Source organism: Sarcophilus harrisii, chromosome 1 (assembly GCF_902635505.1).
Source record: "Sarcophilus harrisii chromosome 1, mSarHar1.11, whole genome shotgun sequence".
NCBI lineage: Eukaryota > Metazoa > Chordata > Mammalia > Dasyuromorphia > Dasyuridae > Sarcophilus > Sarcophilus harrisii.
In genome coordinates this window covers 198036217-198103561 of record NC_045426.1, presented here as the reverse complement: position 1 = coordinate 198103561, position 67345 = coordinate 198036217, and the positions used below count along the sequence as shown (strand labels likewise).

The 67345-nt window shown below is 33.8% G+C and overlaps 1 long non-coding RNA gene across 6 annotated transcripts; it reads left to right on the top strand.

The window, feature by feature from the left end:
• Positions 1-27379: 27379 nt before the first annotated feature.
• On the top strand, positions 27380-65250 carry LOC100923760. Of its 6 annotated transcripts, none has more exons than XR_004234161.1 (5): positions 27380-27470; positions 28049-28093; positions 29373-29436; positions 59459-59536; positions 63533-65250. It is a non-coding gene; the product is annotated as an uncharacterized LOC100923760 (long non-coding RNA). The 6 variants fall into 6 exon arrangements; XR_004234165.1 differs by having other exon boundaries at positions 27394-27470; positions 28055-28093; XR_004234163.1 differs by lacking the exon at positions 27380-27470 and adding an exon at positions 27509-27623.
• The last annotated feature ends 2095 nt before the right edge of the window (positions 65251-67345 follow it).

The following is a 67345-nucleotide window of genomic DNA, read 5'->3' as shown; positions in this document are numbered from 1 at the left end:
CTGCCTCTGCCCACCCCACCAAAATCATATTTCTATACAATATCAGGACTTGCACAGAGTAAGGTAATTCATTCTTTTATCCAATCATGTATATTAATAGAGTATAGTCCAAATACTATTTAGCCTCACGTACTTGGGACCTCAGTGCATAAACTCAAACCTCAGCCCATTACACATATCAATAGAATAAAAATGACAATAGTACTAATTTTAATTTATAGATTAAATGTAGCAATAATCAGAATAGGAAAAATATATTTAATGCAACAAAAGATTTATAATATTAATGAAGGAATAAAAAGGGAAATAAACACTTTGAAAAATTAAACGAATATAAAGGAGCAATTTTCAAAACTATTTGCTACTGTAATAGAAATAAAAAAGAAGAAAATCAGATTAATGAAAAAGCCTAAACAAGGAATAATAGAAAATAATGAAATCCAATAGCCCTCAAGTATATATTACTTGGGGGAGGGGAAACATCCTTAGTAGCAAAATATGCTGTCAGAAATCAGATTTGGGCCAATGTCATATGCCACATCTCTTGATGCATTAAAAAAAATATTGCTTGAATGTTGAAGGTCATACCAAAAAATATAAGAACTTTGTGAAAGAATTTTTAATGCATCTCTTCAGATGATAATGTGAGGTATTTTGGTTTCAATATGATTATGTTCATTATTTCCTGAATGTTGAAACAACCTTACATTCCTAGAATAAATCTTAAACAATCATAATGAATTGTCTCCTGGATAATTATCTATAATTTATTTGGCAGGATTTTGTTTAAAATTTAAAAATGAATCAGTGTTCATAAATGATATTGGCAAATAGTTTTCCTTCTATGTTTTCTTTTTCTTTAAATACTAAAGCTACATTTGTTTTATAAAAGAATTTTGGTAGGGATCTTTTTCAATTTTTGAAGATGATTTTTGAACTATAAGTACTAACTGTTCTTTAAAAGCTTGATAATGAAATGACTCAACCATTCTGGAGAGCAATTTGGAACTATGCACAAAAGGCTATAAAATTGTTCATATCCTTTGATCCAGCAGGGCCACTACTGGGCCTGTATTCCAAGGAAATGATAAAGAAAAGGAAAAGATTCACATGTGCAAAAAGTTTATAGCAGCTCTTTTTATGGTAGTAAAGAATTGGAAAATGAGTAGACGCCCATCAATTGGGGAATAGTTGAATACGTTATGGGATATGAAAGTAAGGGAATATTATTGTTCTATAAAAAATTATGAAGAAGCTGATTTTAGAAAAACCTGGAAAGATTCATGTGAATTTATGCTTAGTGAAACAAGTAGAATGAGGAATTCATTGTACACAGTAACAGCAAGATTGTGCAATAATCAACTAGGAAAGACTTGGTTCTTCTCAATGGCTCAATAGTCCAAGACAATTCCAATAAACTTTGGATAAAAAATGTTATCTGCATCTAGAGAGACAACTCTAGAAACTAAATGTAAATCAACATATACTATTCAAATGTATTCATTTTTTTCTTTTTCTTCTTGTGTTTTTTTCCCTTTTGTTCTGATTTTTTTTCTTTCCCAACATGACTCATAAAGAAATGTGTATTTAAAAATGTTTTTGCACCTGCCTTATAGGGCTTGTGCTGTGGATTTCCTTTTTTCATTGGGTCTCGTTGCCATGATAGTGCTAATTATTGCAGGTGTGCCATAGTCAATCTTTAATTATGTAGCCCACCATGGATCTGTACCCTCTCTTGTGGACTTTTTTGCCTCCTACATTTGCTTGAAAATTTCCTATGTCCATGCTTTCCCAATGCATGACAAATAGATTTTTCAAGAACCAAATTCCCCAAACCTTATCCACTGTAAGGTGTTCATCTCCCTTTACTTATTATCTTTCTTCATGCATAGGAGCATTCATTAGTGGAATCCTTTCCACCTCCAAAGTAAAGCCTTCCTTCTCTCCCTTTCAAGATTTCCCCCACTCTTTACTCACTCACCTGTAAGTTTTTCTCTTTCTGAGATTCCAGAGATCACTTGCCCCTCATTGCTAGACTTCAATTTGACCCTGGTGCATTATATATTCGTATCTATTATATTATATCACCTTATATATACCCTCCCATGAAATATTGTCCCACAAAATAAGATTGATTCACTTGTAGAGAGGAAGTCACCATTCTTTCTATAATGACCCCTATCTACTCTTCCCTTGTTACTTCTACCAGTTTCTTTCTTCATCTCTCTCTCTCCTTTTGTACATTTAGAAGGAAGCCTTTGTCATTTTCTTGTCATGGGGTTGTTGTTGCAGTCCTTGCCTGCTGTGTTTATTCAGTCTTCCTGCATTTCTTATGTTTGGAGTGTTCAAACAGCAAATAATCTCTTCAGTTCCAGTTTTCTTCATAAAAATATTTCAAATTCTTCTTTATTATGTAACATCCTGTTTTCCCCCTATGCGGTTAATCTCTTTTGTAATTTCAGTCTTTCTACCTTCTCACTTTTCCTTATTACTTCCTTTCTTTTAATTTTTATTGTCTTTTTCTTCCTTAATAACATGTAAACAAAAATTATAATATATGTGTGTGTATATATATATATATATTTAAAATTTTGAGTTCTATGTTCTCTCCCTCCCTTCCTTACCTCTCCCTTCTTTGAGAAAGCAAACAATTTGATATAGATTATGTATAACAGCCACAAAAATATTTGGATCAAATATATTATATATAACTATATATTAATATATATATATATATAATAAAATAATAGTATTCAATTAATGAAAACAAATATTTTCTTCATCATCTGAACAGCTGAAAACTTAATTTCCAATTGGATCAGTTCACAATTCTACCAACAATGAACTAGTGTCCCAATTTTTTCACTTTCCCTCCAACATTTGTCACTTTCTACTTCAATCATTTTAGCCAGTCTGATAGGCATAAAATGATATCTCAAGGTTGTTTTAATTTGCATTTCTTTAGTCAATAATGATTTAGAGGATCCTTTTTTATAGCTATAAATTGTTTTGATTTCTTCATGAAAAAATTCCCTATTCATATTTCATATCTTTGACAATTTGTCAATTGGGAATGGCTCACACTTTTGTAGATTTGACAAAGTTATTTAGATGTTTTTGTTGTGAGACCTTTATCTGATAAATTGTGTATAAAATGTTTTCCCCAGTTTTCTGTTTTTCTGATCTTGGCTACCTTTGTTCTATTTGTATAAATCTTTTAGTTTAATGTAATCAAAATTCTCCCTTTCATATTAGTTTTGCTTCTCTATTTCTTGTTTAATCATGAACTACTCTATTACATTGATTTACCTATTTCTTAGCTAGTAACAGATAGTTTTGATAATTATTCCCTTGTAATGTAATTTAAGGTCTAGAGCTGCTAAATCTCCTTCTTTTATATTTTTTTCAGCAATTCCTTTTATATTCCATGAATTTTGTTATTATTTTTTCTATCTAACTCAGTAAAATATTATTTAATAATTTAATTGGGATAGCATTAAATATATCAAATAATTTAGGTTAAACAGTCATTTTTATTATATTGGCCCTGCCTACCCGTGAACAATTAATATTTTCCAGTTATTTAAATCTGATTTTCTTTCTTTTTTTTTTCTTTCTTTTTTTTTTTAATAGCCTTTTATTTACAGGATATATGCATGGGTAACTTTACAGCATTAACAATTGCCAAACCTCTTGTTCCAATTTTTCACCTCTTACCCCCCCACCCCCTCCCCTAGATGGCAGGATGACCAGTAGATGTTAAATATATTAAAATATAAATTAGATACACAATAAGTATACATGACCAAAACGTTATTTTGCTGTACAAAAAGAATCAGACTCTGAAATATTGTACAATTAGCTTGTGAAGGAAATCAAAAATGCAGGTGCGCATAAATATAGGGATTGGGAATTCAATGTAATGGTTTTTAGTCATCTCCCAGAGTTCTTTTTCTGGGCATAGCTGGTTCAGTTAATTACTGCTCCATTGGAAATGATTTGGTTGATCTCATTGCTGAGGATGGCCTGGTCCAAAATCTGATTTTATTTGTATAAAAAGGTTTTAAAAACAATTTTGTTTATATAATTCCTGAAATTTTTTGATAGATGTGTTCCCTGGTATCTTATAGTGTCTGAACTTATTTTAAATGGGGTATCTCTTACTATTTCTTCCTGGAGGGTTTTATTGGTGATGTGTAGAAATGCTGATGTTTTTATGGTGGTTTCCTTTATATCCTGCTACTTTGCTAAATTTATTAATTGTTTTAACTAACTTTTTGGTCCAGTTTTTAGGGGTTTCCAAGTGTATCATTATATCATATGCAAAAGATTTTATTGTCTCATTGTCCATTCTGATTCTTTCTATTTCTTTTTCTTCTTTTATTGCTAGGATTTTCAATACAAAACTGAATTAATATTGGTGACAGTGGATGCTTTTGTTTCACACTTAATCTTACTGGGAAGGCTTCTAGAGGTTTATACAAGTTTTTAAAAGCAATGGCAGAAACTGCCTTAATGAAAAAGCAGTGAATGAATACCTCTGAAATTTTGATTCTCTGAGTAATATGAGATTTGATAATTATAGGGATCAAAACCAGAGAGTTAGTGTCAAGAGTACACAAAAAGAGAAGATAGATAATAAAGAGAGGGAGACAAATTCTACTTAGAAAGAGGCACAAAGATGGATTTTAAAACACAAATGACCAAGACTGATGAAAGGTAAGAGGGGAAGGAAAGATCTATTTGATTTAGAAGGGAAGAATTAAATAATCAGTTAAAAACAGGAAAGAAAAAGGAACTAAAAGCAAAATCCCAATGAGAAAGAAGAGGAAATGGGGATAATGGGATTGATTGAGTTTTGTCCCTCATTCTCAAAGAGAACCAAAATGACATCACTATATTGGATGGTACAGTGTGTCCAACTGTGGTTGATGAAACCAGCATAAGCTCAGAAGACTTTATTACAGAGTGGGCATAAATAGTCCATATGAACACTTGGAGTGGATATGTCTAAATTTGCACATCTGATATTTATTTTGAACCATTACAATTTTGCTTTGCTTTGCTTATGGAATACAATGCCTTCTTTGATGCAGGCCTGCCATGGCCCTTTGCCAGTGTCTCCCATGACACACAATCACTTCCAAAGTCCTTCAAAGAGACTTTAAAAAAATCTTTGTATTGTTTTTTCTAACCTCCATATGAGTGCTTGCCCTGTGGAGTTCTTTGTAAAATAGACTTTTAGGCAAATATTCATTTGGCACTCAAACAACATGGACAGCTCTTTGGAGTTGCACTCTTTGCAATAAAGTTTGAGGTTAGTTTGAGAAAGAACTTCAGTCTGGTATTTTATCTTGCCAAGTGTCTTCAGAATCTTCCAAAGACAATTCAAATGGAAATGATTACATTTTCTGGCATGGCACTGATATACTGTCCAGAGCATACAACAATGAGATCAGTACAATGGTTCCATACACCTTCAGTTTGGTAAACAGCCTAAAAATGCCTCTTCTTTTCCACACTTTCATGTGGAGCCTTCTAAACCCTGAGACAGCTCAGGTAAGGCAGGAGTAAATTTCCTCATCTATGTGTACATTCATGGAAAGTATACTGCCAAGGTAAATGAAGTTATTTACAGCATTCAATATTTCTCCATTTGCTGTAACTTATGGTTCCATGTATGGATGATGTGGTGCTGACTAGTGAAGAATCTGTGTTTTCTTAGTATTAATGTTTAGGTCCAAATTAGCAGAAACAGCAAAGAATAAATCCATATATTGTTGTATGTCAGCTTCAGAGGTTACATTGAATGCTCAATCATTTGTGAACAACAAAATCATTTGGCCTTTTTAGATCCAATAATTTTAGCATCAGTATAGGTAGCTGACCTTGATACTGTTCTTATTCTCATTGAAGGCACTGCTGAAAATGTGCTAAAAATCATGCAGCCTTACTTCATTCCATTGGTGATGGGGAAAGCACAAGGGAATTATCCATTATCTGTTACCCAAATTTTGACATGATCTTCCACAAGCCCTTAAGGCTGACAGTATCAAAGGCCTTGGTCATATCAGCGAATGTGGTTTTCAGAACTCTATTCTACCCCTGGCACTTCTCCTGGAGTTGTTGGGCAATAAATAACATATCAACCATTCCTTGGTCCTTTCTGAAACCAAAGTGACTCTCAGGTATATGATCATATTCCAGGTGAAGGATCAACTATTAAGGAGGACTCTGGTACAAACGTTGCCAGCAATTACTAAGAGAGAAATGCCCCTGTCGTTGCCACAGGACAATCTGTTTCCTTTACTTTTGTTCATCATGGCTGATGAAGGTATCCTTGAACTTCTGGGGGATAAACTCTTCTTGCCATCTAACCTAGAAAATTTCAGTCAGCTTTCATTGGAACAGCAAACTCCCTACCTTGTAAATCTCAACTGGAACAGAATCAGTATTGTGATTTTTGTAACATGAGAGGAGCCTGATGGCATCCAAAACCTTTTTTCAGTTGCAATTGCAACGAGTCAAGAGACTGACTTTCTCCTGAAGTATGTGATCATTGGCTTTAGCACTGATTAATATGGTCTCTTGAGACACTGTGGAAGTATTCAGACATCCCTCCAGGATCTTGTCCTTATTACTAATCAATGTAGCTCCATCAGTGCTGAGTAGTTGAGATAGCTCTTTGGCCCATAAATAGCCTTCAGAGCATCATAAAAATGTTTCAAATAATTACTATTAATGTAAAGTTGAATTTCATTTGCTTGTTTCTTGAGCCAAAAATCCTGAATCTCTCGAAGCTTTCCTTGAATTTTATTTTTGATGGAGTTAAATTCTGTTTTCTTAAAGATGAATGAACTATCCTTCTGGTAAATCCTGTGGGTTTTTAATTTTTTGTTTAGCAATTTCTGAATTTTTCCATAATTTTTATCAAATCAACTTTAATGTTTGTGAGTGTTGTGGCATAGATAAGTAAGTGTGGCTCTGTACACCAAGTCTCTGAAAGCTGCCCATTCCTTTTCTGCTCCACTATTGTCAATCACTTTCCCTCCAAATTAGGAATGGGCTGTTCCCACCTGGAGAAGGCTCTAATTTGTTGACATTAATCTTCCGGTAGTTGGCTTGTCTTGGGGCCTATGTTTTGTTGTTTGCAAATACATAGTTTAGGGAAGATCCTGTCTCTTTTCCTTAAAATGACTGTCTATTAAATGCCAAAGTTTGTTGTGAAGGTACATCCATGAAGTTTTATTATGTTTGGGTAAACAAATAATTGCGTATAATGAGATCATTAGATAAATAAGTCTTCAGTAATAAGTCACTATTGCTGTTTTTGACTTCATTCTTCCCAAGGACTTCCTATAGTATGTGCCTATTTGACCTTAAAATCATACAGCAATCATCCAAATCATCTGGTATTTCTTTAAAAAAAAAAAAAACAGGTCAGTAGAACAATAGAAATACTGGGAATCAGAAATGATGATACTCAATTATTCTGTTTCATAAAGTGGAAAACATATTGTAGAATGAGGTATCAGGTATGAAAAAAAGATATAAAAATGTATTTTTTTCCTTTTTTTGCAGAGGTGGGAGATTTTGGGTGTGGAATGCTGCATATACAATAATGTTGGTACTATAAAGTTTGGTAGATGTCACTTTTGATGAATTATTTTATTCTTTTTTATTATTTCTTTTAAGGAATGAATCTTTATTTTAAAGAGGTGAGGAATATTTGGGGAAATTAAAGAATTGTAAAAAATTAAAGATATAAAAAATTTAAAAGTTTGGTATCTAAACGATATAAAATACACACATATATTATGTAAAACTGACTGATCTTTTCCTCTTCATTCCCTTAATGCCAAAGTAAGTAAGGAGGAGAATCTTTTATTCTATTTCCCATATTATAATTTGCCCCAAACAGGGCTATTTTTCTCCTTGTAAAGAAGCTTAAATCCATGAAGAATACAGAGAAGGATAAAAAAATGAATGACTAATGATAAGAACCACGAATCACAGAAAAAAATATACAATAGACAGAAGGGAAAGATACTGAAAAGGATAAGGGAAAGAAATAGTTTTTTTTTTAGAAAATGGAGTGGAAAGCAAAAGAAAAAACAAACAAGCAGAAGTTAAAGGAGAGGAGGGGAAAGGGGATTTCACTCAAAAGGCTAAATAAGGGAAGTGGTAAGGGAAGAATTAAATAACTAAATGAAAGAATGAAAAGAAAAGTAAATAATAGACTTAAAAAACATCAAAACTAGGGAAATATTTTTCTCAGAGTTTTCATTTTGGGCTCTCAGGAAATAATAAAATGGATTCTTTCAATGACTATTTTAACCATAGCTTCTAGGATATCAAGGCAATTTTCCTTGATGATTTCTTGAAAGATGCTGTCCAGGCTCCTTTTTTTCATCATGCCTTTTCAATACTTCAATAATTTTCAAATTATTTCTTCTGGATCTATTTCCAGGTTGATTGGTTTTTTTATGAGACATTTTAGATTTTCTTTTATTTTTTTCATTTTTAAAATTTGGTTTGACTAATTCTTGATTTCTCATAGTCATTAACTTCCATTGTCTAATTCTAATTTTAATGAATTATTTTCTTCACTTAGCTTTTTTATCTCTTTTTCCATTTGGCTAATTCTATTTTTATAGGAGTTGTTTTCTTCAGTGGATTTTTTTTTCCCTTTTGCCAATTCTATTTTTTTAAGGAGTTGTTTTCTTTGGTTAATTTTTGTTCTTTTTACAAACTGTTGGTTCTTTTTCATAATTTTCTTGCATAACTCTCCTTTATTTTCCTAACTTTTATTCTATCTCTTTTAAATGATTTTTAAAATCATTTTTCAGTCTTTCAAGGAAACCTTTTGAGCTTGTGACCAATTCATTTTACCCTTTGAGGCTTCACATGTAGGCAATTTGCCATTGCTGTCCTCTTCTGAATTTGTATACTGATTTTCCCTGTTGCCATAGTAGCTTTCAGCTTTTCAATAGAGTCAGGGCTGGTTTTGGTTTTTTGTTCATTTTGTTAAAAGTTGAGCTCTCCTCCCAGGAGAGCTTTTGCTAGAGGAAAGGACTCTGATCATTGACTTTCCATGCTGGTATCAGATAGGCTAATAGTTTTCCCACTGCACTGGTTGGTCAAGCCTAGTCAGCCACTTGTGCCTAATCACATCTTGTTAAGGACTATGCAGGTCAATGGTGAAGGGGCAGGTCAATTTTCTGAGAGCCTCCATAGCTATGAATCCTAAACTTGAAGGAATTGCAAAGCAGCCTTTGCAGATGTTCGTTGTGGCTTGGGAAGAGGAGAGAGGTCAGGTCAGAGAACAGGAACTGCCTCTCAGTCTCTTGTATCATCATCATCCTCTCACATGAAGAGATACATTCTACAGGTCTGAGTTAGACTTCCAGCAGCCACTGGCAGGTGGCTCCCATGTTACAACATATGTCTTGATTGTTTTGTTCTCCATTTTTATTATATTAGTTCTGTCTAGTTGTAGTGTTCTTTTGGAGGTCCCTATTTGGGCACCAAAATGTAGTGTGCTTTCTAGAGCCCCCAAATTGGGGTGCCAAAATATACCGTCCAGACTAGTTCTCTGGAGGATCTCAGGACCAGCCTTGGTCTTACCGGAGGAGTGAAGAAGGCAGAAGACTCACAAGGATGGTCAAAGTTGGAGTCCTTATTTCCAGTCTTCTCAGCCCTGAAATATCTTGGTATGATTACATCACTATAGCACACTGAGCATGTGCCAACTAGAGAACCATTATATCATCACATCACACTGAGCAAGTGCTAACTATAAGCATCCTGCTATTGATATGTAAATGCCTCTTTATTGTAAGTATCCCTTGCTTCAAGTAGAACACAGGGGGTCACACCCTCCTTGACTTCTCAGGAAGGGTGAGAGCACCAAAGGAAGGTGGGGAGTCAAACCAGACATTGTTAGCATGTTCCCTCTGAACTGAAGGGTCTTATACCTTACCCAGAGTTCCCCCAATATCTGTGGCCCTCTACATTTCCTATTTTCTTTTGTTTTAGTTGAAACAGGTATACATAAATCCATCATCATGGGAGGTATTATACAAATAAGTAGTAATGTAACAATATGAATCAACATGGTTTTATAAAAGATTCCCATGAGTCCTAGAAGGAGGATATATAAATAACAACCACACATAATCTAATTTATATTTTAATATATTTAACATCTACTGGTCATCCTGCCATCTGGGGGAGGGGGTGAGGGGGTAAGAGGTGAAAAATTGGAACAAGAGGTTTGGCAACTGTTAATGCTGTAAAGTTACCCATACATATAACCTGTAAATAAAAGGCTATTAAATTAAAAAAAAAAACAACAACCACACATACACCTCCTTCAGCAGCCAAGAGATAGTCCAAAACCAATCTATTGTCCATTACTTCATGCCTCAGGTATTCCAGTGATTCCTGAGGGTTCTGAAGTCCTGCATCAGTCTCATTAACAAATTTTGATGTCCATGAGTCAATTGCCATAACTGCCATGCTCTTTCAGTGGTGGGCACAGTCAGCAATGGAACTACCTGATGTTTCTTGGGTCTTCTCCTTCATTTCAAGGGTCTTCTCTTTTTCTGTCTCCAATGGACAAGGCTTGTTAGCACCCCTCTGATTCCTTCTCCATCTGTAGAAATACAAGGAAACTCTCTCCCCCAAGCAGTTAACCTATCATGTCCCTTCCATTCACCACTTTCTGGATCCCTCCATACCTGAAAAGGGCCAGTGCGAGCAGCTCCACTATCTTTAGATAATCTAAAGATAGTGGAGCTGCTCACACTGAACTCTGTTCTATGGGTTATAAAACCTGTCTGCCAGTGGTGTGTAAAATGTGATACTGTGCATAAAAGTGTGTAAAATGTTAGAAGTATATGCAGGTCCATTATCTGTTTTTATGGCTTGTGGCACACCCATAATGACAAATGCTTGTATAAGGAATTCAGTGACCACTCAGGCTGTCTCTTTTGCTGCTGGTATTGCAAAATTAAATCCTGAAAAGGTGTCTACTACAACATGGATAAAAGACAGATGGCCAAAAGATTTATAATGGGTCACATCTATTTGCCAAATTTCATTGGGTCTCAAACCATGAGGGTTTTTCCCTGGAAGGAACACAGGAGTGTGGAAAGGAAGGCAAGCTGTATAGGCTTTTACTATGCTTCTAGCTTCCTCTTTTGTTATCCCAAATTGTAGATGTAAAGCTCGAGCAGCCTGATGGTATTTAGAATGATATTCTTGGACTGCTTGAAATAAAGAAGTATTGGCTAACATGATTAGAAGGCAATCTGCCTTTGATTTTTTTTCTGGAGCTATATGCAATTGTTGATTCCTTAGTGTTTCTATGGTCTTTTGTAGACATTTTCACTACCATATTACAACACCTAGAGTTTGCAATTTGGCTTCTGTGCTGGGCTGGAGGACTAATAATTGAAATTCTTGAGCCACTAATTCATTGAACCAGAATGGAGGAACCTCACCGGCTGATCTGTGCAGTGGCTATTAATTTGCTGCTAGATCACTGAGCCTATGCTGGGTTGCACTCCCTTTTAACCCAAGTGAGACAGCTTTCCAAACGTCCTTCTAGGTTATCTTAAGCTGGAATATTATTTTGTTCTGTCTCTTTTTTTGTGGATTCTGTCACTCTAGAATTGCTTGATTTAGCATTGTTTTCGAGGGAGACTCAGTAGAGTTCAAGCAACTTTCTCACTCCCTCTCTCTTTCTTCCCTTCCTTCCTTCCTTCCCTCCTTCTTTCTTTCCTTCTTCCCTTCCTCCCTTCCTTCCTTCCTTCTCTCTTTTCTTCCTCCCTCCCTTTCTTCCTTCCTTCCCTCCTTTCTTCCCTCCTTCCTTCCTTCTTTCCTTTCCTTCCTTCCTTCCCTCCTTCCTTCCTTCTTTCCTTCCTTCCCTCTCTCCACTGTCTTAACTCTGCCTCCAAAAGTGCTGATCACTACACCCTAGTGTTGGTTGTTAAATCTAACATCTCTGTGTCTTAGAGTTTGAAGCATAAAGGCTTTTGTTGTTGTTTTGTTTTGTTTATATATTGGAGGCAATCATTGAATTCTTTTGAATGGTCTGTATTCAGAAATTTGGGGTTGGTTTTTTGTATTATATCTTGAATTGTGGTATTAATGTTTTTGACATGTCATGTATTTCTGGGAGACCTGTCATTCTTAAGATGCCCATATTCATGTAGTATTCAAGATCAAAGGTTTTTGCTTTATAAAAAATCATGTGTTATTTTTTAGTTAAAAAACCCCCAAAATATCAATGCCTTCTGTTCTTTTTCCAGATTGTCCTTCACTTTAACAAATTTGTATCCTCAATCTGTTGCCTTTCGTTTTTTTTTTTTTCTTTTGAAAGACTTGCCATTGTGGATTAGTTTTTCTCTTCTGCTGTAGAATGCAAAAATTCTATTTCTTTCCCTCCCTTTTTCTGTCAAAAGTCTGATTTCTCTTTTGAACCATTCTGGAATGTCCTGTGATCCCATGCTCTCTTGAGAATCTACTTTCTAACTTCTTTTTCTTTATTGAGTATTTATCCCTAGGTTGAAAATAGTACTGCAACATTGAAAAAGTTACTTTTCAATTGCATTACTTCCTAACCTCAAGTAACTTTGGCTGGGGTGATAATCCTTTTCTTCAGGCTTGGTGGAACTATACATGCTGTTCAATTTCCTCTGTTCTTTGGTTCCTTGACTAGGCTGATTAATCCTCTATTGTCTTTTACAAGATTGGAAGAAAGTAGAATCAGAGTTCCTTACAGATTCTCTATACTCCTGGGTTTCCCTTACCAAGGGGCTGTCCTAGATGAAGCCAAATAAAGTTCATTCCCTATTACTTACAAAGCTGATCGAATCAAAATCTACTACTTATTGAAGTAGGGCAGTGGAAGGACAGGGTTGTGGTGTGGTACCAGTCTCTGCAGCAGAAATGAAATTCTTGATTGGGTCCTAAAGCATAAACCTATGGGTTGCTTGGTGCATCTTGTCAGAATACAGAGGATGGTAGGATGCTGAGTGAGGGTGTTGTGACTTCACAGTCTGACTATTAACTTATAATTCTTGTTATCTTATTGAACTTTTTCCTTTAATGTCATGTGGATTCAATTGTAATTGCTCTTTTCTCCATGCTCAGCTGCATAAGATAAATTATTTTGGTTTTAAGTATATAAATTTGTCCTCTTGTTTAGACTAGATTTTTTTTATTCTGAAACATATCTTGTGCTCAAATGGCTTCTTTCTCTGTGCTTGCTGTATATTTTTCTTTGATATAGGAGTTCTAGATTTTATCTATGACACTTCAGAGACTTTTTTAGGTTTCTTTCAGGAGTTAGAAGGCGGGTTTTTCCCATCTTTGTTTTGTTCCTTGATTCTAGTAGAGCTGGACGGTTTTCATTTATGATTTTTAGAAATAGTGTCTAGAGAGAAGAGATGCAACAGGAAGAGAGTTCATTCCTTATAAGTCTATGGAGAATTGTAACCATGATAAATTTGTAAAAGTAGTACTTACTTTTATTCAGAAGCCATAATTGTATACTATCATGGCAGACACTTTCCTGGAATATATCTATCAATTGGACTCAGAATCAATCTTTGATTGAAATATCAGTATCACCTGCATATTTGGCCTAACCTCCTATTTTATGGAAATTTAAAAGAAATTATTAAAGTGACAATGAACATGATTCATCTAAATGTGCCTTGTAGAAGTCATGAGTAACACAGAGAACCTACTAAAATATGTGAAAAGAAATCTTTTTTTTTTTCTAATAGATAAAAGATGAGGCATACAAAGAGAGACAAAGAGAATATTAAGTGCTTACTCTATGGCAGGCATTATGCACTGGGACTAGAAATATAAGCAAAAAGACAGTTCCTGCTCTAAAGAAGTTTACATTCTAATGGGGGAAGGAAATCATAAATTGGAGCTGAAAAGCAGGAGATGGGAGAGAGAGTGAAGATCCAAGTTGAAATTAAGAATCAGGAGCAGAGTTTAGAGAGGAATGAGTGTGACTGACTTGAATACTTTCTCAGTAGGAGATTCCTGGATGGCTATCACTAATCAGAAGAGAGGGCAGAGGCATCTTTGATAATGAGAAGGCTGCTGAGGTAAAGTGGAGAAGTCTGGAGCAGAGTTGAGAGAGAAAGGATTCCACATTCTAATCTTCTATGTATAAGCTTTCATTCTAAGATTCCATATTATATCCTCTAGCAGCTTTTTGCTATGACATTGAATGCTAAAGGATCATAGAGCTAAATTACACTAATTAGAAGTAATGGCACTGCGAAAGTAAAGCAGAAGAAGGGCAACACTCAAAATTGCCTTAGACAATACTATTATGGAAAATTGTGATGACAATATTCTGTGGCTTAGAATCCCGAAAAAAATGCAAAACATTTTCAGGTTGATGCTAGTGAAGAGCAAAAATCTCTCCCTTTTTTTAATTAAAGCTTTTTATTTGCAAAACATATGCATGGGTAATTTTTCAACACTAACCCTTGCAAAACCTTTTATTCCAAATTTTCCCCTCATTCCCCCATCCCCTCCCCTAGCTGGAAGGTAGTCCAATATATGTTGAATATGTTAAAATATATGTTAAATCCAATATATGTATACATATTTATACAATCATCTTGCTACTCAAGAAAAATCAGATCAAGAAGGAAGAAAAAAACTGAGAAAGAAAACAAAATGAAAGTAAACAACAACAGAGAGAGTGAGAATGCTATGTTGTGGTCTACACTCAGTTCCCACAGTTCTCTCTGGGTGTAGATGGCTCTCTTTCATCACTGAACAACTGGCACTGGTTTGAATCTTCTCACTGTTGAAGAGAGCCATGTCCATCAGAACTTAGCATTGTATAATCTTCTTGTTGCCGTGTACAATGATCTCCTGGTTCTGCTTATTTCATTCAGCATCAGTTCATTTAAGTCTCTCCAGGCCTTTCTGAAATCATCCTGCTGATCATTTCTTGCAGAACAATAATATTCCATAACATTCATATATCACAATTTATTCAACTATTTTCCAATGGATGGGCATCCACTCAATTTCCAGTTTCTTGCCACTACAAAGAGGGCTGCCACAAACATTTTTGCACATGTAGGTCCCTTTCCCTTCTTTAAGATCTCTTTGGGATATAAGCCCAGTAGTAACATTACTGGATCAAAGGTTATGCAGAGTATGATAACTTTTGGGGCATAGTTCCAAATGAGCAAAAATCTTTAAAAAAAATTTTATGATGGACTCATTTCTCTATTTTGAAGGGAAAAGGTGGTGATTTTCTTGAGATTGAGGTGGAGATTAGTAGCATTTTGAAAACAAAGAAAGGCACAAACTTTGCAGAAGTAGGTGTGAAATTGTTTTCTGTATCTGAGAAGAATATTAAATATCTATCTTTTGGAATAGAATAAGATGGGGATATAGCATTTATATCTTTCATGTAAAAGACAGCAGATGTCCATGCAGTTTTAGGTGTAAAACTAAAGAAAAAAATATCATAATCAAAGTTGAGGACCATGAAGGAATTTTGAGATTTGTCTAGATCTTCAAGACATAATGGTGTTTTTTTTTTTAGAAAGAAGCATGCTAAATCTGGGTACAAATCCTTGGAGAAAAGTCTTCCTTGCTAAAAAAAAAAAAAGATATAACTAGAAGGTGTAATCAAGTTGAAAAAATCTGTTATTTGTGCCACTAATGTAAAAAACATGATTAAGAAAGTAGAGCAGTAATCTAGCCATGGAAGTGATTACATTTAACTGTCTGAATAGACTGCCAAAGGAGACTGAATAATTTAATAAATATTTCCATTCCAATAAACATTTATTAAGTATATACTATGTGCTAAGTGTTGGAGATACAATTAATAAAAAGAAAGACATTGTCTGCCCTCAAGAAGCTTACAATATAAAGGGTGAGACACACAAGAAGGTAGGCAAGCAGGATGAGAGAAAGGGGAGAAAGAGGAGGATAGAAATTAGGAAGTATCTAGTATGGGGACATCTTATTCTTTGAAGTTGAAACTAGGCAAAGACCAAACAGATGAAAGTGGAGTGAGCTCTATAAAGGAAGACACAGGGAGAAGCTTGTAACTACAGCCTTCTGAACTTCATGAAGTCAAAGGGAGAGCAGGCTAAGAGAAATGGAATTAATCAAGGATTGAGTTAGTAGCATGCCAAGGAGATTAAAAGTGATGAGTTTGTCCTGGAAAGGCATTTTTTTCCTATGGAGTTGAAACCATGTAGAGCAGCAATTGCAAAGTTCTATTGACTAAGACAACTCTAGAAGCCACATGAATTATATATCAGATTGCCCGAAAAGCAACAAATATCATCTTTTATTGAAAACTATTTGAGGAGTCTGCCTCATATAACCAAGGATTTAGCTTAAGCTGCTGGTACCAGCACTTTGGTCTGATACAAGACTTTCTTTAAGTATTATAACACTGGAGGCTAGAAACTGGAAATTGAATGGATGCCCATCAATTGGAGAATGGCTGAATTTTGATATATGAATGTTATGGAATATTACTGTTCTGTAAGAAATGACCAGCAGGATGATTTTAGAGAGGCCTGGAGAAATTTGCATGAACTGATGCTAAGTGAAATGAGCAGAAACAGGAGATCATTATATACTTCAACAACAATACTGTATAATGATGTATTCTGATGGAAGAATCTAGCTTCTATCTTCAACAATGAGAGGATCCAAATCAGTTCCAATTGATCAATAATGAACAGTATCAGCTACACCCAGTGAAAGAACACTGGGAAATGAGTGTGCACCACAACATAGCATTTACACGCTTTCTGTTATTGTTTGCTTACATTTTTGTTTTTCTTCCCAGGTTATTTTTACCTTCTTTCTAGATCCGATTTTTCTTATGCAGGAAGATAACTGTATAAATATGTATACATATATTGTATTTAACATATATTTTAACATATTTAACACATATGGGACTACCTGCCATCTAGGAGAGGGGATGGAGGGAAGGAGGGGAAAAGTTGGAACAGAAGTTTTTGCAAGGGTCAGTGTTGAAAAATAACCCATGCATATGTTTTGTCAACAAAAAGCTATTTTAAAAAGTATTACACTGGAGCCATTATTGTTCTCACTAAGTCTGGAAAGTTTGCTCATCAGATGAGTCAGGTACCATGATTGGGCCCCATCATTACTGGGACTCAAAGTAAATCACACCAGGATCAAAGAACCTTACTCGTGGTGTTCAGGAACTCCAACCATAAGTTTATTAACTAAGAACAAAATCCAGAACTGAAAAAAGTTTGGGAAAATTTAGTTTCAACAAAGAGAAGAGCCAAAAACTGGGTGGATTCCTTTCTGTACTATCAATAAGTTACACATTATACAGGATTCAAACAAAGGAACAAGGAAACACAAGCTTGACTGACCAATATAAAGGCAGTTACCAGATCAGATATGTACATTGCTTAAGATGTAAGATGGGGGAAAACTCCTCATATTACTAGCATCAATATCTGAATCTGACTTGTTTTGGGTTTGTATAAATCCTAAGTTAACATAAAACTATCAATAAGCAACTGGTCTGATTTCTTAGCCACCACACAGGGTTAGGTTCATATAATACTGTGAAGTTTTCCCACAGAATAAAAGATGTGGATCTCAAGATAAATTTTTTGCAAAGCTCATGGCTTCTTCAAGAAAAATAATGTAACTGTTGTACTGATCTTTTGCTACCTTGATCAGAACTTCATCAATATTAGATATGTGCTTTCATTTCAATAAAAAGGAACTTGAGCCTCCTCATAACTCCAACACTCTCCCTTCCCTTTTTTGTCTGAATTCATTAGACCAGTAAATAAATGCTGTGCATTAATGGCTGTGAATAATTTTGGACAACAGAAAAGAAAGATTAATGTATCTTCTTAAATATTAGATCTGTCTTTCCTTCCCTCTCAACAAGAGCTAATATTCTCTGAGCTATATGAGAGGCAGTTTGGCATATTGAATAGAGAGAGAGCTCAGAGTAAGAAAGATTTGGATTTAAGTACATCTTTTGACATATTTTGGCTGGGAAACTTTAGTCAAGTAATTTAACTTCTGAGTGATTTTAGGCCCATTGAAAGTGGCTTCAGATTAAGTGGAGGAAAAAAAAACCTGAGCCTCTAGCAAATGCAAAAAAAAAAAAAATGGGAGAGAAGAAGAGAGAAAGAAAAATGACAAGGAGAAGAGAGTTGGGAAGTAGAGGGAATGGAAGAGAAAGTAGGAAAGGAGTGAGAATACTGTCCAGTGTCTTCATATAAGACTTGTATTGGTAATAAATAAAAATGTTTTGCCTAGGATCTAAATGAGAAACAGAATAGGAAAAGATTCTTTTTATTCTTAGTTGTTATTCTTAATTATTGCTATTCTTAATAACATTCTTATTCCTAATTGTTTTTCTTAATAAAATATTATTATTGTCTTATTCTCTCTCTCTCTCTCTCTCTCTCTCTCTCTCTCTCTCTCTCTCTCTCTCTCTCTCTCTCTCTCTTTCTCTCCTGAGGCAATTGGGGTTAAATAACTTGCCCAATGTCACACAGCTAAGAAGTGTTAAGTGTCTGAGACCAGATTTAAACTCAGGTCCTCCTGACTTCAGGGTTGGTGCTCTATCCACTGCACCACTTAGCTGCCCCTAAAATATTGTTATTCTTAATAAAATACTAATTTATAGAACATAAAAATCTTAAATAAAAATCATTAATGTGATGTTATAATTCTCATTGCAGTAAATATATATAATACAACTTTGCAAATTGCAATTTTTTTGCAAATTGCAACTAATTACAAAATGCAACTGCTTTTTGTTTTTCAACAGACTGTTAATTTTAAAAATTTTAAAATTATAATGTGAGATTCTATTTATTTAAAAAACTAAAATAATACAGTTGGAAATATTTTTTTTAAAAAACAGGGGACATCTAGGTGGTGCAGTGGATAGAGTACCAGTCTTGAAGAAGGGTGGACCTGAATTCAAATTGGACCTCAGACACTTATATTTAGTAGCTGTGTGACCCTGGATAAGTCACTTAATCCCAATCACCTCAATAAAATGAATAAAAATAGATTGTATTTTTTGGTAAAACATATGTAGAGTATTCTTTTATAATAAAAGAATGACTAAAATGTTAACACTTAAATTTTATCTTAATAAAATTTATTCCAAATTATCAATTTTCAATTTCATTCATAAATATCTATGATTCTGGAAAGTTTTGTTGATGGGGACAAACCAAGAACTGAAGAAAATAAAAAAGAAGTTTATTAAGTCATCCAGCAGAGAGAAGAAGCTGAAAAAGGTGACTTGTTCTCCCTGAGTCTCTGTAAATTTTACATTCTATAGAGTTCAAACAAAGAAACAAGGAAACAATAGCTAAATTAACCTACCCAGAATCCATTTTTAGATAAGACTTGTGGTTTGCTTAAGATATATAAAAGGAGAAAACTCTTTACATTAATCTTTGGATTTGTTTTCCTTGGAAGGGTTTTTGGGGTCAGCATAACCTGGAGTCTGAATTAACCATTAAATAATTCTGTTTCTACCAACAGATGTTTTCTCTCAGTCATGCAGGGTTAGTTCAAACAGTGCAACAAATTTTTCTCCATTTCCTCACTTTGAGGCTTTAACCTTACCCCCCCCCCAACATTTCTATATTAGCTAAAGCACACTATCAAGAGCAAAAAAACTAGATCAAAATTGCAAAAGGAAGTTTGTTAGAATAACCTGAGTGAGTCAGTGAAGGTATCACTTTCACTGTTCATCTTATCAAAAATTTGATGGAATTCCTTTAAGGAGTCATAGAGGGCAGATTTATGGCAAACTATTCCCAACTTCTCATAACTACCAGTATCATGTAAGTAAGCTTTAAGGGTTGTAAATCAGTAGACTTAGATTTGCACTAAAAAAACAAGTGAATGATACAATAGAGATAGATTTTCCAAAAAATGAAAGAACACATATAGCCACAAGTATCACAAAAAGCTTTTTTTTTTTTTAAAGAGAACAGATTCACAATCCCATATTTCCTTCAATGTTATACACACACACACACACTGTACACACACACACACACTAAGGAAACACCTAGTTGAATGTATTATTTATGTAAAATAAATTACAGGTTACTGATTAAATTACATTTACTTAATCAACTCATTTCATCTTGGCCATCTCAATTAACTGTCTGATACTTGGAAAAATATTCTCCTGGAAATTTTGGAATACATCTCATTCTCAGGGTAGTTTTAGAAGGTTGTTCCTCATAAATTTGATTTTCCAATAATTTGTTCAACATAGTGAAAAACCAGTTCAAACTTTGTGGCATTAACTGTATACTTGTCTTTTTGTCATTCTTAATGAAAAATTTGAAAGACAATTATTTTATATCCTATTTCTTAGGAAAACAATCTGATTTTGTTGCTTTCTCAAAGTAAAATTTACTATTCCTCTTACATTTTAAACTTTTACATAAAATTTGAAATAAAACTTTTACATCTTTATCACACCAGATTTTCTGTCCTAATTCTCTCTGTTAAAATAAGTATTATCCTCAAATTATCTCTAAAGAATAAAATACTTTAAAAACATAATCTTGTACATGAATATATAAAATAGATAACTATCAATGAGCTCAAATTCAGAACAGATAAATTAAAAACAATAAAACATTTTGCATTGCATCCTATTATAGTAATTCAAATATGTTTAGTATTGCCACAATAGGATTTATCATAAACAAAAACTTTTACAATTTGCCTGGCCTTGTTATAGAAATTTGTTAGGAAAGGAAGGAGAGACATGGCTATAATAATATCAAAACTGACTCTTCAAGGGCATAAACTGAGATGATATAAGCATAAGACGATAAGATTTTCTTAGATCTATTTAATTCTAGGTAATAGTCACAGTCAATCATATAGAAAAGTACCACATTATTCACAAGGTATCACAGCCAGGTTCAGAATTAACCAAGAGGAAAATTGTCTTTTTCAGAAAGAAAAGGACAGTGGGGGAAATTGAGTCAAGAAAATCCTAGCATTGTATTTGTAATTTTCCCAGATACAGACATCCACTTGTAGCAGTTCCGATTGCAATTTCTTTGAGTAGTATGTGAAATTTCCCTTAAGTGGGGGATTATTGACTTAGTGATCTTTTCAGGCAATCATACTTGAAATTAAAACTCAGAATAATATCAAAATATACTCTCAAGAGATTTTTCCTCAAATCACTAATCATAGCTTTGGGCTAAACATAGCAATTATTTTTCTCATGTTGTTGCATTAACAGTTAATAATAAATATATATAACATTATTTTATTCATCCTTTCTAATTTAAATCCATTTTGAAGCAGAAATCGGTCATTAGAAATTAAGACCATAATCACATCATATGATTCAACATGTATGATGAATACATGATAGTTTACTCAAAACCCAGGAAAACATTAGCTATGATGCCTTAAGATTGAAAAAAATCTATGTCTTAAGATATTGCATATTGACTCCTAACACACACAGAAATAAGATTTTTAAATCTGGGGTTTGTTAATACTAACTTGGCTTAAAGATATAACTTCAGAAATCTGGAATAGTTGAATACTGAATATTGAAGTTATATCTTTAAGTCAAGTTAGTATTAACAAACCCCAGATTTCTATAAACAATAGTCAAGCATTCAATGAAATAAAAATCACTCTTTATAAAATAAACCTGTAAACCTTTTACTTTAATGGTGAGAGATCCTAATTTCTTATGAAATGACTGTATTTTAGAACTTGACAATATTTTTTCAGCATCTTCTCTCACATTTTTGACAAGATTTTTGATTTTGAAATAAACAAATGCAAAAATTCAATAAAGTTTCCCCACAGTTGCAATTGTACACCAGAAGATGAGGTTGTAGAGTGGCACAGCACAGGTGTGACTATTTGTTTAAAGTACAAGTTCTCAGAAATGTTCGATTCATTACATTAAATTCACAAGCTATTATTCAGATTATGTATATTATTATGAGTGGGCTTTTAACATAAAATATATCTGTATATTTGTTAAGATTTGCATTAAAATTTACAACACTAAATTCTCTAAAATGATAGAAGGGGAAAATGTCAAATGTTGAATTGAACTTTATCCAACCATTGTGAAAAGCAATCTGGAATTACTCCCAAAGAGTTATTAAATTATTAATACCCTTTAACACAGTGATAACGCTACTTGATTAATTTATGAAGATGGCTAGGGGGAAAAGGAAATGTAGAGGACTGCAGATATTGGGGAATTCTGAGAAAGGAATACTTGAAGATACTTACAACAGGGTGTTTACTCAGTGTGATAGATGATAAAATGGTTCTCTAGTTCACATATACTTAGTGTAATGTAATCACTCTAGTTGGCATATACTTAGTGTGATATGGTGATGTAATGGTTCTACAGTTGGCACATACTCAGTGTGCTGTAGTGATGTATTTGTCTAAGGTATTTAAGGGCTGAGAGGACTTGAAGATTCCAGTCTTCATCCTTTTGAGTCTCCTGCCTTCATCACTTCTCCATCTAAGACCAATCCTCCAGAAAAGCTAATTCGGATACTACAAGGAAGAGGAAAACATTTATGTTTAAAAATGTTTATAGCAGCTCTTTTGGGGGTAGAAAAGATCTGGAAACAGCAGGGATACCTATCACTGAGAGAATGGAGAATGAACAATTTGGGGTATAGGATCATGATGGAATATTACTATGCTATAAGAAATGATGAGATCAATGATTTTAGAAAAAATATGTAAAGACCTTTTTTTTAAAGTACCTATTGATATAATTATGTGGTTTGGGATATTTTGGGTTTTAATGTGTTGATTGTTTTCCTAATGTTGAACTATTCTTGTATTTGCAGTATAAATCCCCTTGATCATAATGAATGATTTCCTAGATAAATCTCTAGGCTGTCATGATATTTTATTTAAAAATTTTAGTCAATATTCATTAATGAAACTGACCTATAGTTTTCTTTCTGTGGTTTATTTTTCCCTACTTTAAATATTAAGACTGTATTTGTCTCAAAAAAGAATTCTTTTAAGATTCTTTCTAAATTTGGGGGAATAATTTTTGAAGTGTGCTGACTATCTATTCTTCTAAAGTTTGATAGAATTCTCATGTAGATCTAACAGGTCCAGGGTTCTTCCCCTACCTCTTTGTTAATTCCTTTACAACTAGATCTATTTCCTTTTCTGATATTGGATTAGTTAAGATTTCTATTTGATTTTCTGATAGCTTGAGCATTTTATATTTTTGAAAGTCTTATTCTATTTCTTTTGTGTTATCAGTTTTATTAACTTTTAACTATGTCTAGTGGGGAAACATCAAACTTAATATTACTTTTGTATTGATTTCTATCTCTAATACTACAAAGTAATTGATTTTATATTGTATTAATTTTATAATTGAATTTTCATCCACCTAGTTTGAGTTTAGCTCAGGAATTCAGTTGAGTCTTGGGATCAGAGCATCATTTTACTGATTTTTTTAAAATTGTATTTTGGATTCTTGGTATCCTGGGACATACAAATAGCTGAAGTTGCCTTATCTTTTGGTGTACAATTACTGATTTGGGGATATCTGAAAAGTTGTAGAGATTAGAGAAAATGTCTAGTCTATTATTTGCTACTCTTGTAATCTGAAAGTATAAAGCTTAGTCTTGCTTATTTCATCTAAGTCTCAATATATAAATTGAATCAGATATGGGACAAATATTTATTGCCTTCACACACACACACACACACACAAATGCTATTAGATACAAAACACTCATAGTGCACATTTATAAAACAACTTAAAAAAAAGATTTGGAAACTTAACTTATAAATTCTCATTTCCAAGGAGGCTGATAGTAAAACTTCATCAGACCATAAAACAATTTGCAGATTATTAATTAGGTATTTTATATTTCACCTCCCATCCCCACACATAGTTTAAATGACCCCTCATTTGTGCCTCCTTGAAAATGAGCCAGGTTGAGTCAATCCACTTGGTAGGGGTCCTCTTCTCTAAATCACCAAAGTTATTGTTGGGTTCTCCTTCCCTTGCCAACTTGAGAACAATGCTCAATTACCTATTTCTGAGAAGAAAAATAAAGCAGAGAAAAAAAATAAAGGAAGATAACCATCTGAGACAGACTTTTCTAGTTCAGTCCACATTCCATCTGAGAATGTATCAGTGAAGAAGAGAACATAAGCCATCCTTGAACCTCCTTCAAGAAAAGTCTGAAGATGTACAACTTGCAACATGGAAGAGTCAGAATAAAGAAACTGAAGCTGTTTCTTCTTTAATTGACATAGCACCTCATCATTCCTGAGGCTATTATGGGGCTGAGTGAATCCTAAGGGCAAATGGAAATTTGTCTTGTCAAACTTTTCAGTTCTTTTCAGACCTGGATCACCAAATAGCTGAAAACAGTAAAGGAATTTGTCATCAACCCCATAGGGTAAGTCATACTTGTGGAAGGACTATCCATGCATGCTTTGTGTTACACAAACACACATACAAACACACTTTTTTGGAGGGGGCAAGAAGTAAAATTTTCAGTTTTATATTTTCTTTCTATGATTAGATCAACCTTTGGGGTAATATACTATTTTTAAAAAAATACAATATATCTTTTAAGGAAGTATTTACTTCTTACACCTGTAATATTCTTCTCTAAAATGTTATGTTCTCAGGGAGTAGGTTTCTTGGGGGCTTCTGGAGGCAGCCTTTGTTTCAGTTCAGTGTAATCACCCCAAATGCACTCAAAGTTCTTTATTTTCTCCTTCAAAGTCTTGTCTTTTTTCCTGGGGCCCGGTTAGCTTTAACAGACGCCTATCTCTCTCCTTAGTTCCCAGAGAGCTTACACTGCCTTCTCTGGCTTGTGAATTTCCTGGACTGAATCCTGGCTTCTGAATCTCCCAGAATCTAAAGATTTCTGCTTCAGTCTCCAGTCAGCCAGCACAAAGGTGGAAGATGGAATGAATTTGTCTCCTCCTCCAAGCCCTTCTAGTGGGCATCTCTTCTTTGGCCCTGAGAGTTCCTCCTTATATATGCTCTCTTAAAGGTGTGAATCTTGTGGAATTATAGTAAGTACCAAGTACATGTAAATTAGAGAATCATTATCTCATCAATTCCACTGATTTGGCACCTTCTAAGAATCCTAACATCCACCCATTTGTTGCTGCTAAATTTTATTGTTAAAGACTATAACCTTGAAGAACAGATTACTATGAATTCATTTTCTTTGATTAGTGTAGTACATGCTCTAGTCTTAGTATAGCAAACCCCGAAGATCAAGGATATTTCTCCCTCAAAAATTCTGGGAGTAATCCTTATAGGTGGGTATTTTAAAAAAAATGTTAGGTCTAAACAAGTTCACAAGCCCTCATCAATGTGCTTCCTCAATTGGTTATCTGCAAACATCATTTAACAGACAGATTTAGTTTGTCCAAAGATATTTACTCAATAAATATAATAAGACATGGAAGCACACTTTCCCATAAATCCATAGAGGATCCAGGGGGAAAATGGACTCAAGATTAGAATATATGATGTGGCAAAAAGGGTAGCTACTGGAAGTTCTTTAGTTAGAAATTTTTTTATTTCTCTCATGTTTTCATAAATTTCCCTTTATGTTTAGTATACCTTTACTGCTGAATTCCATATAGAAGCTTTTCTAAATGGGACTGGTTTGTCCTCAATGCCGGATGGAGCCACTGTTACTAACTTGTTATGGGACACAACTAGGACAGATATGAGAAGTCCAAATTTTCTGCTCTTTTCAAAGTTCTGAAAATCTTCCTCTAGTCAAGCGGTAATACAAGAGACAGAGGCCCTTTTCCTCCCTAGGCCTCTCAAGAAATTCCCTCTCAGGGATTTTGTTGAAATTGTTCTCTTTTAGCACATCCCAAGAATGCTTGGTTCAAAACTTATTTATTTGGTTGTTTTATACAACTCCCTCCCTATTCACCCCAGGGTGTTAAAGAATCTCCTTAGCCAGTTCCAACACACTTTCTATCCAATTTCACTCCATTTCATCCAATCATTTTCACTTTTAAATTGATCAAGGATTACAATGTAATGCTATTAATTGGACAGATGGATTGATTTACTGAATCAATCTAGAGGGATCAAGACCTTGTTTACACTTAATTCATACTTCTGACATTCGATCGAGAATAATTAATTACTGAGGTAGCGTATGGAACCACCAGCTTAACATATAATCATAAATGTAAAATATTGACTTTTAAAGCTTTCCCCTCCCCTGTACTCAGTGTACTCAAATAGGAAAAAAGATGATGAATGGTCCATAAATGTAATTTTAAAAGCTTATTTATTTAAATTCCTTTTCCCATTTGTGGGCGGAGAATAATGGAAAAGATGATTAAAGGTCAATGTTTCAAACAACTGGGAAACAAGTTTCAAAGAAATAATAATCATCTTGTCAAAAGGGATTTAATGAATAATCTTCCCTTTTAACATCTTTTCAGTTGCCATGATAAAATAACTGTTTTCATCAATTTGCAGCACATTTAGAGCAACTATATTTTAATCAAAAAAACCTGCTAGGTTTTTAAAATAGACAATTAAATTTGTTTTTCTAAGCCTGAAAAAGCAAGGGTTTTGAAGCAATTCTCAATTTTTAAAAAAAAGTACAATTTCTAAGGAGGTGTGTGTGTGTGTGTGTGTGTGTGTGTGTGTGTGCGGAAGGGAACTAACTATATAGTTAAAGTAAATGAGAATATTAAATCTGCCCAACAAGCTCTGGTGGAAAGTTTACGTTGCAACAATTTCCAGAACTCACTGCGCTGTATTTTCGTTAAGAACGCCTGTCAGTTCTCCCACTATTCTTTTTCTCTTTTCTTCTATTTTTGGGAAAAGAAAAGGACAGGGGAAAGTTTAGGGCGCGGTGGGGATTATAGGCGTTTCTTGCACACCACCTAGTCGGCCTCTGTGTGCACAAAGGCGCGCTCCTGCGTGTGGCTCGGAGGTGGAGCGTGCACTATTTTCTGCTTTGCTCTGAGACAGGCACATAAAAGGAAAGGCGGCTGCTGCGTGTCTCAGCCTTCTTTCCCTCAGATGCCCTCTGCTGCAGGTTTATGATTACAGTATGGGCCGCTCCCTCCCTCTTTTCCCTTTCTCCTCCCCCTCTGGTTTGGCCAGCAGCGGCGTCTGTGCAGGGCTTCGATCCATCGCGGTTCCACTCTGGCTCTCCACCAAACCGCCTCCTTATTTGTCTGAAGGCGAGCACAGATCCAGGAGAAGATGGGAAGGGCCGCTCCGGGCGAGGACAAGAGTGTGACGGACAGGCGGGCGGGCCAATCGGCTTCCCCAAAGATGGTCTAAGCGAGGAAGCTCCAGCAAACGGGCTCCAGGAGCCAAGGAAGGGAACCCAAATGGAAGGGTGGGGAAGGAATTAGGCGAGGGGGACTAGAGGGGGCGGCGGAGGGCTTTAGGGGCTCGGCCCGAGGCCGCGGCTCGCGGAGTCTGGGAGCCGCGCTGGGGTGGGCGCAGCGGCAGGACGGTGGGGGGACTTTGAGGTTCGGTTTATTGCCGAGTAAGCAGTCTGGCTACTTCGCGCCAAGGGCTGGGCGGGCGGAGGGAGCTGGCTAGGGGCCAGCCAAGCTCAGAATTAGCTCATTGTTCAACAGAATCGGCACAGGCCACCCAAGCCCAGCCTGGGGGAGGAAGGGAAAGGGGAAAAAGACCGAGACAGAGTGACAGAAACAGACCCAAAGGCAGACAGACGTACGCGCACACACACGCGCATACACAGACGCACACGCGCACGGGGAGGAGAGAAAGAAAGAGCGGTAGAGACATACCCCCCCCCCCTTTTTTTTTTTTCTAAGACTGCTCTTCTTGGAAGTGGGGTCGGGTCAACCCCCCCTTCCGTCTCCCTCCCTCCTCCTTTCTTCTTCGCCCCCCTCCCCCCCTGCCTTTCTAGCGTGGTGCCCCCTTTCATCCACATTTGTGTTTCAGGTGTAGAGAGGACAGAAAGTGGACAGGGAGCAGGGGCTTTTGTCTGTAAGTATATGCAATTCAAATCTACAGCCTTAAGAGCTTTTCTCTGTGTTGATTTCTTTCTTTTGCTCTTAGCAGGACTCTCCAATCCTGCAGCATTCATAGATTTTCCTATAAATTCTGAAGAGCAAAAGTATACTTTAAAAAAAATTCTATCATTTTGGTCCTGCTGCTTTAAGGCTGCAATTTAACTTGGGATTTTTTTTTTTTTAAATGCACAAATAAAGGGGGAAGAATTGAATGGGGGAAGGGGGAAAGGCTGGGTGTTTTTTTTTTTCTTTCTTTTTTATTTTGATGGTGGTGATACTCATAAAGCAGTGACAAAGAATGATTTTTTTTTTTTAATATGTCCAGGCTCCAGGAATTTTCTTTTTTATCAAGTGATTTACACCCAACTCCCTTTACCCTTAGATTGGATTGCTTCCTAGGTTGCTTCCCAGGGTATTTTTAGAGCATTCATTCTTTCATCAGGTTTCTGCTTTTTCTTGGGCAGCCCTTAAACTTTGGAGGTGCTTGCTTAAAAATGGTATTGCTGTTTTCCCCCCACCCGTTGGCAAAAGTAGTAATTGGTCTGCATTTGCACATATACCATAAGTGGATATATTCTGTGAATATGACACCTTTTCCGAGAACTTTTAATGCCATTGACCCTCATTTTTACCACAACTAATGCTAACAAAAGAACTGTATTGTTTATGCTATATAATACTTTGAGGGAGAAGATAACCACAGCATTTAAATGAGTGTATTAATTAAAAGGACATAATGATAAATATTATTGATTTTTTTTTGTTATGTAGAGTTTTTTTTTTTTTAATGGAAGGTTATGTAATGCAGTGCCATTTCCAAAAATATCCATTCTCAGGCATTACATGTTAGAAGGGTGATTCTTCTTTTGCTCTTTTGATTGCAAAAATGTACTCAGTAGAGACTGTAAACAATGAACAGCCTTCAGCCAACAGCAAATGATCTTTTTTTATTGCCTCATTTTTAAGTGGGTAAAAAAAGTAAATTTAGTGTAACTTAAAGAGTGCTAACAATAGTAAAGAACTCTGAAAACCCAGGTGTCTGGAATTCCTTTGTCCTGTATTTAAGGCTCTACACTACTGAGGCACTTAAAAGTGTATTCCAATAACTATGTGTGGCCAGAACAATTTGTATGTATCTATTTAAAAAACAGTAAAGATTATTTACAGCTTATTTGTCTTTATGCTATCCAAATTAATTTTTATTTATTGCTGGGGTAGTGAGGTCATTTGTCTACTTTAAAAATATTTTGCAGATTGGCTTTCTTGGACTAAAGAGCAAAGGAGTGCAGTCCCAAGACTGTTAAGATTCTCAAAATGGTAAGATTTTCAAAATGCTAATTAGAGCAGAAATACCATAGTTTTCTATAACATGAAATATTAATATCCATTTGCCCCTCCTAGCCCTGTTCTTTCTTCTATTCATGTCCCTCATTCTCATTCTCTTACACTTGGCAAGCTGACCTGATAACAGTTTATCCTTCATCATTCTGGGGATTTACCATATGGTAATTGTGAATTATAATTCATTTTCATTCACTTTAAATAAAAACCTGAAATTTCTCTTTAAGAGGCAAGATTTATTTAACTGAATAACAGAAACTGTTTTGTTCATCAAGGAGGGAAACACATTGTGGGATGTGTATAGAGGGGACTTTGATGCCAGAATTCAAACAAAGCAGTGTGTCACTTACTAGATAGCTTGTCTACAAAAATTAGGTCGATGGATGTAATTGGTGAAAAAGCTGCTGACCTTATGTTATTCTTGGGCATTAGCACTTAAGGGCAAAAAGCTATGTATGATTTCTCTGTTGTGCTTTTAGTTTAATTACTGAAATGTGTTAATGCCAATTTTTGCGCTGATTAAATTGATATATACCTTGTCAATTGTCAAGCATGGTGACCTCACAAATATATATATGACTTTGGTAATGGACTTTGATAAAGGTTTTGATCCACAAGAGAATGGGAGATTTTGGTCTCCAATTACTGATTAAAGAAGTATGGAACAATACATCAAGGACTTCTAAACTGCAAAGTTTATATGTCATAAAACTCAGTTATAAACAGCATGTCCTGTCATGAGTTTCCATACTCTTTAAAACATGCCTTTACCACTCAGAATTGTGTGATTTCCAAGTATAGTTCTTTATAGGAGTGGTTTTTAACAAATCAGGACAAATGCCAATATTTTTAATGCTTTCTTTTGAGAATAACCCAGGCTTACATTTCCATAGGGAAAAAATGAATCTGAGGCAATTACATGAATTTAATATGCATTTTTATCTCAAGGAAGCTTTTCACTTAGTTTTTGCTCTCCGTTGTAGGGCCGTTCAACACGTGATTAAAAAAAATGGAACTTAAAAGATAAGGAATCCATTTAGTAATGAAATATGATATTTTGCTTCATAAAAATAAGAAATGTGAGTAAGGAATTGAAAAAAAGAAATATAGAATCTGTCATTATGATAATATTTCTTTAGTTCAATCTAAGCTTTTAAATATCTATCCTAAAATGGAATGATTTAGTATGGATTGTACTAAAAGTAAATAATCTCCAAATAACTTTTAATTAACTCTAGAGTTAAGTAACTCTCAGAGACATCTACCTGAGGCCTACTCTTTTCCTTTCTTGGTTAAACAACCAAGGACCCAACCACCTTGAGATATTCTGGATATTCTGTGAAGGTACACATGTTGTCTTCTCTCTAAATAGCATTTGGTCATGCATTTAACAAAGCAGCTCACCAACTTTTTTCAGGCATGATATGACCAATAATCCTGCCAGCAGATGGTCCCATAAAACCAGCAACAGCAAATAGCAGTTTTCAGTAGTAGTTAATGGATACTCTTTGTAGAAGGCTATATACAACAAATCCAAAAATAAAAATTTGGAACTTTGGAGACAGGCAAATGTGATTTACAGCTACATGTTGCAAATTTCTTGCTTTTGTCAATTTTATATGGTGGCAAAACTGGAAATCACAGTTTGTTGTTCTTGGAAGGATTTTTACTCGTGAAAAGTCTGCAATTTTTTGGTATTCCTTTCATCAAGATGTCAGTCCTTTTTGGCAATAGCTCATTGTCTGAAACAAAAACATTGTGTGTAATTCCAAGTAACTTTCTAATAATTTTTGTATCTTGGGAGGTCTGGTCTCTAAAATTCTTTGCACAGTTCAACATAAAAGATGGAAATACATTTTTAAAACCTGATTTGGGGAATTACATTGCATCTTTTTGTTTTATTTCTTAACAAAAAATAAATTATATCATTTTTTCTTGGTATTATTAATCCAGAGCATTATCACTAAATTGAGAAGAGAGTTGAAGATTTAGTCCACTTTTAAACAATTGCTAGTAAACCAATTTATATGCATAATTTGGGAAATGGACTGCTTTTTCTATTAAAGTTTGCTTTTCAGGTTGCATAATTTAAAATATTGAAGAATATTTAATTTGAGTGTATTTAGCTTGCTTAATAAAGGGCTTTCTTAAATGCACTCTTATAATTATATCATTCCAGGATAACATACATACATGATACATGTATGTAATATACCTACATGTATATAATGTACATGCATTTACATAATGATACAGTATACATAATGATTTTTAGAATATTCCAAACCAGGGTGCTTTTTATATCTAGAGGTTTTATTATAGGACTGTCAATGGTAATTCATCTTTCTAATAATGACCCTGAGATAGTGCAGATAGTTAATCTATCTTCTGAGTCATCACAAAATATCATATTATGTTCAGTATTTTTTTAGTGGTAAATGTACCATATTATCTTATTCAAATCTGAAAATTGGTTACCCAGAAGTGATATGTGTGAGGTAATTTTCAGATAACTAGAATAATCATAGTACCCTGAATACCCTATTCTTTAACTATTTAAGATATGTGAATTTACTATGTGTGATTTTCCTTATTTCAACAGTAGAGTAAATGGGAAAGTAGACATTAAGTTCTTAATTTATTACATATTTTGTGCTTACTTTTGATTTCACAAATTGTTTCATTTTGCAGCACTTGTAAATTCTTTTATTTGTTCTGAAGAGAACAAAAGTATCAGTAAGAAGAAAACAAAAATGTATCTATGAATCATATAAAAATATGAGAAAATAAAACATTGCTATTAAAATATTGTTTATTAAGTAAACCAAATTACTGATTTAGGGGTGAGAGTATGATTTTCAATATGATTTAGTACAGCAACAGTAGACTTGCTTAAAAATGTATTTTGTTGTAGAGGCACAGTATGGGATCATTCTGATTGGGTGAACAGACAGACTGGGAACAATTTATAGTTTTCCCCAAAGGCTAATGCTGAGCTTTTTTAATAGATGAGGTAAGCCCACTGTGCTACTCAGGTAGCTTTTTTTTTTCTGAACAGTCTGAAATAGTATTCATAATTTTACAGTGAGAGTCAGTAACTTTTCTTTTGACATAAAGTTACCTTCTTAAAAAAAAAAAAAAAAGAATTTGAGCAGGAAAAGATCTAATTGGTAACCATGCTGCTTCATTTTGGGATGTAAATTTGCAAGTTGCCATGAGATTTCAGGTTGTGAAATTAATAAGGCAACTTCAGAAAGATATTGCTCCCTATATATTTTAGCACAGATTGAAGGCGAAACTTCATGATTATTTGAAGAATTAGGGAGGCTGGGATAATATGGGGATTATATCCCTTAACTCCACCTTCTTCCTTCTTAAAAAAATATAGTAATTAAGGCACAAGCAGGTTCTTTGGACTGAATTATTAAGATTATAGAAGTTATGCTGATCAGCATTCAAGGATGAGACCAACAATTATGCCTCTCATTTCATAACAGGTAGAATTATTTGAACTTCAGCCTCTCAAATGTTTATTATATCCACTTTTATTTAATGTCCTAAATGTATTCATTATTTTAAAAAATACTCTGATGAAGCCATTTAAAACTGAAGGATACTTCAGTATTAGGAAATACCCATTGCCTTAAGGATATTTGATAAAGTTAGATTTTACATGGAGAAAAGTAATCCTGTACTAATATTAGAATGCATTCTACATAATTTCATCTATAGAGAAAGATGTTAATAATTTCCAAGGTGTTCTGCATTTTACTTAGTATGATGATTGACTGGAAAGATCATATAAGGCCATGTCTTCATAGCTGAAGAAAAATGGAAAGTTGAAATGATTATTTAGGTAAATGAGGTGAAAAACTTGGTTTTGAGTTATATGAGTGATTCACCTTTATGCAAAAATGTCTTAATTATCTGTTGAATTACCTCAGTTCTATTATATATTTGCTGATAGTATTTTAGTAACATTGGTACATACAGGAAAAGTGTCAGACTAAGCAGATTTTCTTATAAAGTTTGGACATGAAAACTGATCTGAATATCATGGAGATGGAAAATTTAATCTGTTTAAGCTTAGAAAATGGACTGTATGTTACTATTTGTTACTGAAAAAGATATATGGAAGATTTGAATTTTAAAGTATCTTCTCTCTAAAGAAATTAAGTTTATCATAAGGTCCAAGACATGTCTATGCAAGTTATGATAACTAAAAATATAGCACACGGTCTAAATTTAGCTCCATTGGCTATTTTTATATGCACTTCTAGGTATTCCTTGCAGTTATTTTTCCTTGAAGAGATAGTCATCCTGAGTAGGAACTCTGACTCAAGCATTATTAGCAGGCTTAATAGTTTGAAGACTTTAACATCACTATGCCAAATATTAGTGAAGGATATTTATCAGGAGGTCATCTAACAAGATATCAAGTATTAGGAACTAGAAAAATTAATAACAGGGACAGTTAATATAGTGTGTATGCATGTATGTATATATATATATATATACATATACATACAGAAGTATGAAATGTGGTATTGTATACTAAATTAGAAATTTTACATTGATTTTTAAAAATAACTTTCTGTTACGTTTGATTTTTTGTGAATTGTAGGTAATTCATAGCTTTTTCACAAATAAACAAATAGGTTTAAATAAATTCAGATTCTTTTTTTATATTTAATTATTCAGTCTTTACATTCATTAGAAAGATCCCATTGATGAGGAGAGGATCTAGCCAGCTGTCAGAAAAGAAAGGCAAGTTGGCTGCTTTTTTGACAGATACATGTGACAAATTTCTTCTATCTTGACAGTCTTTATAACAACTCTGAGCTGCATGGTATGGACACTCTGGATTTGAATAGTCAGGAGCATTCCTAGTTGGTCATAGCTAATCTTTGCACCTATGTAGTGTTCAAGAAATTTGATCAATAAAGATTTGATTCATTTGCAAATATTTTGACTCAATGATTTTATGTCCTTGACCCTAGGAACATAATATTGACATTTTCCCAAATAGAAGTCTACCTAACAATGCAAATTACAGAGAAGATTTGTGCTCATTTCACATGCCAGAAAGATTATGCTTAAAATTCTGCAAGCTTAAAAAAAAAATCCAAAAGATTCTGCCAGTGAGGCTTCAATAATATGTGAACCAAGAATTACCAGGAGAACAGTCTAGTTTTTAAAGAGGTGGAGGAATTGGAGACCAAATTGCCAACATTGCCTGGGAATGCAATGAGAAAGCAAGGTAGCTGCAGAAAAAAACCATCTGTTTCATTGACTAAGCTAAAGATGTACATGTGGATCACAACAAAATGTGACAGCTCTCAAGAGAAATGGGAATACAAAATTATTGTTATTTACTGAGGAATCTGTTTGCAGGCCAATAAGGAACAATTAGAATTTAACATGGAACAACTGATAAGTTTAAAATTGGAAAAGGAGTAGCAGAATGCTGTATATTGTCACCTTATTTATTTAACTTATATGTTACGACTAGAAGAATCAATTGAAATTAAAGTTGCTAAGAGAAATAACACCATTTTCAGATATGGAGATGATGCTACTCTGATGGAAGAGAGTAAAGGAGAATTAAGAAACTTTTTGATGAGGGTGAAAGAGGAGAGTGACGCTTACTACCAAACAACTAAGATTGTGCAAATTGGTCCCATCAGTTCTTGGAAAATAGAAGAAGAAATGGAAGTAGTGTCAGAGTTTATATTCTTGGACTCAAATATCACTTCAGATGGCAACTGAACTGTGAAATTAAAAAAAGAGAGAGACTTTACCTTGCTGACCAAAGTCCATATAGTCAAAGTTGTAGTTTGTATGTATGGCTATGAGAGCTAGACTACAGGGAAAGCTGAACCTGGTGGAATCGACACTCTTGGACAGCAAGGAACTCAATCAGCCAATACTAAAAGAAATATATTCAAACTATTGATTGGAAAGTCAGATACCAAGCTAAAGTTGAAACTTAAGTATTGGCCATATATGAGAAGAAAGGATGCATTGGAAAATACCCTAATGTTTGAAAAGAATGAAGGCAAAAGAAAAAGGGATTGGCAGAAGAAGAGATGGTTTACAGAAGTAATGAACATGAGTTTTGATAAGCTTTGGAAATAGGGAAATATAGAAGGTCTGACATGCTATGGTTGGCAGGGAAGTCGCATATAACTAAACAATTGAACCACAAACTAAATAGCATTTTCAGTAAGGTGTGCATGTCTGGGACTGTGGCCAAGAGATTTAAGATAGAAAATAGAAACTTTAGGGGCCTCTTTATTTCTCCATTCTAGTTACAGATGAAGAAGCAGACCTCCTTGACAAAGACAATCTCTTAGATACTCTTGATCCCATCCCTCCTATCTTCTCCAGAGAAATCATCTGTCCTATATTCTTCACTCTTATTTTTAAGTATTTCCTTATCTACTGACTCCTTAGTTACCTACATGTTCCCCTTCTCAATCCTTAAAAAAATGCCCACTTGATTCTAACATTGCAGCTGTCATTTGATATCTCGTCTTTTTTTAATTAACATGGAGAAAACCATCTTTACTAAGTATTTATACTTTATTCTCATTTAAACTCTTAGAAATACTCTCTCCAACCTTATCATTTTCAGTTTGTTTCCCTCTCCAAAATTATTAGTCATTTTTAACTGGCCAATTTAGTACTCTTCTCTGTTTTCAACTTTCTTGATCTACAACATTTGGTACTGTAGATCATTTCCTTATGAACAGCCTCTACAATCTAGGTTTTTGTGACACTGTTCTTTCAAAAGAAACTCCAGGGAGATGATGCTATCCTTAGTAGGAATAGAGAAGTTTGTATGAGGCTTAGATTTAGAATGAGAGACAACTAGCTCAGGATATTCAAAAGACATGTAGAAATACATGATTTTAGCTGAGGCAGAGAAATTAAAGCTGAACATAGAGAATTGGGACCTATTTGCATAGAGATGATAGTTGAACACATGGGAACTGAGTTCATGGAATGACTTAGTATAGTATAGATGGGATGGAGAAAATGCAACAGAACTTTGGGGCTCAAGTTATTTGGCAGGTCATTGATTGAGAACCAGTAAAGGATAATAAGAGAAATGGTCAGATAAGTAGAAAGAACCAAGAGAGAATAGGGTCACAAAAATCTCCCTAACAGAAGAAAATATTCTAAAGTGCTGCAGAAAGGTCAAGGAATAGAGTTGAGAAAAAGGCCAAAGTTAGGAGATGATTTGGCAATTTTGTGAAGGATACTTTCAGATGAATGATGTGGGTAGAAATCTAGATTGCAGATGGTTTAGATGAGAACTTTTTCGTCTCGGTTAGCTGAGAAAGTGAGATGAGAGCTATCAAGGATGTTAGGATTAAATGGGGAATTTGTCTTTTTTTACAGGACATGGACATTTTTACAAATAGCAGAGAAACCAGAAGATAGACATTTAAGATTAGAGTGAATAGGGCATATAGTGAGGGCCATCTTCTAAAGAAGATGAAAGGTGATAGCATTAGAGAGATATGTATAGAGAGATTGGTACTTCTAAGAAGGATTTCTTTTTCCTTCCATTTTTTGGAACCCACTGAGATGTGGCATCCTTCTCATGAAAGTACTTTGTAAAACTTTTGTAATATTACAAATATTACCCTTTTTCACTATTGCCTACACTTTGACAACCCAGAGTTTACTGGTCATGGTAAAAGTATTGGTATCCTCCTTCTCCATTGACATTTCTAGACCTTCCCTCCAGCACCATGATTTAATAGATTGATTGAACCACAAACTTTTATATAACTATTGATAGTTTTGATTTCTTTTTCTGAAAATTGACTATCCATATCCTTGGATTATTAATTGGAGAGTGACTCTTATTTTTGTAAATTCAACTTGCTCCCTTATGTATTTGAGAATTGAGACCTTTATTGGAGAAACTTGCTGTAAAGATTTCCCATTTTTCTGCTTTTCTTCTAATTTTAGCTATATTGATTTTGCTTGTGAAAAAACTTAGAAAAACTAATTTTTGCAAGTAGTCCAATACATGTTAAATATGCTAAAATATGTTGAATACAATATATATATACATATTTTATAGTTATCTTGCTGCATAAGAAAAATCGGATCTAGAAAGAAGGTAAAAAAAAAATCTGAGAAGGAAAACAAAAAGCAAGCAAACAATAATAGGAAGAGTGGAAATGTTATGTTGTAGTCCACACTCATTTCCCAGTATTCTCTCTCTGGGTGTAACTGATTCTCTTCATTATGAAGAGAACAATTAAACTGGTTTGAATCATCTCATTGTTGAAGAGAGCCACATCCATCTGAATTGATCATTGTATAGTCTTGTTGCCATGTATAATGATCTCCTGGTCCTGCTCATTTCACTCAGCATCAGTTCATGTCTCTCATGGCTTCTCTGAAATCATCCTACTGGTCATTTCTTACAGAACAATAATATCCCATAATATTCATATACTATAACTTATCCAGCCATTCTCCAATTGATGGGCTTCCACTCAGTTTCCAGTTTCTTGCCACTACAAAGAGGTCTGCCACAAACATTTTTGCACATGTGGGTCCCTTTCTATCCTTTAAGATCTCTTTGGGATATAAGCCTAGTAGAAACTTTGACCCACTGCTGGATCAAAGGGTATGCACAGTTTGTTAACTTTTTGAGCATAGTTCCAAACTGCTCTTCAGAATGGCTGGATCGTTCACAATTCCACCAATAATGCATCAATGTCCCAGTTTTCCCACAGCAGCTCCAACATTCATCATTATCTTTGCCTGTCATCTTAGCCACTCTGAGAGGTGTGTAGTGGTATCTCAGAGTTGTATTAATTTGCATTTCTCTGATCAATAATGATTTGGAACATCTAGAAATCTTTTTTCTTAAAAAAAAAATAAACTCTGGGATAAAGACCTAGTATGCATGGTTTTATAGCCCTTTAGGCATAGACCCAAATTGCTCTCCAGAAGGGTTGAAATGGGTTCACAACTCCATCAATAATACATTTAGTGGATCACTTTTTCCACATCCCTCCATCATTACTCGTTTTACTTTTTTTTTGTCATATTAACCAATCTGATAGGTGTGGTTAGTACCTCAGAGTTGTTTTATTTTGCATTTTTTTAATCAATAGTGATTTAGAATATCTTTTCATATGACCAGAGTTAGCTTTAATATCTTTTTTGGAAAACTTCCTGTTCATATCCTCTGAGAATCAGTTGGGGGATGATGTATAAATTTCTTATAAATTTATTTTTATAACTGACTAAAGTTCTATATGTATTTGAGAAGGGAGACCTTAATCAGAGGAACTTAGGGTAAAAAAAATTTTACAGTTATACTGTACTTCCATTCTACTTCCCCTGTTTATACCTCTTTCTTTTCCTGCAGTTCAATCTCAAATGTTTTGCTTCCTTTTACCACTTACCCTAATTTATCCTTCCTTCTATCAGCCCTCCCTGCCTCCTTTCTTGTCCCATTCCTTTTTTAGTATCTTGTAGGGTAAGATAGATTTGTATACTCAGTTAAGTGTGTATGTTATTCCTGCTTTGAGCCTGTTTTGATAATAAGATTAATGTATTCATCATCCCCTACATCTTCCTCTGCATTATATAAATCCTTTAATACCTCTTTTAAGTGAGATGATTATCCTCCCCCCCCCCCTTTTGCATTTTCCCTTCTCCCAATATATCCCTGTTTGTCATCTATTAATTTTATTGTTTTGGAAATCATCCCATTCTACTTAACTCTTATTTCTTGTATTTGTATTCATGCCTTCTTTCTATGTGTAATCCTAACAACCCTAATAATGATAAAGTTCTTAGGAATTACAAGTATCAGCTTCCTATGTAGGAATATAAAGTTTAACCTTTTTTGAATCTCTTATGATTTCTCTTTTCTTTATCCTTTTATGATTCTCTTGAATCTTTTATTTGAAAGTCATAGTTTCTGTTCCTCTGGTCTTTTCATTAGGAAAACTTGAACGCTATTTCATTAAATATTTATTTCTCTGTCTCCCCTTTTGCACCTTCCCTCAAATGATTATATTCAGTTTTGCTGGGTAGGTTATTCTTGATTGCAATCCTAACTCCTTGCCTAGCCTCCACTCCTTTAATGTGGAAACTGCCGAATCTTGTGTCATCCTGATTGTGACTCCACTGTATTTTAATTATTTCTTTTTGTTGCCATATTTTCTTCTTAATTTTGGAGCTCTGAAATTTGGCTATAATGTTTCAGGGAGTTTTCATTTTAGAATCTCTTTCAAGAGGTGATTGGTGGATTCTATCTATTTCAGCTTGTCTTTCTGGTTTTAAGATATTGGGACAGTTTTCCTGGATAATTTCTTGAAATCTTATCTAGTCTTTTTTTATGAGGCTTTTGAGTAGTTCCAGTAATTCATAAATTATCTCTCCTTGATTTATTTTCCAGGTCATTTGTAAGATATTTCATATTTTCTTTTTTTTTGACTTTGTTTTATTGTTTGTTGGAATCTCATGGAATCATTGCCTTCCACTTGCCCAATTCTAGGGTTTAAGGAATAATTTTCTTCAGCGAGCTTTTTTATACTTCCTTTTCCATTTGGCCTATTCTGTTTTTAAAGGAGTTTTTTTCTTCAGTGAATTTTACCACTAAGCCATTTCTGTTCTTTAAGATAGTATTTTTGTCAGTATTTTATTGTGCCTCTTTTACCAAAGCTTATAATTCCCTTCATAATTTTTTATATTACTTTCAATTTCTTTTCTCAATCCTTCTACCACTTTTATCTCTTTCTTTAATTCTTCCAGTAATTCTTGCTGACCTTGAATCCAATTAATACTTCTCTTTAAGGCTTTGCTCATACCTATTTTCACATTGTTGTCTTCTTTTAAGTTTATATCTTTATTTTGCTTGCTCCAGAAGTAGTTTTTTACAATCATGTTTTGCTGTTGTTGTTGTCATTTACTCATCTTTCCAGTCTATTTCTTTACTTTGAACTTTGGGGACCAGGAGGCATTGTGTCAAGTTATAGGCTTTCATGCTGCTCTTTTCAAAATTACTTCTGGGAACCTGTTGAGTTTTCAGTACTTCTAACATAGGGTAATCCTGGGAGAAAGGTTGGTTACTACTCATCTGTAAGTGCTCTGGATCTGTCCCCAGGAAGGGCTCCTGCTCCCCTGCAGCTGCAATGCTAGTTTTTCTCTTGGCTCTGGAACTATGACCAGGGCTTCTGCTCCCTTGCAATCAATCATAAGCTCTCTTCCCTGCCGTTGAACTACAATCCAGAGCCTGTGTATGAAAAATAGAGTTATCTATAAACATCCATTGTGCCCATTTCACCCAGGTCAACAGAGGGTCCTCTGTGCTCTCTTTCTGACCATTTCTTACCATATCATGGCTGAGAGTTCTTGAAGCTGCTGCTGCTGCTGCTGGTAACAGTCACTCCAAGACCCAGTCCATTGCTGATGGTCCAGTAGCACTCTGGACTTGAACCAATCTCAGTGTTAAAGATCTTTTGTGGACCTCCTAAGTTGTTTTAGGATGGATAAACGTCTGACCTTTTATTGACAATTCTGCTCCAAAACTTGATTTGAGACATTTCATTTTATTTTTCTATAGAACATGTTTCTTTTTTATTTTATTAAAGCTCTTTATTTATAAAATATATGCATGGGTAATTTTTCAACACTAACCCTTGCAAAACTTTGTTCCAAATTTTCCCTTCCTTACTCCCACTCACTTTCCTAGTTAGCAGGTAGTCCAATACATGTTAAATATGTTAAAATATATGTTAAATCCAATATATGTTATTTGTACAGTTTTCTTGCTGCACAAGAAAAATCGGATCAAAAAGGAAAAAAAATCGAGAAAGAAAACAAAATGCAAGCAAACATCAACAAAAAGAATGAAAATGCTAAGAACATAAGCTTCTTTTTTAAATTATAGCTTTTCATGTACAAAATGTATGCATGGGTAATTTTTTAACACTGACCCTTGCAAAACCTTCTGTTCCAAATTTTCTTCTCCTTCCCCCCACTTCCTCCCTTAGAAGGCAGGTATTCCAATACATGTTAAAATATATGTTAAATCCAATATATGTATACATATTCATACTTATTTTCCTGCACAAGAAAAATCAGATCTAGAAAGAAGAAAAAAACCTAAGAAGGAAAACAAAAATGCAAACAAACAACAACAGAAAGAGTGAAAATGCTATGTTGTGGTTCACACTCATTTCTCATAGTCCTCTCTCTGGGTGTAGATGACTCTTCATCACTGAACAAGTGGAACTGGTCTGAATCAATTCATTGTTGAAGATGGCCAGGTCCATCAGAATTGATCATCATATAGTATTGTTGTTATATATAGTGATCTCTTGGTCCTACTCATTTCACTCAGCATCAGTTCATGTAAGTCTCTTCAGGTCTCTTTGAAATCATCCTGCTGGTCATTTCTTACAGAACAATAATATTCTATAACATTCATATACCACAATTTATTCAGCCATTCTCCAACTGATGGGCATCCACTCAGTTTTCAGTTCCTTGCCACTACGAAAAGGGCTGCCACAAACATTTTTGCACATGTGGGTCCCTTTCCCTTCTTTAAGATCTCCTTGGGATATAAGCCCAGTAGTAACACTGCTGGGTCAAAACTTATGCACAGTTTGATAACTTTTTGAGCATAGTTCCAAATCACTCTCCGGAATGGCTGGATTTATTCACAATTCCACCAACAGTGTATCAGGGTCCCAGGTTTCCCATATCCCCTCCAACATTCATCATTATCTTTTCCAGAGACATTATTTTAAAGCAAAATCCTTTTTTGTTTATTTTTTGTTTTCACATGTTGCACAATAATTTTTTTTTACTATATCAATTCTCATTTTATTCTGTAGTTGTCTTTGTTTTTTTTAGTTGTTTTTTATTGATAGGAATAGTTTGTGGGGTTTTGATTTTTTGTCCAATCTGTTAAGTTCATTTTTTGTTATTATTCAATGCACATGTTTAAAGTTATGAGATTTAGATTTAGATTTATTCTTCATTTATCTTAAATATTTTGTTGTTTTGAATTAGGATTTTTGCTGTTTCTTTTCCTCTATAGTCATTTTTGTTTAATCTACTTAGGGCCATGAGATCATTTTTCCTTTCCCTCTTTGCCAACAGCTTTCCCTAGTTTGGGAATTTTACTTTAAAAAATGTATTTCTTCATTTTATCTAGTTATCTAATTCTTCCCTTATTATTAACTCTCAGTTAAGACATTGAGTAAAACCTTCATTCTCTTCTCTTTAATTTCTTTTATTTGCTAGGTTTTTTCTCCCTATTTTTACACAATTTTCTAAAAAAATATTTCGTTCCCTCATTTGTTTTATTAATTCTTTGCCATTTCTGTTTATTCTTGACATTTATTATTAGTTTGTGGTCATTATGTTTATTTTTCCTTCTTTAGTTTCTTTCCTTATGTAATTGAATCTTTTAAGAGACCTATTTTGAGTTCCCTCTTCTAAATTGTTTCCATATGATTGCCTTGTAATACATTACTTCCTCATATTGTTTTTCTGTTGTGCCTCATGAACTGATGGCAAGTGAAGTGAGTAGAATCAGGAGAACACTGTACACAGTAACAAGATTATGTGATGATCAATTATAATGAACTTGGCTCTTCTCAACAATCCAATGTTTCAAGGCAATTCTAATAGACTTGGGACATAAAATGCCAGTCACATCTAGAAAGAAAACTATGGACATTGAATGTAGATGGAAGTATGCTTAAAAATACTATGGTATTTTCACTTTTTTGGTTTTTTCTTTCTTGTCATTTTTTTTCTCTTTTGGCCTGATTTTTCTTGTATAGTAGACAAATATGGAACTATATTTAAAAGAATTAAAAATTTCATATTTAATCTATATCATATTGTTTGCTGTCTTGGGGAAGGGAGATAAAGAGAAAAATTTAAAACACAAAGTTTTACAAAAATGAATTTTGGAAACTGTCTTTACATGTATTTGGGAAAATAAAATACTCTTTTAAAAATATCCATTCCTGCAGGAGATAGAGGATAGAAATATTACTCCCTGTAGAAATTTTTCTATGTCCCTGATTGTGTACTTCATTGCTATCTTAACCCTTCTGTCATCATTTTCCCCTAATTGTCATGAAATCTTTTCTTTGTGTTCATGCCCTCACACCTTTGTGGATGTTACTGATCTCTCCATCCTGCCCCTCATCCCACCCCTGAGGTCTGATTTTTCTTCATCTGAGGAAGAAATGTTGTCCCTGAAACTGTAACAGTCTCTGAGGAAGTGATTTCTCTAACCATTATGATCCCATAAATTTATAATCAGTTTATATTCTATAAAATCTTTTTATAGAATATCTCTCTCCCTTCATGGGAGTATTCTTTAGTTGGGACCTCCTTCCACTACTGAATCATGATTTTCCTTTTTCTTTCCAATCCCTCCCTTTGCCATATCTCCCAGCTATTTTCCCCATGACTCTGCTTCTTTTTGAGAGACTATAGGAGTTATTTTCCCTTCATTGTTTACATTTGAATTGATATGATACACTTCAAATTCTATTCTAATCTTCTTGCTTCCCTTTCATGTGATCTTACGGTCTACAGTTTATGAAAATATTGATTAATCAATAGGGTTTTGTGAAATTTAGTTGATCTTTCTGGCTTTTCTCTCCACCATTACTACTTTTATTTAAGGTTGTCTTTCACTGTTTTTCCTTAATGTTTTCTTAATCTTTTAGTCTTTTCAGATTAAAATTTTGGGGGATATCTTTTTAGATACTAAAAATTTTCTCAGTATCTTCTCTCTACTGTTCCCTATAGCAAATATTATTTTTAAAATCCTATCTAAAAAAAATAAAAAACCCAGTAAAACTGATTAATGCATCAAAAATATGAAGATATGTGCAAAATACCATACTGTTGGTCCTCTCAACTCCAAAAAGGGGCAGAGAGGACTATCTTTACATTCAAACTATGCTTGCTTTTTTTTTATTTGCAAACTTTATTTTTGCGTGTGGTTCTTTCCATTTTCACTTTTGCACTAATTGAATATATTGTTTTCTTGGCCCTCCATTCTGCATCATTTCATATAGATCATTTCATGTGTCTCTCTATTCATCATATTCATCACTTCTTATAACAGTGTTTCTAATATTCATTTACATTCATTTGTTTAGCCATTTCCAGTAGTCTCTTAATGTTTTGTCCTTCATTTTTGTGTTATTTTTAATTTCATGTGTCTTTATGTTTCAGATTCCTCCCTTTTTTCTGTTACTTGTGTCTTTCTTGGTTTCTCTTATTTGTTTACCTTCCTCGTGTTTCTGTCATCTAGGTTATATGCAGAGTAATTCATTCTGAACTTAGTTTTCTTTGTTAGATTTATATAATTGCCTCTCTTTTATTGTTTTCATCCTTTTTGTCATTGATTTTTAGAATAAAAAAACTCAAAATGCAAAACAAGGTGAATTATTGCTAACCTGAGCCTAATCATTAATTATCCTGCCATGTAGTAACTTCTTCATGTTCTTTCATTGACCAAAATTGCAATTAACTGGCAATTGTATCTTCCAGTTTTTTTAGTAGTCCATTGTGCAGTTTGTGTGATCCAAGTATTGTTTACCAATTTTTTCCACCTTTAGTTTTAATCTTCATCAAACATTTCCTTGCCAGAACATCATCTTGCCAGAAGCACCAGAAAATGTCTCTCTAGAACCACTGAGTATTCTCGGGTGGTTTCAGTTGCTGGAGTGAATTCTTTGAGGGAATTTGGGAATTTGAGGGAAATTTGGAATTTATGGAAAACTGGAAATTTACTTTCAAGGATTGAAGTCACTATGTGTTGATTATGAACATGCTTTTGAATAAAAGATATTTTAAGATTTTTTTGGAGATTTAGTGCTAGAGGAGACAGTAAAATGAAAGATTGGTGATTGGGATTTTTTTTTTTATCTTTATATTCCCGTTGTTTACCATAGTGATTTGTTTGTAATGATGTAGTACTTAATAAATGCTTATTGGACTAGGAGTTAAGAAACTAGACTAATCTGTTTGAAGAGCAGGTTTTTCCTCCTACCTCTAATTTTCTCTAACATCACAAGTTTTACAGAAAAAGAATGGTTTCTTTTCTCAGTTTTGCTGTAGGCAATAGAACCAGGCAGAAATCAAAAGTGTAGTTGCATCTGTGGCTAACAACTGGTCTGAAGAACCCCTTTCTGGGACTTTATCACTATTTAAAGCACTGAGTTTACTTTTTGAACAGATAACTTTTTAGATAGCACATTTTCCAGTATTTAACAAAAGATTTTGTTGTTTTTTTTTTTACAAGTCAGATGCATTCAACAAAAATAGAACAAAATCTTCTCTGTCCAGTTTTTAAGATAATGAAATCTTCATTTCGAAATGTTTTGTTGAGTAGTTTTTAAGTTGTGTCTGACTCTTTGTGACTTCATTTGGGATTTTCTTGGCGAAAATACTGGATTGGTTCAACATTTCCTTCTTTAGCTCACTTTAACAAATTGATGAACTAAAGCAAATAGATTTAAATAACTTGCCCAGAGTCACACAGCTAGTGTTTGAAGCAGGATTTAAACTTCTGGAGTTGTTTTCCTGGTTTCAGGTCCAGCATTCACTTTCTGTACCACCTAGTTGCATTTAAGAATGTTATTCTCTGAAAAATTTTGATGGAGTAGGAAAGGATACATAAGAGAACATTGCAGATGAAAGGAAAGTCTATGCCATTTCATCTAAATTTGGAACTCAAGAAGATGGAGATCTTGGAGAATCATGTCAGTAAAAGTGTTCAGTCAGATAAATAAGTGAAACAAAAGAGAGGTCCATAAGGTTCAAAAAAATTACAGAAATGATTTTTCCTTTTTCTTCTATTCTCAAATCATCATTTATTCACTGCATTTAGTTGATTATTGCATTAGGTAATATGCTTTCTGGTTGGGTTGAATTTGATGCTGTTTTAGCAAAGAAAAGAATTACCATTATATAATAGTTTATTATCATTCACTTGTTCAATTGTGTCCAACTCTTTGTTATACCAACCTTCCAATAATAAGTCTGAATTAATTTCTTTAAGTATTGACTGATTTGATCGCCTTGCTGTCCAAAGAACTGTCCTAGTCCATAATTCAAAAGCTTCAATTCCGTGGCACTCAATTTTTCTTAGTCAGTTTTCACAACCATATATTGCTATAGGAAGAACCATAACTTTCACTAATACAAACTAATATCTCTGCTTTTTAGTATGCTGTCCAGATTTGCTATAGCTTTCTTTCTAAGGAAAAAAGCATTTTTTAATTTTATGGCTGCAGTTGCCATCTGCCATAAATGAGCCCAAGAATATAAAATTTGATACTGCTTCCATTTCTCCCTCTTTTGTTGGGAAGTGATGAGAGCAGCTGCCATGATCTAAATTTTTTTTATTTGTTTGTTTTGTTTTGTTTTGATGTTAAGCTTTAAGCCAGATTTTATACTTTCTTATACTTCATCAAGAAGCTTCTTTTCACTTACTGCCATCAGAGTAGTATCATTTACATGTCAGAGTGTTGATACCTCTCTCAGCAACTTTAATTACAGCTTTTGATTCATATAGCCTGGCATTTCACATGATGTACTCAACATATAAGTTAAATAAATAGGATGACAATATACAGTCTTTTGTTCTTTTTCCAATCTTAAACTACTCAGTTATTCCCTGCTTTTTTCTAATTTTTGCTTTTTCACCCATATGCAGACAAGTATGTGATACTACCATCTCATTGAGGACTTGTCATGTTTTGTGGTGATCCACACTAAGGCTTTAATATAAGTCAATGGAGCAGAAATGGATGTTTTTTCTGGAATTCCCTGGCTTTCTCCATAATCCAGTGAATGTTGCCAGAGCTTGCTCTTCTGGTAATTCTTGGTTCACATAATACTGAAGCTTAGCTTGCAGAAATTTAAGCATAACTTTGATGGTACATTTATGCAATCACAAGTTGTTTTGTTCAGACTCAAGCTCAGACTTCTAAGGCCAGTCTCATTCTAAGAACATTTTTAATTGGGAGCTTTGTGGGTTAAACCAGCTTCAAATTTCAGAACTCATATGCTTTTATTTTTATTTGGGACAGTCTGTATAATCCCTGTTGCAAAGAGCAGCAAACAAACCTCTGGATCTCAGAGTACATTAATTGGATTGGGATGATGTGGGGGTGGTATAAAACAACTGAAGACTGCAAAAGGAGGAAGGGGGGGACAGGTTATAGAGAATTTTAAAAGGCAGACAGAGTTTTATGTTTGTTCCTGAAGGTAGAATTCATTGAATGGAGGGGGTGAGGTGACATGGTCGTTCAAGTAGATCAAGTTGACAGCTAAATAAATGGATAATGAAGTAGGGTGGATTTGAGAAAGGAAGGTCAACCAGCAAGCTATTGAAATAGTTCAGATATGAAAGAATGAGGAACTAAGCCAGTGTGGTAGTAGTGTCAGAGGAGAGAAAGTACAAGACATGTTAAGAAGGTAAAATAGGGACAACGTGGCAATAGATTGAATAAAGGAAATGAGTGAGAAATTGAGAATGACATTTAACTTGCAAGCCTGGGTGTCTGGGAGGATGGTGGTACACGCCTTTCCTTCAAACTGAGCTCTTCCTTTTAATAAAGTGGAACATTTTGAAATGACTCCAGACTCCTTAAATATGGAGATATAGGGTTATTCACTCAGAGTGATTAGAAATGTTTGTGTGTCTTTCTGTGTGCATTTCACTGGACTTTTGACCTACCTGTTTTTATTTCATTAGACTTCATTGAATGATTTTTTGAACAATTAATTATTCATGATGGTGGATAGAATTTTGAAGAATATTTTAATAGTAAATAAATAACATAGTAGCTAGTTCCATAAGAAAGAAAACATTGCTTTATTTGTTTGAAATGCAACTTATTATCATTGGGTAAAGGTGTGAATCTATCATGTCTAAAAGTAGACGTCAGTTAAAATGAGTGAACTTTAAAAATATATTTGAGAAAAGTCTTGACACCAAATTACTGGGAAGAATGGAATTACAAAAAGAATAGGATTTTTGAAATTCCACTTTGCAGTTTGGTGCTTTAGAGAATAATTCAGTTTTTTAGCTTTATTGTTAATTCTTTGAAAGACAAAATTTGTTGTCAGTAGAAGAAGAAAAAAAGTTGCTCAGACTTATTAACTCAGATGTGCTAAAATAAATATTTACTCTGGCTCTTTTCAAGGAGGTAGAAGATTCTGGTAAACATATTTGTTGAGGTCAATGGGGCACAGGAAGCATGTTATACCTGAATGGGCTGGGATTTTTCTGCATTATCACAAAGTCCATTTTTTCCCCCTGAAAATTCAGTAGGATGGGGTAGAGTCAAGATAGTGGAGTACAAATGAGGATCCATTAGAATTCTCCAAAATAATCTTCCAAAAAACTATAACCTAGTGCCTTAATGCAGATTTTGGAACAGCAGAACCAACAAAAGGTTAGAGGAAGATATTTACCCATCCTAAGACAACTTAGGTCCACAGGAGAGGTCTTTTCCACAGGGTTGGCTCAGGCCCAGAATGCAGCAGGACCACTAGCAATGCCCAACCAATGGGTTGAAAGTGACTTCAAGGGCAGCAGCAGTAGCGGCTTCAGGAACTTTCAGTTCACAGAGAGTAAAGAGGTCAGACAAATGGTCAGAGAGTATGGGAACGCTGCTGGCACTGAGTGTAGCTGGCTCTGATTGATAACTTTATTGCTCATATGAAGTTCTAGGTCAGAGTTCTGCAGCTGCAGGAGAGCAGGGGCCCTTCCTGGGGAAAGACCAGAGCACAGACCAGAAGAAAGAAAACTCTCCCAGGATGACCACTTTTCATTCCTGCTACTTGGGTTATGATATTTATGATACAGTACTTGGAAACCTTTCTAATATTGTATTTAAAAAAATTTTGTGTCATTTTTCTTTAGGAAGCACTAGATGGCTAAGGGTGAAGTGAAATAGAATGCAGGACCTGGAAACAGAAAGAACTGAGTCTAAATCCCCCCTCCCCTAAATATCCTTACTAGCTGTGTGACCCTAATCAAGACACTTAAGTTTTATTTGACTCTTTTTTTTTCATCCATAAATTGGGATAATGACAGAGTTATAAGAAAGTGTAAATATATATATATATATATATATATATATATATATATATGCATATACACACACACACACACATATATATATATACATATATTTAACTGGGAAAATATGTGGAGGGAAATTATTTACATATTAATGAAGGGATAAGATACATGGCTTATCAGAACTATAATATCATTAAGACCTATTATATCGGGGCATCTGGGTAGCCCAATGGATAGAGCACTTGACCTAGAGTCAGGAACTCCTGAATTCAATTCCAGCCTCAGATATTTGCTACATTTGTGACCCTGTACAAGTCACTTAAACCTTGTCTGCTCCAATTTTCTCATCTGTAAAACGATCTGGAGAAGGACATGGCAAACCATTCTAGGATCTTTGCCAATAAAACCCCAAATGGGGTCACAAAGAGTTAGACATGATTGAAAAAAACTGAGTAATTAAAACTTACAATGAAAGATAAAAATGACTGATCTGTGTATGGTTTTGTCTGTTTTAGGGGTCTTAGGAGCAGACAAAAATGAAGATACAGAGGGCTATACTCAAGATGAAAGGAGCAATTAGTATGTATGTTAGAGATAATAAGACAAAGTTCATAATCATGGTAGAAGAAATATGAGGAATGGGCATCCCATGAACCTTATTTTTATTTGAAACCAAATAAAAACATTGAATAGAATTATATCTCTTTTTTCCCACCCTATGTTCTCAGACATAGATATTTTGATATAGAAATAAACTCAGAAAGGCAATATGATGGGAGGAGGGGACTGGGACAAGAAAAGACAGAAGTTATGTGTGTGTTTAAACATGAGGGAAGCATAGGTGAAGGAATAATTATAAGCAAAACACATTTGAAGGTTAAGGGAAAACATGAAGAGAAAATGCAAAAGGAAAGAAAAAAGTAAAACCTTGATCGGTGATGGGATTAAAAAAAAAAGAGAAGAGAGAAAAGAGGAAGATTCATTTATAAGATCACAAGAGTTAGGTACTCTCTCCCTTTTATTACCTTTTAGGAAGATGGGAGGAAAGAGAGGGAAAAGTAACAAGAGTACCAGAAGGAGGGAAATATGTACTTAATCATAACTAAACATGACTTAAAGGAATTCACTCATATAATAGAGGAGATATAAGAATGAATTAGGAAATGTAATATAGAGATATCTTATGTATAAGTACTTGGAACACTAAACTTCATATAAAATCAAAATGATGGGCTGGAAGAAAATCTATTATGCTTCTGACGACCTCAAAAAAAAGCAGCAGTAGCAATCATGATTTCAGATAGTATGATAAATGAAAATTATCTTATGAAGTAAAGGTACTAGAAAGAACAAATTATGATCAAAATATACTATAATACTGTAGCATCTAAATGTTTTAAAAATAGTTCATGAAACTGGACAGAGAAATAGAGAGTAAAACCATAGTAGTGGAGGAATTTCTTGTATCCCTTTCAGGTTGAGACAAATACATCCAAAATACATAAACAACAGAGAATTTATGGTCCTGAAGAGAACTTTAGAAAATTTTTATTTGATAGATCTCTGGCAATTACTAAAAGGGAATAGAAAAAAGATTTACACACAATCATATGTGATTGACCATGAATCTTAGGGCCTTAAAACCCCATTAAAATGTGGAAAAGAAATACATAATTTACTGACCATAATGTAACTAAAGTTATATATTAAAGAATTTTAAAATATTTAGACACTAAATATAATTCTAAAGAACTGATGAGTTAAAGAACAGATGATAAAACCAAAAGAAATTTCAACAAAAAGAAAATGACAGTAATGAAGCAATATGCATTGGGATATAGCCCAAGAAAATATATCTCAACACTTTTGTTAAAAAAGGTGGGAGGAGAAAAATCAATGAATTGCTCATGAAATTTTAAAAATTGACCAACAAATCTAAAATCTCCAAGTAATATCATAAATATTTTGAAAATTAAAGATAGAACAGATAAAATTGAAAGCACAAATATAATTGAATGGAAAAATAAAATTGAGAAATTTTTTTTAAAGAAAAAATAAAAAAGTAAATAAAACATTTATCAAATCTGCTTTAAAAAGAGAAGAAAATGGAGGAGGGGGAGAGGGAGAATTCTAGAAAGATGTCAGAATAGGTTGGTAAATTTCAAGCTCTCCTGATTTTTCCCACAAACAGAACAAATTTACACCTCAGGACAAAAATAGACTTGTGAAAAATCTGGAACACTTTGGGGTAGAACCAGGATCCTCCTGATACAACTCAAAAGACCCCGGGGCCAGGATTAAACCTTGTGAAGTGCAAACACCTCCGGTCTAGCTCTAGGGAAAGATCAAATGGGGACCCCTGGGGAGATCTCAGTAGGAATCCAGGGACTTTCACCTCCTGAACTGTTTGTGGAGTTGGGGTCTAAATCTGGAAAGACCGGGGAACCTCGGCTGATTAGGAATGTCAGGCCCAGCTATGCTTCAGGGATGTGGCCCTGGGGGAGAAGGGACCAGTACACCTGTGAGTACAGAGGCAGAGGGCAGGGATGCTTCAGGCTATAGGTACTAGTTGAAGGGTGAAACTCTTGATTTGGGGTTCTTGATCTGAGGGGAGAGCTGAAGGGAAGCCAGAGACACTATCACCCACCTCAGGATTAGAAGTACTTACACTAATACTTCTTATTTAAAAAAAAAGAATGAGTCAGAAAAAAAGAAAGAATCCAACCATAAAAACATACTATGGGAACAGGAAAGACCGGGGTTCATCTTCAGAGGAGGACACAAAAGTAAAAAAAAAAAAAAAAAGCTTCCACCCCAAAGAGTAATGTGAAATGGCTCCCTGCCCAGAGAAAATTTATTGAAGAATTGAAAAAAGAATTTAGAAGCCAAATAAAAGACATTGAGGAAAAACTAAAAGAATTAGATAAATAACTGAATAAATAAATGAAAATCATGCAGAAAAACAAGAAGATTATGAAAAAAGTTATCAAACTTGAAAAGGAGATACAGAGTCTCATAAATGAAAATAACTCTTTGGAAATTAGAATTGGGCAAGGGGCAGCTAGTGAAGCTATGAGAGACCAATAAATAGCATTTATAAAGAATGAATAAATAAATATCAATAAAGAAGAATGAAACAATGGAACAAAATGTGAAAGTTTTTTCTTTTTTCTTTTAAGAAAAAATGATAGTGGAAAGTAGATCAAGAAGAGAAAATATAAGAATAATTGGACTGCTTGAAAATTGTGATCAAAAAAAGGATCTTGACACAGTAATGTAAGAAAAAATCCAAGAAAATTATCCTGAAGTGATAGAACATGAGGGGAAAGTAGAAATAGAAAAAACAATTCAAATATGCTGGAGCCAAAATTAGAATTGTACAAGATTTAGCAGTAACTGTAATAAAAAACTGCAGATCCTGGAATCATATCTACCTATAATCAAAAGAACTAGACTTGCAGCCAAAAATATCATATCTAGCAAAATTATCTATAATATTGAAAGAGAAAAAAATGAACATTCAGTGAACTTGCAGATTTTCAGGACTTTCTTTCAAATTTAACATATAAGAGCCAATATCAAAGAGCAGTTTCAAGGAACTCAATATGGGTAAATTTTTTTTGTTAACATGGAAAATTTATAGCATATGTTTAAGGTTGACATCAACAAAATAGCTCAAAACATAATACACAGAGGCATTAAAGGGGGAGGAGGGCTAATAGTTCTGAATGCCAACTTACATTGGGAATGGGTTAAATAAGCAATAATATATATATATATATATATATATATATATATATATATGAGAGAGAGAGAGATAGTACCCTCCAAAATTTGTAAAGAAAAAAGGGGGAGGGAGGAGTGGACAGGGAAACAAAGGGTGAGAGAAGAAGACAAGGGAGGGATCCCTGAGTGGGGGGAGATTAAGTAATAGCAAGGCAAGTTAGGAGCAGAATTAAAGCAAGGTTAGCAGGGATAGGAAATGTGTGTGTGTGTGGGGGGATTATATGTATGTGTATGTATATGTTTACATATGTATATACAAATATATCCCTTCTTAATTATAGTCTGCTTGGAAAGGGGAATGAAAGGGGGGGGGGAGATTAAAGTAAAAAAGGTGTCCAGCAGAGAACCAAAGAACAATTTACAAGACAGTAAAGATGGACACGCATGAATATAATTTCTTCTAATACATACACTTTCTTGGACTGGTATTTGTTATATATTTTGAATCCTCCCTGATGTTCTGCTGGGCACATGACAATGATCTTTTTTGTTTTGTTTCATTTTGTTTTGTATTCCTTTTCAGTTTTTCTTTTTTCTTATTCTGTTTCTTAAAATAAATTAGGAAAAGACATTAAAAAAAGAAAACCAACTTAAGTAAAAAATGAAAAAAAAAAGGAGAACTCAAAACAATTGAAGAGGAAATAAGCAAAATGATGATTTTTGTTTTGCCTAATTTATAATTTCGTTAACAAAACTTGATGATATGTAATTAGGCAAAATGATTTGAGAAACATTACTTATTCGTGGGTTGGTTTAAAAATGTCAGTACTGTCTAAATTAGTTCATTTATTGCTTACTGTATTAATTAAGTAGGAAAGGAATATTTTACATAGCTAGGAAAAAATACAGATTTTATATGGAGGTACAAATGATCCAGAATCTAAAGAGAAATGATGAAAAAAAAAGGGGAATGAAAAGATATGTAAATTAACAAATCTCAAAGTATATTACAGAGTAGTGATCATTAAAACTTTTTGGTAAAAAATAAAAAGAGGAAGTAATCAGTAGGACCAATTATGTATACAACAAAGAAGTAAAGAAAAATGGTGGCATAATATTTAATCTAAAAAGATCCCAGTTACTGAGGGAAGTATTTGTTAATTGACAAAATTAACTGAGAAAACTGCAAAAAAAAAATGTGACAAATCAGATTTAGAACAATCCTTATACCACATATCAAGATTTCTATGAACTGATATTGAGTGAAATGAGAACTTATAACAATTTATACTATATATAGTACAGAAAAATTTTGAAAGACTTTGAAACTCTAATCATCACAGTGATAAACAAAACATCCAAAAGAATGAAAATGAAATACACTACTAACTTCATTCCAATAAAATGGAGAAAGATTGATACTTTTTTTTTTCTTGTCATGGTCAATCTTATAATTTGTTTTACAGCTCTGCAGTGAGACCTTTATATGTGCACAAATATATGTTTAGGATATGTACATATATAATATTTAAATTTTTTAACATTTGTGTTCATATCTGGCCTCAGATTCTTAGTAGCTATGTGATCCCTGGCAAGTCACTTCCCCTTTTTGTCTTTTCTCATCTGTAATTGAGCTGAAGAAGGAAGTGGCAAATCACTCCCATATCTTTGCTAAGAAAATTTCAAATGAGGTTACAAAGGGTCAGAAACAACTGAAAAACTAACCACATATACAATACTAATTATAGGTAACATATATGCTCATAATGGGATTGGGATGGGAGGGTCAGATCAGAAGAAATGAAGAGTAAAACAAAAGCCATTCTATAATATATCATATTTATTCAAATGTAATTTATTATTGTGTAATGGTGTTGATTTGAATTAAAACTGAGATATTTGAACTATATTTCCCAAATAGGAATGGTAGAAATAAATTACATTTTAAAACTATGTATATGTATATATGTACACACACATACAAAAATTTTAAAAAATGTATACACACATACAAAAATTGGAAAATGTCCCTTAAAGGGGTAGTACTGCTATTGATATTACTATTATTCTTATATAAAATGCACATGCTTTAATGTGGACATTTGTATTTTTAAATGATAATATTGTAAAAGTTAATTGTGTAATAAAAACTTTAATATTTGGCAATAGAATGGCTTAATAAGTTATGGCACATGAATGTAATGGAATATTATTGTTCTATAAGAAATGATCAGCAGGCAGATTTCAGAAAGACCTGAAGAGATTTACATGAACTGATGCTAAGTTAAGTGAGTAGAACTAAGAGGATATTATACATAGCAACAACAAAATTATGTAATGATCAACTGTGAAGGACTTGGCTCTTTTTAACAATGAAGTGATTCAGAACAATCCCAGTAGACTTGTAATGGAGAGAGCCATCTGCATCTAGAGAGAGGACTATGGGGATTGAGGGTGGATCACAACAAAGTATTTTCACCTTTGTTGTTGTTGTTGTTTGCTTGCTTGCTTGTTTTTTTCTTTCTCATTTTTTCCTCTTTTGATACTATTTTTTTGTGCAACATGTTAAATGTGGAAATATATTTAGAAAAATTGTACCTGTTTAATCTATATTACTTGCTATCTAGAGTAGGAGTGAAAGCAGGAGAGAAGAAGAAAAATTTGGAACACAAGGTTTTCCAAGGGTGAATGTTGAAAATTATCTTTGCATGTATTTTGAAAAATAAAAACCTATTATTATAAAAAATAAAAGAAATGCAAAGATATGCAAAAAGATAAAAAAATATTTGGCGATATTCATTTCATCATGAGCATCAATTAGTCAATAGAGAATCATGCCAAAGAAATCATATTTACATTAGTTACATTTATTATTTGATTTATGCCATTAAGGTACAATGCTGTCACTTCTTGTTCTTAAATAAAATATATATGTGGAAGAAAATTTGCAATGGAAAAATAGATTTATGCATGAAGAACCTTGTTTTATGATGCTTTTATTTGATTAACCCTCACAATACAAAGGAAAAACACTAGCAATTATCTGGTGAATCTGAGTAATGAAAATAAATAGTCTAAAAATACAATACATTTTCACATGTTTAGAAAGTATGGAAACTTTGCAACTATTATCAAGTGCTGTATAATAAATTGATAAAGACCTTTGACTTCATTGAATAGGCCAGCATTTATAGTTGTACGATAATTAGGTGAAGGCTCCATAGGGACAATAGAAGGGAATGGTTGTTTATAACTGTTTATTATAGATGTTCAGGGTCTATTTTCTCTGTCTCCTTGATCTCTCTTATTCTCCTTTCCCCTACTATTATCAATTCAGTATTCACAAGGCCTTCTGTATTTTCAATGAAATATTCACCTGCTGCTACAATGGATTATAAAATGTAATTTGCCATTAAAGTATTTCTCCATTTCTCTCCCTATAAAGTTGAGATTATGCTTGAGCTTTCTGAATAACTTTTGTGGCATTTTGCTATCACCTTATACTGCATTTTTCTTCCTTTTGTGTGATTTTATCTTGGGTCTCATTCACAGGCCACAGTAAAACACTACTTTAAAAAAATAAACATTTTACTTTTAAACATTCCAATTTTAAATGCTGGTCTCCAGAAGGAGAATATTACTGCATCATACTTTAGAACCATCTATTCTTTGATTTAATGCTGTTGCAAGAAAATGATCTTTGTAACCCATTAGAGTTAAAAATTACATTGCATGTGACCAGCAACACTTGGGAATAGACTTAACTATAGCATTGCAAGTAGATTTCACTACTTTTCTGCTGCTTCAAGTATTAAATTCTAGTGTTACAAGTGCACATGTACATTGCTTAACTGGTGTCGTTCAGTCATGTTGTACTCTGAATGCATAGCATACCAGTCATTCCAGCCCTCCACTATCTCCCAAAGTCGGTTCAAATTCATGTTTATTGTTTTGTTAATTCAGCTCAGGCTTTGCCAAGATTTTTTTCTTTTACCATCAACTCTTCTCAAAATCAAGGTCTTTTCTAGTTAAATCCTGTGTTTTCATTTTGTGGTCAAACTATGTAAGTTTCAGCTTCAGCTTCAGTATTTGCCCTTCCAGGGAATAATCTGAATTATTAATATATTTAGTACTAACGCATTTGATCTCCTTGCTGTCCAAGGAACTCTCAAAAGTCTTCTCCAGCCACATAATTTGAAAGCATCAATTTTATAGCACTCACCTTGCTTTATAGTACAACTTTCACATTGCTACTGGAAAACCATACTTTTGACTCTACAGATCTCTTGTCAGTAAGGTGATGTCTCTGTCCAGATTTTAAAAGTGCTATCCAGATTTGTCATAGCTTTTCTTCCAAGGAGCAAGTGTTTTTTTAATTTCTTAGCTACAGTTGCTATCTGCAATGATCTTTGAGCCCGAGAACATAAAATCTAAATCTGCTTCCATTTCTTTTCCCTCTGTATGGCAGGTATGATGGAACCAGTTGTTATGATCTTAGTTTGCTTTGTTTTTTTATGTTAAGCTTCGAATAAACTTTTACATTCTCCTCTTTTACCTTCATCAAGAGCCTTCTTCTTATTTTTTACTTTTTTCCACCAGACTGATGTCATCTACATATCTGAGATTGTTGATATTTCTCTCACCAACCTTAATTCTAGGTTTTGATTCATCCAGCCTGGCATTTCACATGATGTTACTGGCATATAAGTTAAATAAATAAGGTGACAATATGCAGTCTTATGGTATTCCTATTTCTAGAAAGGCCTAAGAAACACCTAATTTTTTAAAATGCCATTTACTTGATTTCAGTTTACAGGTTTACACTTAATTTTGATAATTTAATCAGTGGTTATGACCATATTATATCTTATGTATATATTTGAAGATCCAGAGTCATGAGTGTAAAAATAAACAAATATAATCCATTTGTAAACTATTGCTTGTACTTATGTTAAGTGTACATATATTCAGTCACTTTTGAATCCTTTAGATCTAAGGTTTAGACCTCTTGACAAATAGGCAATTTATAAAATAGATTGGGATGAAAAAAAAAGGGTTGCAATTATTCTAGTAATTAACAAATTTGCTTTAGAAAGCAAAATAAAATCTGATCTATGCATTAATCTTTTAACTGTGTTATGGTGGAGTATTAGGATTTTTAAAAATGAGTAATCCTGAATTAGATATTAAAGGAAAAAAATTCGCCTTTCGTACAAATAAATAAACTCAGCCTATTTAGCTCTGAAGGATGGTTTTCAACTTCAGAAATTTTTCCCAGAAGATTTCACAGCTTCCCTTAATAACCTGTTATATTTAACAATCCTTATTGCTAAGAAATTCTTTCATATGTCTAACTGGAATCTGTTACTGAAATTTAAGTTTCCCGCCTCTCTCCTTTGTGAATGTAAAGAATAGCTGATTAACAAACTTTTTAGGATAAGAATCCTTAGTATATTTCCAAAAGAGAATTGTTCATTCAATCCATTTCATGAATCCATGTCTCTCAATTCTTACTTCTGATTCAATTAGATTTTTCTTGAAGTCATTCTTGGTTATTACTGCCTTCCTACCCCACCCTGAGACCACTCAGGATTTTTCCTTCATTACCTTTTATTATCATAGTAAAACTTTTTGATGACCACATAAATGTGTCAAGAATTTAAATTCAGAGAGAAATTTGGGCTTTTTTCCTATAAGAGGGAATTTTGCCCCCAATCCATGTCTTCTTTTTCCCTTCCAGGTGCAAATTAGCTTGCCTCTCAGTTGTTTAACTTTGATCTCATGAATTTTGAGTTTTTGCAAAGGCTTCATTTGTAGATGAGCTCAAAAACTGCACTTTTTCAGAGTCTGAATTTGCTTAATGGTAATACAGCACTATCATTAAGTTACCTGAAAGTTATATTGACTGATAAGAATTTTATTTTAATAGACATTGTGTCCATTGAGCTAGAGATGCTAAATCCCTATAAGTTCCTTTTAAATGAAATAATAACCCAGATATCTGAAAGGGTTAATGGGACTTGGACACTGAAGGAGAAATATAACAGGTAGTAAATTGGCAACTCAGTTCAATTTTGGGTGATAAGTGTTTTCAGAGTGTATAATTTTAATGAAACTGTATATGTACTTGTTTTTCTACAGATCTGTTACCCAAAACTAACAGTTTGGGTTGTTCAAGACTCATTTCCAACCAGTCAAAAGGATGGAAGATCTCCCAAGGTAATAAAGCTCTAGCTGCCATTCTCCATATTCTTTTCCCAAAAATTAGAATTGCATTTTAATAATGAGATTTTTTATTTTTAATGCTCATAGCTTTTGTGATTAACCATAAAAATTTAATATTCAAATGAATCTCTGACTTCAGTGATTTATGGTAAAGATCACTCTCTGTGCCTACTTATCCTACATACCTCTTGTTCCTGGTCTCCTCTAAGTGCCTCCATTTCACTTGGCTGGTCACTTGTCATCCTTTACCCTCATAATTTAACATATCCATCTTTTCTTCCTATAATACATGTACTTAGTGACATCTTTTACTCCTTCAAAGCTTCTGAGTTTTTATATGTTGCAGCATATAAATATGTTATAATTAACATATTACTCACCATTTCCCTCTTTTAATTCTCATTTTAAACTTGTGGAAGGCTTATATTCCATACATTCAAAAAATTAATCCCCCATTTACACTTCACAAATTTGATATTATTGTGCCTTGAGTAATAATACATATTGAAAATTAAGGAGAAATAGAAATTTTGAGGCTCTTAAATAAAATTTTTGTGTTATCTTCACCTTCCTCAGAGACTCAGTCTCTGTCTTCAAGAATTTTGTATTGTAAAAGGAGGATAATGAACACAACTAAATATTACGCATTCTAAGAAGTGAAAAGAACAAAAAGAGAAATGTGCCCTAGGAAAATTTGAGAGGGAGATTTTTTTTGATTGAGGAAAACAGGTAAATTTTCATGGAAGGGGTGGCATCTGAGTTAAATCTTAAAGAAAGGAATGGGACTCATCAGCTAAGAGCTCTGGAAAAAATATGTTTCCAGGCATGCGAGATGAACTGCATAATTACAGAGAGGTGGTAAGAAGGCAGGGCAACAGGGAAATAGAAAATATTCCCAATATGGCTATAACCTAAGAATATGTGTAATAAGGGACTTATTTGAATAAGGTTAATAGAGTAGAAACAAGTTGTAGAGGGCCTTAAATGTTAGGTTCAGTAGTTTGTATTTTTTTTTCTACATGCAGTAAGGATTTATGTGACCCAAACTCTTATTTGATAGAGATAGAATGGAGCTATTTTGAGTGAAAAGAAATAGTTTTGGTTAAGGTTGGTGTTTCTCAATCAGTCAAACCAACTCTGCTTTATTCTGTGTATCCTATATATTGGGTTATGAGAAAGAATAATACTCCATGCAAAAAAGTTGTTGAGTCATAATAAGACTGGGTCCAAAAAAATTCTTTAAATGTAATTTCCAGGATTTTAGAAAAATATTTCTTTTGTAGGTTATTGTTCTGAGCCCAGAAAAGGTGGATTTGTCTTCTTCTATCCATTTGAAAGATTTAATTATTTAGTAAAACACCTTTGTTTTTCTTCCTTGCCCCATTCTAGGCAATAATGATGAAATTCTGCTGTCTCATTAGCTAGAAATTGAAATGTTTCTCATACTCTGAATGATGCAAACTGGGTGATTGAAAAAGAAAGTTGTTTTAAAACTGCAGAAGCCACAGGAGGTTCTTTATCTTATGATGACTTGACAGAATGTCAAGATTGGAATTATTTTCACAGCTGAAAGGAACTGCCCAGTACACTACAGTTGAAAATTTTCCTAGATCAGCAAAAGTTTCTGTATTTTCATTTTAAGTTTCTGGTTTGGTGCCATGTACTCTAATAAAACTCAACCAAAATACAAATCAGAAAAAGTAAGAGCATTTGAAGTTTATTCTGCACTTTTTATTGGATTTATAAAAATTACAGTTTTTTTGCAATTTCTCACAGTTTTAAAATGAATGTGATTATAACTAGAATTTGAAAAAAACCAAAGAATTCACCAAACACATAAATTAGATGGACCTGATGTTTAGTATATAACACATGTGGTAGGAGTAGTGATTTTTAATTAGTTCAATTATATGTTAAATTTGGTTCATTATGATCCTGCACTATTATATTCAATCTTTAAGTTGTTTTAAAGTACTGAATTCTTCCCCCCTCAAAAAATCCTCCAGAAAACTAGTTTAAATTAAGATTATGATTCATGATTCACAAATGTCATTATCTTTTTAGTCCACCTGTTCACTTCTAATCAGATTTACTTTGTCTAGCCCTTTTGGTCTTATGATCTGATCATAGACTTGGGGGGGGGGGGAGTAGTAGAAGACAAAACTAATTGATATATGCATCCACACTCAGTGAACTGTCAAGTATTGTAGAGTAGTTATTGAACAATATTGTTCTTTTGTTCAGTCATGTCCAACTTACTCTTTTGTGACCTCTGTGGAACAAATCCTTTTATTCCACTCTCTCCATACTGTCTATCCATTGCATCCTCTGTCTTTCCTTTCTCTTTTTGCCTTCAATCTTTCTCAACATTGGAATCTTTTCCAGTGAGTCCTGCCTTCTCTTTATATGGTCAAAGTATATAAGTTTTCTCTTTAGTATTTGACCTTCCAGTGAATATTTATTGTTGACTAATTTGACTTCCCTCCTGTCCAAAGGACTTTCAAAAATCTTCTCCAACAAAATCTAAAGGATTGATTCTGTGACACTCAGTTTTTCTTATAATCCAGCTCTTACAACAATATGTTGTTGCTGGAAAAACCATAATTTTTGATTCTACAGACCTTTTGTCAGTAAGGTCGACTTCTCTGCTTTTTAATATGCTGTCCAGATTTGCCATTGTTTTCCTTTAAGAAAGCAACTGTCTTTTAATTTGATGACTACAGTTGCTATCTGCATCTTTGAGCCCCAGAATATAAAATGTGACACTACTTCCATTTCTTTCACTGTTTGCCAACAAGTGATGAGAGCAGTTGCTATGATCTTAGTTTTGTTAAGTTAAGCATCAAACCAGCTTTTACACTGTCCTCTTTAACCCTCATCAAGAAGTTTCTTAATTCTTTTTCACTTTCTGCCAATAGAGTAATAATATCTGAGATTATTGATATTTCTTTCACCAACCTTAATTCCAGCTTTTGATTCATCCAGCTTGGCATTTCACATGATTTACTTGGCATATGTTAAATCAATAGGTTAATAATACGCAGCCTTGTGGTATTCCTTTTCTAATCTTAAACCAATTAGCTGTTCATGTTGTCTTTTTGATAAATAACAAAGCATAGATGCTACAAACAAAACCAAAAAACTCCATGAGTAGTTATGCCAGGAACTTATAAAACAAATCATGTAAAAAAGATCTTTATGGAAAACTATGTATGTTGTTAATTTATATACATATTTGATTGACTTATAGATCTTACTGTATTCCTCATTAGATTGTCTGTTCCTTGAGGATGTTTGCCTCTTTTTGTATCCTGAGAGCTTAATTGCAGGCAATGATAAATGTTTATTGACCACATATATTTATGTATATGAAATCTATGAAATATTTTTAATGAATCATTTTTAAAGTGACAGTTGAAAAAATGAGAGACATTATGGTGTAACAGGGCACTGGATTTAGAGTGTTGATTTGGAGTCCACTTCAGATCACTTAATGTAAAATGAAATGGTTTTAATCAGTGGTTTTTCCACTTTTAAAACTATGATACTGTAAGCCTGTTAATTCAACTTAGTTTGACATTTGTAAAGCACAAAGATTAAAAAGAAATAAACACAAACCATTTCTTCAAGGAATTTCCCTTATATTTTATTGTTAAAAGACTTTAGCATCTTTTGGCCAGTCTGATTTTAGGAAATCTTTAATTCAAGGAAAAATAATTTGGGAATTTGGGGCCCCTGTGAATGTTGCTAGACAAAGGTATGCTTTTTATTCCCCTGGTTCTGAGAATTGTTTTCTTTATTTAAAAAAAAAATTACCTTTGCCTTGCCACACATTTACATGTGTTCTTGATATTTATGTTGAAGCTAGCTGTTTGATATGCAAACATTGTAAGTTCAAAACAGTCATGGGAAAATGGGAAGGAAATTGATAATTATTAAAGAAACACTGCTAACTTTCTCTTTGTGTGTGTATGTGTGCTCACTTTGTAGGAAAATATCCCTATTCCAAGGGAAGTTAATCGAAAAAAACAAGATGAGATTGCAGCTGCATCTCTGCTTCTACTCAGTGGTGGTGATGGACACTGCTCCACAAGAATCAATTACCTCTGCGCTTTTTAATCATAATTCCTCCATTTGTATTACATATGATGTATGGGTAATGATGAAGTCATAGTGTCATATATGGAAATTGTTTCTGTGTAAATCATCAAGTATAAGAAGAAACTATGGGACTCTGAGCCTTCCTTTATAGAATTACTGTGGACAAATATGTATCATAAAATCAGTTTTTAGTCATTCTGACTTCAGTGAAAACTCAGAATTTCACACTGTGAATCCACGTTTACAAACATTTACAGGTGGGCCTTCAGGCCTGGTTCTCCTACAACATTGTCTTCCACTATTCTCACTCTTACTGCTCACATGCAACTGGTAAATTTTTCCTTTCCATTCACTTAGCTCCCAACTGCTCCTTGAAGAGGCTGAGAGTCCCCCCCCTTTTTTTTTTCATTTAGATGTAACAAGCTTAGTAGTTTATGTTCATCAATTGTCTGTATATCTCTATATTTTATCCATGTACTCTTTTGATGTATAGAAGTAGTTTGAAACTCATTGTTTCCTTGTGGTAAGTGATTGAGATGCTGCCACAGGATTTGAGACACTGATGAATGGTGCTATTTTGGACTTTAAACATGCTCCTTGGCAAGGTAGCTCTGATGGAGTTATTTTTTTTTCCATGTCCTAAGAAGGTGTTGGTACTTTGTTTCCTTGAATGTTGTTGTTCTTTAGACTGGACTGACATGTTTTCTTGTGTCTTCAGTGTGGCTTTCTTATTCAATGTTGTAGGGTGAGTGAATACTACTAAAGCCCATGAAGCACTGACATTACATCTGAGTGTGCTCACAATATGCAGTTGTAGTGGGAGCAACTACAAAATGTAATTTACTTATCAATCTCCTTTCTCTATCCTTGCCTGCCTAACTTCGAGAAAAGAGAAGCAATAATTTTACATGAGTTTTTATGAAACTATTTTAAAAAATACTCTGGAAGACATTTGAAAAAAGGGTCACATTTTTAAATGAGCTCCTTAAAATCCTTATGAATATGACTGTTACTTCTTCCTTAAAAGATTAAAATGGAGCATTTCTTTTTTTTTTTAATGGCAGAGCAGGTATTGGCGTTTTTATCCAAATGTAGATTTTACATTTTTGTTCTTGTTCCCAGTGAAACTGGCAAAAAGTAAACCAGACAATACCATCTACTCATGAAATGTTGTGTTAGCCACGGTCTGAAAGCCCACCTTAATTTTTTTATATAATTCTGTCTTTTTAGCTCTTCCTTTGACAGGGCAGGCCTTGTTCTGTACTGTTTAGCTTTTGACTGTTAAATACCAATGCATGCACTTAGTTTCCTTCACTGCCTTTTCACAATACCCTTCTCCCTCCTTTCCACTCGTGTCGTATCCCCTCTCTTGTGCATTTCTCTGACCTTCTTTTGGTTAGTTTAGGTTATGCCAGCTGTGCTGTATATAGAGCAAGAATCAGTATTCAGCAGTTGTGGCATTTATGAATTGTTGCAGTTGTGTATTGCTGAAAATGCAGGCTTTTGTAATGATGTGATCTTTAATAATGCACTACAAGTAACTCATTGTATTTTAGCTATTTTAGAAAGGTTTGTTTAATAAATATGAAAACTATAAAAGTAACTAAGTTGACTTTGCTCATCTTTGAGAAGACCTGCTACTGAATGTTGTATCTTAGTTACTTCATTTGTTCCAGATCAGGTTGTGAGCATAAAAATACCAAACAACTAATCTCAAAGATATTGAATAAAGTCTGCCTCCTTTTCATTTCCTTTTTTTTTCTTTCTTTGTTGTTGAATATCTTTATGGGTGGAAAAAAGAATTAGATCTAAATTAGATGTAAAGATCTAATTTGCTTTGGATAATTACATATAGGGTTAACCTTGCCCAAAACCCTACATAGCTACCCATTTCTGATTCTTTTTCCCCTTCAGTTGTGTGTACTCTTTCTCCTCATTCCCTCCTAGTTTTGGTCTACCTGGATTCCTGATGCCCTCATAGCCTTTTCTTATGAAAATGAACTCTCAGAACCATCATTACAAGACAGATGATACAGCTCCATATTTGTACTGATACTTTTTAAATATATTTTAATTTCCCAATTTATTCCTCTCCTTTCTTATCTTTTTAACAATGAAATAGAAAGTGAAAAAATTTTCAATAAAATAAACCAGTATATCAACTAAGTCCCTCAGTATATGATTTACTCTATTTCTGTAGTCACCCACTTTTTCAGGGAAAGGAGAGTACACTTTCTTGGGGCCAAATTTGGTCGTTATAATTATAGTTTTGAGCCTCAATATTTTTTGTTATTGTTCTTTGCATTGCAGTAGTCATTATATATGTTATTTTCATGATTCTGCTTTGTATCTCTTTGCATATCTTCCTGAGTTTCTCTGTATTCTTCATAGTCATCATTTCTTATGATATAAATCTCCTTAATTACCTTGTGAGTGACAGGTAAAATTCCATTATATTCATTTACTATTATTTGTTTAGGTGTTCTACAATCAACTGCTCATATCCTTTGTTTCTAATTCTTTGTTGCCACAGAAAGTGCTGCTATACATATTTTGGTGTATTTGGACCTTTATTGTATAACAATGACTCATATAGAATATTACTTTCCAGTACAGCATTTTAAACATTATAGTTAAAATTTATGTTTTGTGAGGTGGGTAATATAAATGTTGTTACTTTCATATTATATCCTTATATTATAGATGAGGAAACAGGCTTAAAGGGGTTAGGCCACTTGTCCAAAATCATACAGCTGGTAAATGTGAGAGCTGAGACTCAAAAACATTTATCCTTTTGAAATCAGAATTGTTCTCAAGGGCTGAGGGCATCTTAAGTATTCATTGCAGGCAAAGGAAGAGTTTGGGGGCATCTGGGACTTTCTGAAACATCTAAATGCCTCTGAAATTATAAGACCTAACAGTTTCCTGTATTGTGTTAGATCATGAGAAGCAGTAGAATTGAATGCATCTTGCTTAGATAGCATTATTAGTCACTTTTTCATTATGGAGATAATGTATCCACAGATGGTCCTAAAACATTCTTTTAGCTAGTGAATCAGATCACATTCTCTCAGAATAGAAAAGTACCTCAGAAACTCTAGACTAATCTACTTAATTAGGGATCTGTTTTGTAATATCTTAAGTAATTATCTAGTCTTTGCTTGATTTGTAGTATGAGGGAATTCACTATTTCTTATGGCAGCCTCTTTTGGATATTTCTATTAGGAAATTTTTTTGTTCCTTCCACCCATTGCTTTTAATTCTATCTTCTCAGGCTGATTAAAATAATTTAATCCCTTTCATAGACAATAGCAACAAAAACAAATAGTAATTCTTGTTTAATGTTATTTTAATTGTTTAATGTTATTTCCACTGACAAAAATCCCAGGAGTTTCTGATGTTGAATTCTTTGACAATGCATATGACTATTGACAAGAACTCTTTTTCTGGGCCTTCAGGGCCCATGGCTCCTGGGTTCAGGGTCTTGGTCTTACAAGACAAACTTTTACAAAACATGGACACACACAAAACAAAGCTGAAGAGGTGGGGAAAAAAAATCTACTGTGCAGCAGTTGAATGCCCCAAAGCAAGAATTGCAATCATATTATCTGACAAACCAAATCATCAAAAATAAAAAGGAATAGATAGGGAAGCTACGTTATGCTGAAAGAAAGCATAGATATCAAAGTTTCACCTATTAAA